General features: G+C 33.5%; 1 protein-coding gene across 1 annotated transcript; it reads right to left on the minus strand.

The window, feature by feature from the left end:
* Positions 1-14,493: 14,493 nt before the first annotated feature.
* LOC115883804 lies at positions 14,494-54,280 on the minus strand. Its single transcript, XM_030902209.1, has 3 exons — positions 54,117-54,280; positions 38,127-38,234; positions 14,494-14,795 (listed from the first exon to the last, which is right to left on the minus strand). Exons 1-3 carry the CDS (start codon positions 54,253-54,255, stop codon positions 14,494-14,496), a joined length of 549 nt encoding a protein of 182 aa, XP_030758069.1. The 5' UTR covers positions 54,256-54,280.
* Between the last annotated feature and the right edge of the window lie 17,809 nt (positions 54,281-72,089).

The raw sequence follows: 72,089 nt of genomic DNA on the forward strand, positions 1-72,089 counted from the left end.
CAATCCTATACAGTTCGGACCATCCTTTATAACTATATTATAAACTTGCTTTTAATTATCCTACAACTACGCTTGTTACTCGGGCCACATTCAAATAACCCGCCGAAATTTAACGCCCGAACAATCCTCTGCGTTACCCTTGTGACGTCACACCGCCTGGCAAAGTTTAGGCCACGCCTCGCTTGGCACAATTAAATTCGGCATGCGGCAATCGCGAGCGTGTGTGCGGTTGCCTACTTCCTTCCTTGTGCTGTGGCAGAGGGCAAGTAATTTGCAGTTAAGGCCGGTATACAAACAGGGTCTGCGAAGTGGAGGAAGGATAGTGTTGGAGTAACAACTTAATAGTCGGATGCATGACTTGGCCATGTATGATTCAAGTTTTCTCGGTGATGAATAAATACACGGAGATGCGAAAAAACGCAACGGAAAAATTGTTGGTCTAGTTTAAAATGTTATATATTTTTCGTCATACTATATTGTTATATTATTATAACATAAGCAAAATCAGAATGGAAAAGATGCATATAACGTCCGCCGGACGTTATCATAACGGCCGGCGGCCGTTAAGTTTCTAAGGTAATCGTAACGTCTGTCACCTGCAACAATGACTATTTATTGTCAGTTGGACTTTTCAAAAATTGGGAAAATAGACCATAGCGAGATGTCGCGAGAAATTCCGTTGGAAATACAGGAGGAAGCGGCTGCGGCTACTCAAAATTATACTTCCGACTATAACCAGAGAGAGATATCAGCAGGAATATGACAATTTTTTGAAGTGGCGGCAGGATAGAAGTATAAACAGCGTAAATGAAGCGGTATTGCTGGCTTATGCTAAAAGAATGTCTGAAATGTATTCTCCTACATCACTGTGGACAAAGATATCCATGCTGAAGCTTGCGTTGAGAGTATATGAAAACATCGACATATCAAGGTAAAAAGCCATTATATTCTTCGATATTTAATCATACTCATCTAAATTATATTTGTTCATAGATTTGGTAAACTGTTCATGTTTCTGAGGCGCAAAAACGAAGGTTATTCACCAAAAAAAGCCAAAGTTCTGTCGGAGAATGACATAAATAATTTTCTACTGGATGCCGATGATTACACCTGGTTACTCGAAAAAATTGTATTGGTGCTTGGTATTCTTGAGCTTGTAGGCGCAGCGAGCTTTGGTCACTCACAGTTGATGATTTCGAAGATTCGGAGAAAAATATTCTTGTCTCATTAAGAAATACTAAAAATAAGAAAGATAGGAAATTTCTTATTCCAAAAACGGGCCTTCCGTTTGATGCCTATGGTTTATACAAAAAATACATCAACCTGCGTCCTCGTAACTTTGACAATCCAAAATTTTTCATTGGTTACAAGAAAGGCAAGTGTGTTAAGCAAATCGTCGGTATACATACCATCGGGGAGCGTACCGCAGAAAATTGCAAAATTTTTGAACTTGGAGAATCCAGAACGTTATACAGGGCATTCATTTCGTAGATCATCAGCAACCATGCTCGCCGAAAATGGTGGTGATTTACTATCGCTAAAGGAGCTAGGAGGATGGGAGTCTTCAACAGTGGCAGAAACTTACATAGAAAAATCAGTTTCCAAAAGAATGAAAATAACAAATCAACTTTTTTCATGATAGCTCCAAAATAATGTGTCTTTAGTTGATACAAATATTTGCCATTCTTCAGTAGCATCATCTTCTTCTATAAAATCTGTAAATCCCTGGGAAGGATTACAGATTTCTAAGAACAACAAGTGCACTTTTAATTTCCATGTTCATTATCATGAAAAATGAATTTTAGTATAAGACATTATGTATTTTTTATCCTTACTTGTGTTATTGTTCAATAAAATTTGTTATTAAATAGTAGTGTTTATTGCTCTAAAAAATCTGCAGTATGATGAAAAATCTAGAACGCAACACGGCCGATAACAAATAACGGCCTTGGCTGCTTATGATCCTCGGCTATCGCCTCGGATCACAAACTTCAGCCCGGCCGTTATTTGTTGTTTATCGGCCTTATTACGTTAATAACTATAATTTTAATCCTATTTCCTTAATTTTTTTTAGCAATCTGTATATAAATATATCAACTTTAAGTCGTAAACTCAGTTTAATATAAACTTTAGTAGTTGAATTATTATACAGTGTGTCAATTTTAAAACTTTCCACCCTTAATATCTTTCTTAAATTTCTTGCAGTTAAAAATATGAACAATCGGAAAGACACGTCAATTTTATTTGTAAGGGGAACACTTTAAATTAATATTTTTAGCCTTTTTCTTTTAGGCCCCTAGGAGGGGTAGATGTCACCCTTACAATCTTAAATGGCAATGGGGGTCAAGTGGCACATCCTTTTAAAAGGCGTTTAATTCTCTTTTTAGTGGTATCGTACTTTGTTGCTTTTTGTCCAGAGGTTTCCGAATAATCGCGTTTCAAAGTTGCAGAAACAATTAAACATGGTTTAATTGTTTCTGCAATTAAACGATTTTGGTTTTCAGGCTAGTGTTTACATGAAAATGTTTGCAATGGATCTCCTTGTAGTACAAATGATTAAAAGATTAGGTGGCAACATGGACGTAGCCATTACATTTTTCTAGGGGGGTCAAAATACTAATAAACAGAAAATAGCAAAAACATTAACATTTCTTTTCTCAAATTTGAATGAGTGACAACCTCTAATCAGTTTTACGTAAGGATTTGTTAACACTCCAGCAGGATGGTGCTCCACATCATTATTTTCTTCCTGCCCGACAGTGGTTAAACGAGAGACTTCCGGGTACATGGATTGGCAGAAGGGGACCAGTTGAATGGCCTCCAAGATCACCGGATTTAATACCCTTAGACTTCTTTCTTTAGGGACATCTTAAATCCATTGTTAAAAAACACAGCCTACTGATATTGATAATTTTAGCAGAGTGCATTATTTTTTGGTCAGAACCATGTCTCCTGAATATTTGTTTTTTTGACTAATGTCAATACATGCATTGGTTAATTTTATATCGTTACTTTTTGATACCATTCTTCATAATGACGATGTGGCTTTGGTGAATTGTGTACGATTGAATATGGTTCTTATTGTCGAAGATTGTGCAAGTCATTGGTCTTGTTAAGATGGCCGAAATTATGAATATTTGTTTGTTCTTTGAAGAAGAATGGGAAAACATAACACAATATATTTGCAGCCTCATTAACTGTACGAACCGACGGCGACGTCTACACTACAGATTTGTTTGTACACTTAGTTATTACATTTATTTTTTTAATATCCTTAGTTTTGTTAGTGTTAATAATATTTATTAAAATCAAACCTGTATCTTTACTTTTTAATGTTTTTTAAATTTTAATATATCTAGAGTTCTAATCAGTGTCGATATGACATTATGACAATAGTCACCAAAGTCACCTAGTGATATTAAAAAATAACATCAAAAAGTAAGGATAGTTGAAAAAATTGCAAATTGTTGGTGGCAAGTTGATTTCGCTTTTAAAAATTTACCAAGGATGTGTTGACATGAGTTAAAAAAGAAAATGTTCGGGAGACATGGTTTCGATCGAAAAATAATGTTTTAAAGTAACTCACGAAATTATTGCACAGGGCGTTTTAAAGTAAGGAAAAAAATATCCCTTCAATTAACCATTTATAGTAAACCAAATGCCAAAGTTGATAAAAAACTGAGTTTATGAATTAAAGTTGATAGCTTTATACACAGATTGCTGAAAAATTCATGAAAATAGGGCTAAAAGTGACAAAAATATAACACTTTAAACTTGAAAAAAAATCCGTTGCGTTTTTTTTGTGTCTGAGTGAATTTGGAGATATATTACAATTTTTTTGATAGAGTTAATAGAGCGAAAAATGATATTGTTTTCTTTTACTTCTTCTGTTAATGCTGAAATTCCCCTTAGAATATATTACACCCTCTTGAGATACGTTAATAGTTACGGTAATTATATTTTAGTGTTACCTATTATATTTAATTAGTTTAAAAGCAACAGAGTATTTATCAATGTTAATATTACTTTACATATGGTTATATCTTTATTCTAGATCAATATTAACTTAACCTATGACTAGCCAAGAGAAACATAATAACAGTTCCACAAATTAATTTCCGCAGTCACCACTATTACCTTAATATACACATTTGCGTTTGCCAATCAAATTGAGTAAGATAAATACCATATATGTGTTAGTCTTTGTTATTAAACTGACCAATGTCAATTGGTTATACTTGATTGGTTATAGCGTTGAAGCCTAATTTATACCATGTGCAATAAAAATTAGCGATAATTTTTGATCTTGATTTTAAATTTCATCTAGATGGCTAAAAATTGCTTAACTTAATGTAAAATTAAAAATAAAACATATTTTCAAATAAACTTTTTCGAAATTCTACCAACAAACAGGTTCTTCAGGCATTTATTTTTTTAAATGTAAAATTACTGAAAAATAATACTAAATCACTGATAAATAATAGTAATGATTGCAACTGCGTAAATTTTATTATGTCTTATATATACAGGGTCCGGCAATAGTGCGTCGGGCATCTGGAGCTCCTAGAATAAAAACATTGAATATTTTGTTGTTTAAGTGCAAACCTAAAGTATTGTTGCGGGCCGGTGTGGACTCGACCTAACCTCACAATATGGCCCGCCCTCGGATGACCTTAACATCGCATAGACACCGCAATGATTCATTCGTTCGAGAAGAATCGAGTCCCACTGGAATGGACTAGTGCATACGAGAACATTCGAAAACCTTCTCTACGCACCTAACGATCAATGGACAATTCTAGAGTTCTTTACCTGTCGGTATAAAAGCCGGCGGCGGTGGCCTACAGGGGGCAGTGATAAATATACAGTTGACGCGCTAAAATTCAAAAAAATAAATTCTTAGTTATAAATCGTTTGTAAATAGTTCTATAAGTCTTTTATCGTTATTGTTTTTGTTAATTAGTGTTAAATAAATAGTGTTTAAATAAATTGTGACTTTCTATCCACACGGAACCGACGAAAAACGTAACAGTATGTAGAAGGATGTATTTCAGAAAAATATTTTAACTTTTATAGGGTGGCCTAAAAAGTGTGAGTGGATCGAGATGATTTTTTTTAAATGGAACACCGTGTATGTTATTGCATTTTGGCTTCCTTTCAGATCACTTTACATAATCCTAAGATATAAGAAAATAGATTTCGATAGTTTCAATGATATTAGTAAATAAATCAAAAATATATATTTTTCGGCCTTTCTGAAAAGAATTATTAAAAATACAAGAGCTGTCCTGAAATCAAAACTACATTAGATATTTACTTTAGTTGGTATGTACTTACTTTGCTATAAATATTGTAATTTTAAATTATACAGGATGTTCAAAATTCTACGCCAAACTTTTCAAAATATAAAATAATTTTTATTCGTTTTTTTTAACAGCACCGTTTTTTTATAAACACCCTGTATATTATTTTTCAGTAGATGGAGAATTAAAAAATGAACATTTTTTGTATTTAAAGTATCTCAAAATTTTTTACCGTTTTGCATATATTCGCTGTTTTATATTTAATTCATACGGCATTTTCCACAGTAAATTTTTATCAAAGCCACCCAATGATTTTTCTCTCATATTTTACCCTTGAAAGAGCCATATGAACTAATACCGCGTGTATCTGTGAAACCATTAATAATTTTGAAATACCATTTAAAAAAGCAAAGACAATTTATTTTATATTTTAGAAAGTTTGGAGTAGAATTTTGAACACCCTGTATGATTTAAGATTACGATATTTATAGCAAAGTAAACATAGACCATCTAAAGTATATATCCATTATAGTTTAGATTTCAGGACTTAATAATTTTTTTAAGAAAGACTGAAAAATAAATATTTTTTATTTATTTATTAATATCTCAGAAACTATTGAATTATATTTATTCATATCTTAGGATTATGTAAAGTGATTTAAAAATAAGCCAAAATTGCAATAATATACGGGGTGTTCCATTTAAAAAAGATAATTTCGATCCACTTATACTTTTTTGAGCCACCTTATAGAAGAAAATATTTTCCTGAAATACATCCTAGTACATACTTTAGGTTTACACTTAAACAGAATTCCCAAGATTTTTATTCTAGGAGCTACAGATGCCCGACGCAATATTGCCGGATCCTGTATATTTTTAATATATTTTCAATCAAAAACTATTGCCAAAGTAAAATTTGACCTAAATCTCGAAATAAAAAACACAATGCGGACTTTATCTGTGTATAAAGAAGCTAGAAAAACAAAAAATAAGGCTAGGAATTTTTGGGATTCCTTCCCTAAGGGTCTTCTTCATTGAAGACGACCACCAAAAAAACCCTCGAAACATTCCCTTCGCATTCTTTGCCGTTGTTTCCTTCAATTATCTGCTAATAGACGTAAAAAAAACACCCTTACCTTTTAGGTTGGGCGTTGGATCTACGACGTTCTCGCAGGTATTTCCGGCAAAAAATTTCGTGCAGTGACACTTCACAGCCGCGACGCCGACGTGCCTGAAAATTAAATTTTCCATAGAAAGTAACGTTTAGTTTTTCACTCCCAGCGGCTGGGATAGAAGAAAATAGAACTAAAAGAGCACTTTGCATAAAGAAGTCGCGAGTTGAGTCACGATTCAGGTGTGCAAGAAAGCTGACTGAATTTTAATACCGCGCATATTTTTATAAAATACGTTTCTGATGGACTAGTTTAAGCCAATTAATTGTTAAAAATATCTTTCATACACAGTTGTACTTAGATATTTATGTCTGTTAGTTAGTTCAGCATAATAATACATATGATTGTTCAGCGTAACATCTGATTCTTCAGAACGTCACTGGACTTTTAGCATAGAATCTGACTCTTTTCATAAAACCTAACATTTCAGAACAATATCTGGTTTTTACGAACAACGACGGACTTTTCTTCATGAAGTATAAAGTTCGACACTTCAGCATACTGTGTACGATTCTTCAACACAACATTGCTACCTTCCCGTTTGGGAGGTGGGTTCAAAATTGTACCTATATAAAACACCAAATTTTAGTTCAATGTAATTACACAATAAAACACAGATTAACAAGACAGACGTTTATTCAGAGTAGGGTAGCTCATCATTTGAAACAATACAATTTAAAATGGTTTTAAATAATTATAACAATAATATAGGGAAATTAAAATGACTATATTATAAATTAAATATTTGCAACAATTGATAATACTGGTTACCCGTTAGATGACCAGTTAATGTATGGCCTAGACAAAAAAAATTACCTACTCTACTAAAATTTAATATAAATGAAAAACAGGGTACCCACGATATAAATGATACTTAAATTACTAAATATATGGTCTTTACTAAAACTAATCAGAAGCAACAAAAAAAATAGGTACAATATTTATTAAGTACGCAGGAACGAGAGGGTGCTAATAAAGAGTTTGGTACTTAGCTTTTATTCGTAAGGGTCCCAAAAAATCCCCTACGCCAGGATCTGCCGCACAACCAGAAGGCCCAACCACGTGGCTTCCCTTAGCTGATCAATTGGTTTGAACAGGAACCTCGCTAGCCAGTCGTGAAAACCCTCGTGGAATCAAGTTGGTGCGTAAAAAGAAAAACCAAACCAAGGTGTCTAATTTAAAATTAACCCAATAAAAATTTGTCCACGTGATAATTAATAACCCAGAATTAACTTACCCAAACTGTGGGCGATTTCCTTGGAAATAATACAAAAGATGCAACGATATTAGTTTCGTCTCAATCCAGCCGTAGCTGTATGATATACATAATATCAATTAAACGTAGATAATTATTAACCTTTCCCAAAATCAAATGAAAGGATTTTCCAACTCAAAACGTGACTTCACTGCCAGCGTGCCGAAAAGAAAAAAGGGAAATCACCAGACGGGTGGGCGCGGAATTTTAATATCGATACCCCTTCCTGATATAAATTTAGCTATAAAATCCCTAGGTACATCCGCAACCAGTTAAGTACCAATGTTGCCAGGAGTAATCCGATAATAAAAAAGAAACTTAATAATAAATCAAACAATAATAATAAGTTAAATGCAATTACAACTAGATACAATTGATAAGAGTTTAAGATCCGACTAATAAATAAAAGTATTAAAAATAAGTTAAATGCTAAAATTAATTATTTAGAGACTAATATGAATGAGGTGAAATATGATTTAAGAAAACTTCAAGAAGCTGGCAACACCGTTAGACCCGTTGATGGTTTGACGTTTCTGCCCTAACCACAAATTAATTAATCCAAACAAAAAATCACAATCAGATTATTTATTAATAATAATTATTGAGAAGGTATTATTGTTATTAAAGGTATGTATCGTTTCGTATAATATAATTAATATAATATGGTTTCCCTTTGTAACAGCTTAAACAACTAACAAAAATGCAATGAATATTTCCACTTGAACAGAAGTAAACAAATACCAAAAGTAAGTATATAAAGTGGTTATTATTAATATTACTTTTAATTAACGTTATTTTAGATAAATAAAGTCTTTACACGTTGCATTTACCCTTCCATAACCTGAAGAATAATACCTCAAGATCGAGTCAAAAGATATTGTTGCAAAAATATTACATTTGGCAAAAAATACAACAATATGAAGTTAAATTATGATTTAAGGGGTTAATGCATTTACTTTCTGACAAATAGAAATAAATAATTGTATGTATTAAGAAATGTATTGTTATATATTATTAACGTGCCATCTTCAAGGTTATAAACAAAATAATAAATCACCACATTCACACCATTTTGTCAAGATATATCAATTAAAATAAATATAAGAAAATTAATTTCCCCTTTAAAATATATAGCAAAGTAACATACCCCCCTTACCTACGGAAAAAAAATAGAATATTTTTTTTTTTAGAATATCTTTAACAAGAATAGAATATTTTAATAAGAATACCGACACTCCATAAGACACAAAAACTACCTTTCAAAGTAATAACAAATTAGCGAAAAGAAACAACAAAATGCTACTGTGGCTCGGCCTCCCCCTTATACGGTTTCAGATCCTTTACATGCCAGTTACCCTTCGATGTGCCATGTTCATCCATTAGCTCATATACGTTTATACCTAATTTGTTTTTGATTTTATAAGGACCTGTGTATTTTTTTGCCTAATTTAGCAGTGTAACCTCTAGCCGCATCCGAAAGATTGTATTCTTTTTTCCACACAAAATCACCAACATTAAATGTTACTGGTCTATGTCTAAGATTATATTGATGTTTAGTTTTCTCATGGACACTTTGTAATTTTTCTGTTACCAATTTACGCAACCTCTCTAACACTACTGACCTTCCCTCTGTCTTCACATTCTCACTATCTTCATTCTCACTTTTACACTCATCCCTTTCACGCTCTCTTTTATAATCTTTGCCATCCACCATCATTTCACAACCAAAATTCACGAAATAAGGCGTATTACCCGTAACTTCACTTTTTGCTGTTCGATATGCACAAGATAATTCAAGCAAATATTGGTCCCATTTTTTATGATTTTCCTTAACATAGCAAGAGATCATTGTTTTTATTACCCTATTAACCCTTTCTGTAAAATTTGGTTCTGGATGATAAAGAGGGTAGCTAAAAATTTTATATTACATTTATTTAATAATGCACTAAATTCTTTACTTTTATATTGTGCTTTCCGTTATCAGCTTTTTAAAAATTCACAGCACACAAATAAAATGATTGTTCTATAAGTTCAGATACTTTGGAAGCAGTAGCTTTACGTAATGGAAAAATAATGAGAATTTACTAAAAATAATCTGAGTAAGCTTAAAAATATATTGGTGACCTTTACTACTACGAGGTAATGGACCTACTAAATCTGTTGCCACATATTGCCAACACCGCTTAACTACAGGTTTTTCACCCATCATTCCAGCTTTCATTCTTTGTTCAGGCTTTTGCTCACCACACACTTTACACTTATTTACATATTTACAAACTTCAGACTTCATACCAGGCCAAAAATAATGTTCACTAATTTTTACTTAATTAAGTTTTAAAAATACCCTAAATGTCCACCATTTAAAGGATTATCATGATACTTAGCTAATAAAAGTTTTCTTTCAGATTTTGGTACTACTTTTTTCCAGGATGCGTCATTGACATGATCCCTATGTTTACCTACATGTTTATACAAGTCGCCATTTCCCGAAGTACGCCAATTTGGATATTGTAACGGATTATTATTAATATTTTCATTTTTTCAATCCAATTGTCTGTTTTACCCGTGTCTAGTTTTATATTTAACATATCGAGTTTTAATTGTCGACTTAAGCAATCACAATTTGTGATTTTATTTTACCAGGTCACATGAATGATATTAAAACCGTAAGCTTGTAAGCGCAATGCCCACCTACCTAATCTACCTTGAGGGTTCTTTAAATTATGGAGCCATAACAAGCTATGATGGTCAGTTACAACTGTGAAATGAGTCCCTTCTAAATAACATCTGGCTCGTTCTACGGCCCAAATAACACTTAAACATTCTAATTCTGTGACTGTGTACTTACGTTCACATCTGGTTAATGTACGAGACATATAGCAAATTACGTGTTCTTGACCATCATATCTTTGCAAAACGACTGCCCCTAACCCATATGAACTAGCATCACATTCAACAATAAATTCCTCATTAAAGTTTGGACAAGATAAAATTGGAGCACTGACTAGACAATTTTTAATTTGTTGATAAGCTTCTTCACACTGGGCAGACCAAACAAATTTTGCGTTTTTTCTGGTTAAATCAGTTAAAGGCGATACTAAACTTGAGAAATGTGGTACAAACCGTCTATACCAAGATATCATACCTAAAATTCTACGAACTTCTTTAGTTGACTTTGGTTTTGGCATGTCTACAACTGCACTAACTTTGCTTGGATCTACCTGCAATCCCTGTCTATTGATTATGTAACCTAAAAATTTTAATTCGCTCCGACAAAACTGACATTTATCTTTATTTAAAGTTAACCCTGACTCTTTAAGGCGCTTAAATACTTCTTCTAATACCGAAAAATGAGTTTCAATATCAGGCGTTACAATTACTATATCATCCAAATATTTAAAACAATATGGCTCTAATTCCGGACCGAAAAGTTTATCAACCAATGCCTGAAAAGTAGCGGGCGCATTAGTTAAGCCAAATGGCATTCTATTAAAATGAAAAAGACCTCTTCCTGGTATTGCAAAGCTAGTATACTTTTACTATTTTTCACTCATTTTTATTTGCCAATATGCGCTTTGAATATCTAATGTTGATAAATACTTTGCATTTCCTAAACGATCTAAAATAGTACTTAAATTTGGTAATGGGTATGCCCACTTTTCAGAAATTGAATTAATTTTCCTAAAATCAACGCAGAACCTATATGTGTTGTCTTTTTTCGGAATCATTACTATTGGAGAACTATAAGAACTTGTGCTTTTCTCAATTACGCCTAGCTCTAACATTTTTGTTATTTCTAAGTCAATTTTGTTTTGGATTGCCTGACTTACTCTGTAATTTTTTCTGTTTAATTGAGGAGATATTTTTGAGGAGTTACAATAATTTCATGTTCCACTAACGATGTACACCTAACTTAATATGTTTTTATTGAATCAAAATACTTTTCTACAATAATATTTAACTTTTCTCGTTGTGCTAAAGATAAATCATCTGACGTTGAAATAGAATTTGTGACTAAGATATCTTTATGATCTTGTTCCCCAAAATGCCATTCACCCCTTCTCAAATCTGGTACAATCCCCATTTTAATCCAAAATTCGGTTCCTAGCACTAACCTATGCCTAAGATTGTTTAAAATATATACTTGGAATACGACTATTTTGTTTTTAAGCTTAATTGGCACTGACATAAATCCTAGACACTCGAGTTCAGAGCCATTTGCGACAGTACAAGTCAAGTCAGAAATACTTTGTAGTTTTACCCCTAAACTTAACATCACATTCATAGTGTGCTCATTGACAAATATTCTATTCGCCCCAGAATCAAGCAACCCTTTTACTTCCCAATCATATAACCTAACTGAAACATATGGACATTCACCATCTCCGGCCTGAGTTAACATGTAGTCTAAAATTGGTTTACTATATGTGTTAAAGTTAAACAGTTCATCCTTAGAGCAAAAATTATCAATACTAGAATCTAAGTCAAAATTATCAACCGATAAAACCGTCGAAGTTGAAGCTCGGTTTACACTTAACTCCTCGAACCGTTTCCCTGTTTATTACATTTTGGACAACTAACTTTTGTATAACCTAATAACCCACAAGAAAAACACTTTTTGACCTGCGCTTTACAATGTCTTGCTAAATGATTATCCCCATTACATCTATAACACTTAACGACGTTCCCTCTAGTGTTATTATCCAAATCCCTATTATAACTATCATACCTACTATTTCTATGTTCCCTATAACTACCTAAATCAGATCTATCCCTACAGGACGACCTGCCCCTATTAAAACTATTTTCCTTAGGCTGATTCCCAGCAAAATAATTCCATTATTTCATTTTGAATCTGGCTTTCATTATAATACCTCTCTGGGGTATTATGACGTTCCCTACTTCTGTCTTTATAAAATCTGTCCCCATTATAACTTTCAACACTACTCGAACGATCGTTACTCCTATTCCTATAAAATCTACCTCTATTATATGACCCATCTCTCCATTTATTTACTGTCCCAGTTCGTCTGTCTTGTTCCCTAACGCTACCCCGATTTAACCTATCGTTACTAATTTCTATTTCTACCTAAGGAGCATTCTATCTGTATTTTCTCTATCTGAACTATAGTTTCTACTTTTATTATTTGAAATTTTTTTTTTTTTTTTTTAGTTTTTTTTAAAACTGACTTGTTTCTCTGCTTCCAAACTATCTAACCTTTTTCTACTTTGTTTATCAATCGCATTAGCCTTATATAGCAAATCTGGTTCAACTGAGTGCTTATCTACTGTTGGCGGTACAAAATTCAAAACATTCACTCTACTATCCTCAATTCGTTTACAAAGCTTAATAAGTTCATCCACTGTAGATATGTCCACTAACCCTAGCTATGCCTGACAAATGCAAAACATTTTCCAAAAAAAAAAAAAACAGTTTCTGTTTTATTTATATATCTGTTATAACTATATTAGCATGCCATAAATTGTTATGACTCTCGTTCCCCTTGAGTTCTGATTTGACTTGCCCCAGCAACCTTCCATAATCCCTAGGCAAAAATTCTTCCCTGAAATGTTCACATAAAGTTTTCCAATCAATGACTTTCCCTTTTAATGCCCTGTAGAAAATAAGAGCCTTTCCCTCAAAAATTTCAATAGCACCCCTGAATAAATCATCATGTGACACATTATGAGCTTCACACAGTTCTTCAATTCTTTCTAAAAATGCATTTAATCCCATTGTATCTGAATCCCCACTAAAAGCAAACCCCACGGAAGAAAATAAACCCCTTTTGTTAAGACTTAAATTATTCATTAATACTGGCAGCCCAGTTGCATTTTGATTTTCAGTTGCATTTGAACTAGCATTGGAGTATAATCAATTTACAACAAGGCATATATAAATGAAAAGTAATACTCGATATATACCCATGGACTTGACGAGTATGTCACTACGAAATACACTCCGTCCACTCATTACATTGACAACTTGCAAATTTGTCGAGTTTTTATTGACGGGGCATTCTCTAATTTTTAAGGGGAAATATCAATTCAAATGATAGTAGATCGAGCTTCAAGAACAGTGCTGGCGTTATCGGTAAAATAGTTGTGTGATTTTATTATTTTTTTATTTTTTTTCTTAATTTTTTATTTTTTATAAAGATTAGGTCTGAAAAAAATAAAACTGATTTGATATTTTTTAATTTTTTGGGTGAGTAATGGTTTTTAAAATATTTATAGCACGCCCATAAATTGCTTGTTAACAGATAATTTTGTTTTTCCCCTTACAAATACTTCTGTAGCTACAGAGCGGATTGACGTACTGGATAATCTTGAACGAGTAAAAATAGCAATACGATAAGGTTATAATAATGAAATTGGTACAGGAAACTAACACAATATGTTTTACAGGTTGCAGCGTTTCCGGAATATTTAGAAAAAATACTCTTTGAATAAAGCTTAACTGCTAAAGAGCATAATTAATATATCTTGTTTAAATATTTTTCAGAATTTTTAATTTATCTGGCGCAGTCGGTTGGATTGCATAATTTATCTTGATTTGATTCACACTTTCTATTTTCTGTTATAGATAGGGTTAATACAGTCTATTAGCTATTTTCCTGGAACAGTCGGTAGAATAAATAAGATAAAATAATATGTGATATAAACTTTAATAGCCAAAAATTATTAATAAAGTACTAAAAAAGTAAAGAACTCATTACCATGTATTTCCGGCAATATTTAGAGAAAAAACAATATTAAAAACTTACGTATAATGATCGTAGCAAATTCCAGTAAACCCACAATCTGTCATAGTACAAGATGGACTTCTTGGACCCCCATTGGTTATTTCGTAGGTTATATTGAACCCATAAGCGTCAAGGAACTTGTCTAGAACCCTCAGTTGAGAAGACTCCGCTGTTTGGAGTTTCAGCTCGATGACCAGGAAGCTCTGGTACGTTTGAACCCAGCGGGTACGTACCACGTTGGTCTCGTTGACTTTGTGGATGATTTTCGGGTTGATTTTGTAGTCGCTGCCGTAGAGTTGATACTCGGTGAAGGTTAAACCTAGAAGAAAAAAACGAAAAATAAAATAGAAAAGAAAAAATAAGTATTTTTACAGTTACAGATTTTTGTTAGATATCATTTTTAAAGTATCAGTGTACTGAGTGATAAATAAATAAGCAGGAAACAATTATTAGCCTTGTTCTAACAGGGAAATATCCAACCGGTTGTCAATTTGTGTCTGCGGATCATTGGTTTCTGGAATGTACTTCTGCAAACGACCAATCGAAAATGTCAACGAATCAGGTGAATCACGCTCGGAATCACGTGACAATTAACCTGTGACAGTTTTGTTCTCTATTTATGTATTTTATGAATTAATTGGCAAATAAAATAAATATATATTTTGTGCTATCATAATTTTTTTGTCTTATTAAATTTTTTGTTGTGTTATTAAATGTTCTAATGTATATTAAAATTGTTCCTAGTATAGAAGGGTTCAAATATAGCATATATAAGTTCTTAATATTTCAAGAAATATAAAATGTTCTTGCCATATTTCATCGTTTTATTCATGTTGATGTTGAACAATGTTTTGTTTTTGCTCCAGCGTCAATTCGTAATCATAAAGGCGCATGACCAAAAATTGACCAGTGACTATTCTGATGATTAGAGATCAGTTGGAAACTTCAAATTTTTGTTCGGAAAACGCTGGATTTTTGGTTAGGAATCACGTATGTTGCTTTTCCGAACGCTTTATAATTCAGGCGCATGCGCCGGACTGTTGTAAGCTATTTCTGCCTGCCCTGCGAAGTTAATAATATATTTTTGTACTTTTGTGCTTAGGCGTAAAAGTGCTTTATTTTTATGCCTAGGAGTTAATAGTTATTTGTGGAACTAGTGCAAAAATAACATATTTGTTGCACGACGCATGAGTTTTGCAGCAATTTGCAATCATGCTACGAATGCAACAAATATGCTTTTTGCACATGTTGCACACAACATTTTTTCTACGATGTAATTGAAATTCTTATTTAAATGTATCTTAAAAAGTTTTTATAATTATTCATAGAATAATATTACCACTAACAATAACACTTTTTTTAATAACTTTTCGTTTCAATTTTAATGTAGCAGTTTGAAAAATTCACTATGATAATTGATGGACAAATTTTATTTCTAAGTAGTTTTTTGAATTTTATTTTGATTTCTGCTCGTGGAGGTCTCGAGTTCTTGTTCTCCGCTTAAAACTCTTTCCCTGAATATTGCTGCGAGGTGGCCAGTACTGCTACTTGGTTTATCTTCTAGGATTTGACAAATTTTTATAAAATTTACAATTTTTTTCTTTTTAGTTAAAGTCGTCTTTTATAATGTCAAGACGTTTTTTGCACTACTGCAAAAAATAAGTTACTTTTTACACTAGTGTAAAAAATTTGACTTTTAATACAGACAATGTAAATAATAGCTGCTTTTTGCACGATCGTAGAAAAAATGATTTCTTTATGTTGTCAATCACGTCGCAAAATTTCTTTTGTAAGATTTAAAAGAAAACATTATATCACCGTTATTTTTTATTATTAGTTAAATGAAAAACAATAAATAAAGAAAAATACAAGAATAAAAAAACTACTGGTACATAAATTATCTCTTCCGCTAATGGCTTTCTTAGTATTTATATCTAATACGGGAATTAACGAGCATGTATAGATAAGATAACGAAGTTTGCTCAAAGGGATTCATTATAGTTGACAAACGCGCGGCTCATAAACATCAACTTTATCCAGTTCCTTTTCACGTCTGACGCGTCTCTGGTATCTTATAATTGGTTTATCAGTAACTTTCCTAATTAATTCCTCTGCGTATATACCGAAAATTTTGAAGATAGCAACGACGAAGGCTCTTGTTTAACGGATCATTCGTATTTGCTCTATATTTTTATTATTAAATTTATACATAGATATTTTTATTTCTTACTGAATTTAGTATATTTTATTTACAACCACATAATGTAATACTGACATTACTGACTTTTAAAAAAATTGAAATTGTCAAATTATCTACATTTCTTCCCTCTTCCCATTTCCCTTACTCGGTTTTTCTTATTTCTCGCCTCATTTAATTAAGAAAAATATTCTTGTAATATCTTTATTACATACTTATCTAACATCAACAAGAATAAACAAGAAGATTAACAATAATAATTGAAGATTTTAATACATTTATTTGTTGAAATTAATGGTCAAATTTGACTTATTATACGCGTTAATCGATATTGTTAAGGGGCCGTCTTGATAATGTGTTTCACTCACTGAGGTTTCACTGCTGCAAAAACTAAACTCCTGACTTGTGCCAGGTCTTCTAATGTCAACGAAAGAAGGTAAAGAGTTTGAATTGCTACAGGAAGACGATGGCAACGATGTCTTTAAAGATATCATATTTGCGGTTTTAGTTTGGCTGGCTACAGATGCATCCACATAACCCTCAGCCACAGCACTGGATTTCCATCCCCCTAGACGCTTCAGCTGCGCTATTTACCAGCAACGTAGCCGCTGTTTGTCTAAAAGCATGACCTGTGTAGGTTTTCGCATTGGGAAGTTTCAAAAAGCTAGCAATTTTGTACGGAAATTTAGATATAGAATTGTATCCAAAGGGTTGATTTTGAGCTCTTCCTAATCGATATTGAACAAAAAATCTCTCATTTTCAATATCTTTTCGTAACTGTATAAATTCTTTCACAATTTCTATCCAACTTGTGTTAGTTATCATAAATTATCTGGTCATATAAGTTTTTGTATCGGGAATTTCTATGCAAATTTTGTTTTCTAAAATATCAATATGCGTAGTTTTCATCTTCAGTAGCTCATCACTTCGACATGCCCCAGATACACCTACTATAAGCGCAACCTAAAACAATAAAAATAAATATTTAAAAACAGAAAAAGAAAACATTTAAAAAAAAACCTTACTTTAATAGGAAGGAATTCTTGAGGTGCTTTCGTGAGAAAATCCTCCAAGTTTTGCCTGGTAAAATGCTAGACTTCTTTGGCTTAAAACCTACATTCTGTCGTTTTAAAAAAGCGACGAGTTTGTGATATTTTGATATGTCAGTCTTTTCCCTTAACTCTAGCATTGTCCGTATCATGCTGTACGTAGCCCAACGAGTAGATGGTTTTTTCTGCCTTGCCATGTCGCTAAAATATGCCATCAAGACTGTCTCGGAAGCAATATTTTTAGCATTTCTTTCGGCACATTATTTTTCGTATACTTTCAATGCTATTTTATATCGCCCCCTACTTTTCTCTGGAAGTAAATTGGCTTCTGCTCTTTTCGCAACTTCTCTAAGTTCTGGTGGAGTACCAATATTAAAGTAGTCTTCATTATCAGAACTTTCCGACAACATTCTGGTTTTCTATGTTATATAAATTCGAAAAAGCGAACGAGAAATTCAAAACTGTCACTTAGTTGTTTGTTTTGCTGTTGAAGGTTTGCGCCATAACAACCACTGGTACCGGTAACTATAGATATGGAAATGCCAAAACAGAAAACGACTAATTTTCGCATATTTATTTTTTTTTCAAAATAAAATACTGTCTCTATTTTTTAATTAATGATGTGGTTGTAAATAAAATAATATACAAACAAAGTTTTCATTATTGAAACACACAGTTTTCAGTAATGAGACACTTCCCTCCTCGCTATGTAATGTACTATTGTCCCATTCGAAAACGACATAATTGTTGTATTTATTAATCTTCTGGTGTATTTGTATTAACGCTGCTCGTTGGAACGTTGTGAGACTCCCCCGTTTTTGCGAAAGCTCGCGGACGCCGAGTTGCCTTGGTTCGGTTCCTCGGGCGCCACCCCCAACGTTTAAAGTGTTTGAGAGACCACTAGTGCCAATACGGGTAGCTTTTATACAGTGGAGATACCAACGAGTGATGAGATGAAAAGAAAATAAAACACACAATTAACTATAACGTAACACTAGGTTTTTATTTAACTAATTAATTATGTACAGAAGTAATCAAGGAAGGTTCACGTCCTCGAATCGTAACAATAGTGAAATAAAATGTATATTTAGAGACCCGTAAAGTAAAATTTACAATAACAACCGTGTACCTCTAGAGTTTTGATTGATTATTCCCGATACGTAACTCTCTGACTGATTCTATCACGCGAATTCAAAACGCTTTCCCGAAGTGACGTTCTATTAAACACGACGACGCGAGTTCCTGATCGGCGTCGGATTTAGCGGCGTCCTAATGAACACAGACACGTAGGTACCGGAGCAACACACTCTACCACGATGCGACTCTCTAAACGGCGGCGACGTCGTTACAGGCGTCCCGATGATCACAGCTAAATATTTATCGGAATGGCGTCCGTTTTGACAGCGAAACACGGACCTCGGATCGGCGTCGGAGTTAAAAGCGTCCCGTGACACACTTACGCGAGTCCTGGATCGATCGCGAAGTTAACTGCGTCCTGTGGGATACACAAACGCGAGTCCTGGATCGATCGCGAAGTTAACGGCGTCCTGTGGGATACACAAACGCGAGTCCCGGAGTGACGTAGACGTTAGCGACGCCTCGGCGACTTGTACGTCGTTTGAATAAGCGCAGCCCGCACACACACCGCCCGGTCAGGACAACCTCGGGATTTCGGCGAGATCCCGTCCAGCGTCACTGATGCAGGATGCCGTCCGGACGACACACCTAGAGAAATACGGGAGCTACAAAACCAGCCTCGGGATTTGGGCGAGATCTTGTTCTAGCTCCATGAATATTAGCGACCCGTGCGTTTACTGAACTACCTTAACCATTAGCTGTCTCACTCTCTCCCTTTTAACAAAAGAAATCGTTCCTCGCGTCCACGTGATCCGATCAAATATCCCCCAGCCTCCGTAGAGGTTCATAGTTGAATCTACCTGATCGCATTTAAGTTTTGCTATGTCTTTGCGTTCGCGCGATTATCTGCGCGAAACTATCTGAGCGAATATAAATATCTCTGTCTCCCTTGTCCCTGTAACGCGTTAAGGCAGTAAAGTAAACGTCATTAATAATAAAAAGAATACGACTTATTCTCGATCACTTTGGCGGTGGGTGCTTACCTTGTACAGTGCGGCGACAATCGGCGGCTGGCAGCAGGTTACTTGGCAGGGCACTCCGGACTCGAACCTCACTATTTCGCGTGCGACCACAAACTGACTACCTAGAGCTGCTGCAGCCAAGGTACTCGACTGACGCTCCCCTCCACTCGGCCTGCACTAGCAGAGTAGGGCGAGCGGCGCAAACGGTTCGGTTTTCGCATTAAACAATAGCGACCAAAACCGATCAAAACTCTCTTACAGAATGGCAATTAAATATTTAACTTATTTAATTCAACAATAGGAACACTAATGAACTTCATTACAATAATGAGTTAACAATAAAATACATTGACTGTCATTATTAAAAGAGAATGAAGTCTCTATTATTCAAGTATAATATTAACACAATATACAGGGTGTCCTAGAAATTTTATGAACTTCATTACAACGTATTAAATATTATTTGTTGCCAGGTTAATAATAAATTATTAATGATCTGTTTATAAATTGACGGGTTTTCAGACGAGTTTAGTTTTTTTTGTAAAAAATTGCCTTCAGCACGAATTGCCATGATTTAAAAACTCAACTTTTTAACACATAACACGCCATAACTTCCAAACTGGCTTCCCTCGAAACGCTTTCAAAATTTTTATGGTGTTCTTACTTTTCTCAAAATGTCTATAAAAGTCTCCAGTAAAGAAAACTGGGGACATACTGTATGTATTCGGTTTTTAAAAGATCGTTATTAGCTGCACTAAATTCTTTTTACAAATTCTTCTGCATAAAATGTCTAGAATTTAATTTTCCAAAGAAAAATTTTACGAAAAATACCTACCGTTTACTTTAAATTTTCTTCTCTCTGTTTCACTCCGAGTTTTTCTTAATTTCTTTTGCGGTCTATAAAAAACATATTTGCCAAACTGACAAAAAAAAATAAAAAAAAAAAAAAAAAAAAAAAAAAAAAAAAAAAGTAAACAAAATAATTACAAGGCAAACAATACCTGGAAAATAAAAAAAAAATGGTTTATTAAATTACTTCGTTCTTTTTCATAGTCACCTCAAAGAACATAACGTCGTTCTTAAATCGATACCTTGTTTTTTTAGATGTTATTTTTTGCTGTTTTCAATCTAAACTTTGCAACCTAAAGCAACCAAAAGTGGGCAAACGTTGTAGGGAGAAGCTATTTGTACACATTAGATGACCCTATCTCTATTGTTTACACTAGTTTGCTCTTCAGATTGAGATGGATCCAGCTGGACCTTACACATGGCCCGGACGTCTTCTCTCAATTGTTTGTCTTTCTCTAAGTATTTTACTTGTGTAACTAGTTATAACCGAGCTAAATTTCAATAAAATATCTAGAATAAGTTAAACAAACATATTATGTTGTGACAAATCTTTTCGGATTAATCACTTGTCTATGGGTAGCGTGACTATTTTATAATTATGAAAAAACAATTAAGTTGAACGGAAGGCAAACTTGGATAAAAAGTACACCGACTCTTTGGAGCGTATGTTTAATGCTTTGTCTTAGTGCCTGTTAGTCTCTCAAATCTATTATAACTTACCTTAATTACGGCCCGACCTCTGTCTGCAAATATGTAGCTCATTTCGGTATCTCTCGGACTCGTAGATATTCTTGCCCGTTCATAAGTGATCTTACTTCATACTTTTAAAACGCTCTTGGTTATTTTTACTATAGAAATAAAACGGGCTGAGTTTTGTGAAAAATATCTTTTCAAAATTCTTTTACTATTAAAGTTAAAAATAAAGAACAAATAAAAATATATATATGATCGAAATTACTGGTTATTACTAAATGGAAAAGAGATGGAAAAATACAAGAAAATTGTCTGGTGTCTGCTTTGTTGAAAAATCTGATAATTACACAATCAATTGAACCTTCATTACTAAATCTTACTACAACACATTAAAATAATTTTAGAGAAGAAAATTAAAAAAAAAAACATTTGACAAAAGGACATAAAAATACTATTAGTAGGTCAATTCAGACTTAAAACTACAGGGGTCACATCGTGAACCTTGCCGAATTTCGCGAACCCGAGAGAGAATCGTGTCTTTTAAAAACTTAAACCAAACTAACTTTTCTGCCTAAAACAGCCCCGAGGTTCCAACATTACAGGGTTGAAGGGTGGTGCATCCGGTACTTAGCCAATGAGGTCATCCCTGAAGGTACTGTTCTTTCGTTGATTGGTCAGCTTGACACCGCCCCTCAAACCAAATTGGTCTGACCTCCGGTTGTTGGATGGCAGTACCATGACCATTTTACGTACGAATTTCGTTTATGTTCAGATACGTGCTTTCCAAGTTCCCAGGTCCTTTACAAACATCCGGCGATAGTTACATGTTATCAAGGGTGGTTATTGGTTTTACAATGTCCCAGCGTTTTTATCTACGGTCTATCTTTACACTTTTCTGTTTACTTCTAAGTTCTACAGTTTATTTGTTTTGCCCTTCTATAAGTTTGGGAATTTAAAAAATAGTCACTTATGAGACGTTTTTGTTTTATTACTTCCTGCTAAAAGAACCTCTCCCGAAACTAATAACCGAAAACATTGACTTGAATGTAAAGGACATAGGAAATAATCTGTTAATAATATAAATAATAATAAAGAAAATAATCTGTTACAATTTGCCCTCCCCTTAAGAGGGAAGCTATTGTTTCCAAAAAATATAAAAAAAAATAAAATAAAAAAATAAACTAAATCTGAAAAGAAACAATATAAGAAATATGACAAATAAAATTAAATAAGCATACGCGTCGTACCGGCCAGTTCCATTTATGTCGATTCCTACTTACATTAAGCTAATCTAATACTAACTATTAAAAAACCGAAGAAAAAAAAAAAAATATATATCTGTGGCGAACAATTCCAGTTTCAAAACCCTATCGTATACTACTCATGGATGAACACTCCACCCTGTTCTCACAGTTCTTGATCGATGCTTAATTTCTTCTGTAGATGGAACCGGAATAATGTGGATGTTTCCATGAATACTATGTGGATATCTCATTCAGATTAACCATAAGAATTCGCTGGAACTGCGCTGCTACTCGGAGATTAACCAAAATTCCGCTTCGGCGTTATATCGCAAATCTTGGATGGGTTCTGCATGAAGGGAATCCATCTGTTACCCTTTCACCGGATGTCAGCCCGGGATGACGCTTGGCCATAAAGTGAAAGTGCGCCACGTCTTGAGTGGAAAGTGGCATAGGTCACACGAACGAACACATGCCTGAAGAGGTTATACCGCCTCTGCTCGGTCCTCCGTGCCTCGTATGTAATCTCTTACTATGCATCAAGTCCATTCTAGACAGTGAGGCTTTCAATCAGAGAAATTATAAGGGTCGCTTCTATGTTGCTTACATCCGTATTACGCTGTCGATTATTTCTGACTGTTCTGATACTTTTTGAGCTGCAGGATTTAGTTGCAGGATAGCCAGATGTTTCCACTCTCTAACAGTTCGAAGCCGCGCTACGACGCAACTGTTGAATGATATTCCGAGTCTCATCTCGCCATGTTTCAACCGTGATCCCATCTCAAAATAATAAAACTTGTTAAAATGTTACTTATACTAACTTCCGGTCCAATACTTTAAACTACGAATGATTACTGACTTCTTCATTATAACGTGTCTTTATGTTGTCTGTTCGAATTACTAAATTCGAGTATACGTATGTAGTTTTAGTTCAACTATCCGATTAATAGGTGGCATCGGACACCACGCCTACTTCTAGTTGGACGCCTATTCTATCAGCTAAATCTAACTGATTTATAGCTTTTATGTATAATTAAACGAATTCATCCATCAAACTTTAGTTGATGGACTAAATCAATATCTGGAGTATAGGTTTTGAACAGGGCCTAACATTCTGGTAACTGTAATTCAAATTGATCTTCTAGCTGAACATTACTTTGGTTTTCAAGATACTGCATGACAAATACTCCTGACATGGTTAACCTTTCAGAGAACATCACACTGTAGTATTCACGATATCCTCTACCCATCTGTTGCGATCTTACAAGTCCCGCAAGATATCCATCTTCTTCGTCCCTTAATGGTATAAATCTTATAAACTAAGTTCCAGACGGTGCGTAATCGCTTCTACGGCAAGTGAAGTAACCACATAAACTTAAAATTCCATCAAAAACATAAAAACTTTTAAAACGTCTGAACTTAGCCTGCAAGAAACGACAACAGCGGCAATACATGAAATTCAAGCACAAGGTATCGATCTCCTATTTCATACCCTCCAATACATTCTCGCTTCGCTCTACGTTTTATCGAACCTGTATTCTCCTTTTCTAAACCTCTGTACACCTGTACATACATCTTAGATTCATCGCCTCACTGTTTTACTTGATATGTTGCTTCTCCACTATCGAGTCTGGTATAGCTTAATTTTCCATATTTTAAACAATTTTTTTTCATAAATCTCTTTGAAATAAGTAAACCTAGTGGGGTTTTAAAACATCACTTTTATTCCTGTCTCTAATGCGTAGTATAGAATAATAAAAAAAAAATTATGATAAAAATAATAATAACAATAAACAAAGTTTTATCAAAAGTAAATCTCACCACAAAACAAATCTAAATCAAATCAGTGTTATTGTTAGTATTAAAAGTGCCGATTGGCGAAAACCCCTATAAGCGTGCTCTTTTTAAAAAAATTATATTCAGGACTTATTAATTAAATTCAGTAAAATTTAGATAAAAAGAGCTTTGTAAGAAATATTGATAAACAGAGCACCTGGCCAAATAAAATGCACAATATCGCTCATAGTAATTATCTCGAACGTTGAAAGAAAAACAAAAATTACCGGCACTAGGCTCGTTTCTGTTATAACTCATAAAACATTTCCTTCAATCTGCGTACCCGGGTCCAACAACAAAACACCGTACCGTAGCTTAAGGGGCAAAAAAATAGGTGATGGAATGAAAAAGTTTTTGCAATTATATATCAATAAAAATTGTAAAACATAGGATATTATCTGAAAACCAAATATTATATAATATTTAAAAAAAAATTTTACTAAAATTTAAATTGCGCTGTAATAAGTAACGAGGTAAAATAAATGCCCAAATGGAAACCCTAATGTACAAAAACCTATGCAAAACCCCCAAAGCCTATATTTAAGATAAAATTTTTAATACCTCAAGGCAATTATTCAAAATGGTACCAAAATCTCGAAAAAACCTTTAACTTATTTTCTTCATCTCTCTAAACAATAAATCACCACTCAATTAAGACATAAAACTATTACTCTTTCCGAAATACCAGGCTACAAAATTTAATCGTATCACCAACATATAAAACGTAAAATTATTGTGGATTTCCAAAATCACTGTGCCTTCAGCAAAATCTTTAAACGTAAATTGCAAAATGGCCACCTTTCGAACCCTTGTTTCATCCCTTTTAGAATTCGTTAAAATTTCTATACAACTTCTATCAGTATATTTTTCTTCTTATAAGATGTTCGATCTTCAAAAGTATTCAGTATGATTTTCATTACGGTTTCTAAACCTGATGTCTCACATGCCCTCGGCTTCATACTATATCCCAAAGTAGATATATACCTATATATCTCTACATAACCCTGAAGTTTTCCTTTTTTCCTGGAGTCCAACTCCTGTGTCTATGCAATCACTCTGCCTTAGCTTTTAGCGGTCTACCCTCTTAAGCGAATATGTCCTCATATTCCTGTAGAAATTTCTTTACCATCTCCTGCTCCGCCATATCCAGATGCCCACATTCAACCTTTGAATGTACCTCAGATGAGCTTGAGTGTACCCCATCTGAACTTGAGTGTACTCCTCCTGAGGATTACCTATCCGATCTTGAAGGAGAAATGGTCAAAACGCTCGAGCCTAATTCTTTACAGGTACCGTAGCGCTTAAAATGCGGATTTTGTTGTCTGTTGTGCGCCGTCCACCAAAATGTACCTGCCGCCCGCATCTTTACGGATTGTGATAGGTTTTCATTGTAGCCGTTAACCGTGTGTTCCATTTCCGCGCGGCCCAAAGTAAGCGTAAGACTATAGTGTGGTGTAGGGACCCGGGCGTGCATACACTAAAATGTAACGCGCAAACTCGTAATTACAATATTATTGATTTCTTCATGAATTTAACCAGTCAGGGTTGCATGCAACCAAGCCTTGATCCTCCGGTCTGCGCTAAACCTTAGGCGTTAAACTCACGAGTACTTTCTAGTTCGGCCGTTCTTTCGTCCGCCGCCGCATAAATTTGTCTATCAAAAACTTCTGAATTGAGGGTCTGAATTCTTCCGTCCCACGGCGTCCATGATGTTTCCAGTCTCCTGCAGTCGCCGCGCAAGCAAAGATATCTGTTTCTAACTTCAAAACGCCATCGGCGGAGTGGATCCAGTGCTACTAGCTGTGGGCGATTATCCTTTCCCCCACCTGCTACTGCCACTGTCATTTATCCCAGACAGCAATTCAAGGGTTCCTCCCTCCGAATTCTCAGCACGCTCTGGTCGATAGTTTCTTACGCCATCACTGACCTCCTTATCAGTGAACCCAGGTTCAGCACTCATTGTCCTGAATGACAAATCCGTAAATAAATTAGGCGTACATCTGATATGTCCACACTCTATCCCTCTATCTCCTTTGCACTAAAATCTCTTCCTTTCGTGCAATAACTTCCTACTGTTTACCCGTGCTTTTCGGAGCATGTCTAGGCTACCTTTAGTAAGTCCCTAGACCAGATTCAACGTCCTTGTATATAGTTTCCTTGTGACCGCTTCGATCCGAACCCAATAGACCAATTTGCTGCTAGTGAATTACATCGCCTTTTCCACAACCTTACATGCATAACCCAGTACACTATCTAAATCATTGTCGAAAAATCCATTCTCTTATTTTCGACGACTACTTTTTAAAACACCCTCGTAGTTTCTCGTTTCTCCCAATAACCTACGACCAGTGTCATAAAACTCACCGGTAATACCTCCACGCTCAGGGTATCTAATACTCTGATGAAAAACCTTAGGGTATAAATATACAATCATACTGATATAGCTGTTGATTCTTATTTAATTTTTCTCTTAATTGAAAATCCTACTCTTGTAGGTGCCGCAAAATAAATGAAATAAATACAAAAGATGAATAATGTACCAAGTACGGAGAATTGGCGATTGTCCCTAACCCTATCATAAACATAAAAAAGTAAACACAAAAAAATGCTTTAAACCTTGTCTGCCGGGTTATACCTATTACTAGAACTGTCTCCGTTCTTACAACCGTAATAAACTTGTCGGCCTTTCCTTTCGCCCGTAATAGCATAAAAATATATCCAGCGTACCAAATATTACCTATAAATTAGTTATAGTGTTCATGTTTCTATTCACTTTTACTTTGAATAAAACAATAAGGGTTTACGACAATACTTAATTCTATATGACGACATGGGAATACTTTTTAGCATGTCGGTTATGCCCCCGGCTTAACTCTTCGCAAGCAGCTCTACTAAGCAACCAAAATGCCGCATCGGTTAAGGAGAAGGATAGCTAACAGATTTTGCTTCTAGAGACTGGCTGTGCGATTTCCTTGCCATGATATTTACGCTTTAATTCCCGTTAATTACTTTCCCGCACCCATTTACTTTCAATAATATTCGTTTCTAACTTAAATAAAGATAAAACATATCTATTTGGAATCGCCATTCTTCTTTTAAAACAAAATACTATTCTCAAAAAAAAATTAAAAAAAAAAAAAAAAAAATTCTAATTTTAAAACAAAAATCCGGTTCCTTGTACTATTCTTTAGAGAGGAAACCAACAAAACCAAAACCGAAAACATTTTCGGAATTTTCTACGTAATTACTCTTATCGTTGAAACAAAAATATATAAAAATATAGAATGCATTTCCTAAGTCTGTAATAAAAATCCAAAACAATGTACAAACTAAAACTTCACTTTTAAATCCATAATTTAAATTTTGTTAAATTTTTTTTTTTTTTTTTTTGTTTTTATTATATAATTTATTATGTAACTAAGAAAACATCAAAATAATAGAATTATAACATTTTTATCACTAAGATCCATTAACAAACATACCAGAAAAATAAATTTCAGCCTGATTTTAAAAATATTCATTCAACTTATTACAATTATCACCTTAATAGGATAAATTGGCCACACCAACTAATACCAATGCTGCCGCACAAAGCTGTAAAAAATCGAGGTAAAATGAAATTCTCTTTCTCTGGGTTGAAAACAAAATAAACCAAAACAAGAATTACTTACTACAAATTAGTTTTCCAAGATTCTCAGCCGCAAACCAAACAAACAAAAATATAACAAAAAAAGGAATAATCTAGGTCCTACAAATTAATTATTTTTGTATCCCCTGAGCTGCCACCAAATTTGGCAGGATAAATCTTTCGTATCAATCACCTGTCTGTGGTATGGACTATTTCCGGTACTGCAAAACAAATAAGCCGAAACGAGTTAAAAATCGGGATGCGCGTACCTAATTCTTTTGAGCGTATGTTTAATGCTTTGTCTTAGTGCCTGTTAGTCTCTCAAATCCGGTCATGTAAATTCCGGTCTTCACCGCTTTTATCTCCGTTCCGTGCCTCATTTCGAGACTTTGGGACTGCTCTGAGATATTCTGTTCAAGGCGACCCTGGCTTCAAGGGTACTTTCGGAAACAATTCCGGTCATTTTACCAAGAAACGGCTGAGTTTTAGAAACATTTAAATTTACTATTAAAAGAAAATAAAGAACAAATAAAATATATATATAAGGATCGAAATTACTTTTTATATAAAAATGGAAAAGAGATGGAAAAATACAAGAAAATTGTCTGGTGTCTGCTTTGTTGAAAATCTGATAATTACATAATCAATTGAACCTTCATTACTAAATCTTACTACAACACATTAAAAATAATTTTAGAAAGAAAATTAAAACATTTTTTTATTTTTATCTTCAAAATTTCATTCGGATCACAAAAAGGACTTAAAAACTACAGGGAGTCACATCGTGAACCTTACCGAATTTCGCGAACCCGAGAGAGAACCATGTCTTTTAAAAACTTAAACCGAACTAACTTTTCAGCCTAAAAACAGCCCCGGGGTTCCAACATTACAGGGTTGAAGGGTGGTACATTCGGTACTTAGCCAATAGGATCATCCCTAAAGGTTTGTTTGATTGGTCAGCTTGACACCGCCCTTCAAACCAAATTGGTTCGACCTCCCGCTGTTAGATGGCAGTACTATGACCATCTTACGTATTTAATTCTCGTTTACGTCTAGTTACGTGCTTTCCTAAAGTTCCCAGATCCTTTACAAAACATCCGGCGATAGTTACATGTTATCAAGGGTAGTTATTGGTTTTACAATGTCCCAGCGTTATTATCTACGGTCTATCTTTACACTTTTCTGTTTACTTCTAAGTTCTACAGTTTATTTGTTTTGGTTCTTCAAGTTTCCAAATTCTAAAATAGCTGGAGTATTTTTTTCTCGGTTTCCGCTTCATTCTCGCTAAAAAGATCCTCTCCCGAAACTAATAACCGAAAACATTGACTTGAATGTAAAGCGACAAGTAGGGAAATAATCTGTTAAATAAATATAAATAATAATATAAAAGAAATAATCTGTTACAAAGTCCGGTAATAGCGTTTCGGGCATCTGTAGCTCCTAGAACAAAAAATTGGAAATTTTGTTTTAAGCATAAACATTGGGTATGTACAAGGATGTATTTCTGGAAAATATTTTAATTTATATGGTTCCGGTGCAGGAGGGATCGGGACGATTTTTAATATTGAATTCTTGTATTATTATTGCATTTTTGGTTTCATTCAGATTTTACATAATCCTAAGATATTAGTATGTGAAATGTTCTTGTTTTCAGAGATATTGTATGCGGCAGCAAAATAGGTCTCTTTTTAACCTTCATTAAAAAATATTAAAAAAAAAAAAAAAAAATTGAAAACAAAACCATATTTAGTATTTCAATTTCTTTAGATCTTTTAGGTTCATAATGAAACTTTATAAGATATTGAACACTCCTGTAGATTATTTTTATTAGATAGAGAATTACAGAATGGATATTATTTAGAGCCAGGCTTCGGGGAAATGATGAGCCTGCAGATACACGCATTGTCCCCATATTCTCCCAATGGTAAAATACGAGAGAAAAAACATTGGGTGGCTTTGATAAAAAATTTACTGTGGAAAATGCCATATGAAATATAAACCGCGAATATTTGCGAAAATCCGCGAAAATTCCACACCAAACGTTCGTTACATACCGTTTAATTTTCCATCCATTGAAAACATAATATACAAGGCGTTTGGTTTACTCTGCCACAATTATGTAAGTGTTCCATTTAAAAAATAACAAAGAAAAAATATTTTTATCAATTTTATATTTTGTAAGTTTCGTACCTTGGAACAACCTAGTAAGGCATATACATTTCATTACAATTTCGCGGAAGCAAAGCTAAGTACAGAGCATCTTAAATTAAATAATAAAATATCTACTATAATTTCTCGGGATTCTCAAATTAATAGTTCTTTACTTCCTTGGGTCATTTTCATACTAAAAATATATTTTTATTTTTTATTAATAATATCTTTTGAAACTATCGAAAGACATTTACTCATAACTTAGATTATGTAAAGTGATATGAAAGGAAACCAAAATGCAATAATATACAGGGTGTTACATTTCAAAAAATTCATCCCGATTCACTCACAATTTAAGCCACCCCGCTGGAAGTTATGAAACATGCAAAATGCTGTTCTTGTAATACATCCTATGGAATATACTTTAGATTTGCACTTAAACAAAAATTTTTTTTTTTTTTTTTATTCTAGGAGCCGACATGTTGCCCGACGCATTATTACCCTGTAGGATAGGATGAGCAAATATTCTCAAAAGATATAGGAACAAAATGTCTCGAGATTTATTAAAGTTTTCACTTCAATCAATGTCAAATTTTTTTTTTTTTTTTTTTTAATTGAAATGTTTATTTTGTTTCGAAATCCATTTGATAATTTTAGCTAGACGCACAAATTATCATTTAATAAAAACTTAAAAAAAAAAAAAAAATTATATATTTGCCCTAATTGGGAAAATAAGTTCAAAAAAACTCTCCTCACCGTTCTCCTGGACTAGTAGTCCAAAAGCTATTACCTAACAGCTACCATCTATCATCTCTATTCATTGTCTGATTTCCCTCTCCTAGTTTTTAGTTTTGCATATTCTGTAGCACCCGGCCGTAATTGCTCAAGTATACAGAAAGCGTTTCTCTCATATCACGCGAGGCTCTGGTGAGACAGTTTGTATTGAAATGAAATTTTGTGAGCATATGAAGGTGATCAATGTTCAATATTATCTTGTCTCCCATACTGTATAACTGTTCGATCAAATTCCTTGGCACTCGTGTTTTATCATACAATACATTAGGGACACCCTGTAGAACTTTTATAAATATAAATATACTAATATTAATATATAAATAAAAATATACTAATATATAAAACCCACTGATTAATCACGATAATTCCGCCAAATCTCAAACCCACTGAACGTGCGAAGCTCTGAATTTAAAGCAGCTCTGATTCTAGGGTGTAGAGGTTCGATATACATTTATTTAAAACAGTCAAGTTTCCAAAAAAACGCTTAAACACGTATATTTTGATTTATTTTGTTCTTTATATTTTAAGATTTTTTAAAAATGTATACAGGGTGTTTCGAAAAATCTGGTCATTGATTAATCACGATCCTGCTTAAAGCGCTCGACATAAAAAGCTGATTTTTGGAAAACAGATTGACTTTAGGGTGTAGAGGTTCGATAAGAAGGGATTTTTCGAAACTCGAATTCTAAGGGGGTGAAACTATCCCTCAAATATTAAAATATTTTTTATTTAGAAACCGGTGAGTTTTTCGCAAAAACTCTTAAACACGTATATTTTATTTTGTTGTTTTACAGATTTTAAGACTTTTTATAAATTTATACAGGGTGTTCCATAAAATATGACCATTGAGTAATCACGAATCTGCTTAAATTGCTTGACGTTTAAAGCTGATTTTTGGCAAACGGATTGACTGTGGAGCTCGCTGTGGAGTGTAGAGGTTCGATAAGGAGGGGTTTCTCGAATCTCAAATTCCAAGAGGGTGGAAACGCCCCTCAAATATTACAATATTTGCTATTTATAAAACGGTTAGTCTTTCGGGAAAACGCTCAGACAAGCATAATTTATTTGTTTTTTTTTACATATTTTGAAATTTTTTTAAAAAATCATACAAGGTGTTTCAAAAAGTTGGGTAATTTCTTAACTACGATTCTGCTTAAACTGCTTGACGTAAAGCTTATTTTTGGTAAACGGATTTTCCGAAAGTCAAATTCCAACGAGATAAAACACCCCTCAAATATTACCAAGTTATATAATAATATCGACATATTGTTTTTTCTCACGCTGACATAAATGTGAGAACATTTTATCCAGTTTGTATGTTAATGGAAATTCTTGCTTTGCTTTATCATCACCATTACAAATGATTAATATTATTTATAAAAAACTTTCAGTTAGCCTACATATGCTTCCAAAATTTCATTTCAATATAAACTACCGTTCTCCTTGGAGCCTTAAAACTGAGTCTTAAAACAGAATTTTTTATATTTAAAGATTATGTTTATTCTTAAATTGGCGGGTCATCTCAAAATAAATTATGATCTTAGCGTCTCGATTAAAGACTCAGCTCAAGAATCCAACAAATACGAATTAACTTGTCCTACTTTCAAAGTTCTAACCGTAAAACTTGTCAGCTATCGCCGAACTTCCTTACCACCTATCCAGGAACGGAAAATTCCACGTGAATTCGATTTGGAACTTTTATTAAAGGGACTGGGCATTGTTGAAATTAAAGAGTTTCGCTATTATGTCACCTTGGAAAGCTGGAGAATTGAGTCAGCGTACGTTATCTAGGACAAACAATTTTCTGTTTTAAAATAAGCTCCACTTTATTACAGAAAAACAACAGGGAAAGCTGCCTAGTTTTTATTATTTTAAATGGCCAGGAGCTACTTTTTTAAAAAACTTGGTTTAACATTTTCTTTTTAAAGTATAATTTATTTTTTTAATTAAAAAAATCCTCTGTTTTTAGCTAAGAGAAATATGTAAAACTATGGTAATCGCAAAATAATTTCCGATGCACGTGATCAACTTTGAGTGGCAAGCGATGGCGACAGCGCTGCCAGATTGTGATAGATTTATGAGATAAAGCTTAATTTAAAATTGACAAACAATATATTTATTATATCATTTTTTTAAAGAGTTTTATGTTTTATTTTTAATTTAATAACAAATATTTTAGTAACTAATTGATTTATTTGTTTTATAGCTTATTTTAATTACCTATTAAACATATTGGCAAAAACTAGTCCACTATGAAGATTATTCTAAGCGTTTTTTTATTAGGTTTATTTATTTATTGATGTACATCTTACAATGCCATAAGTGACAATAACAAATAAGAGGGTGCTATTAATGCACAAACTAATAACACAGATTAGGTATCCTATAAGTATACAGATAAAAATCTTGTCCCTAATTCGTGGTACGAAAATTGTTTCTTATGACGATGTGCAAACGAGTCAAATTTCCTGTGCGCAAAAATAAACTCGCGTAAAATAACAACAAACAGCGTAATAGAGAGATATCGCTAAACCGAATAGCGTGCATGGACGTTAATAAGGCCAGGTGTTATTTTCTTTACGTGAGGTGGTATTAACTCTCTTCATTTATAGTTATCGGATCGGAAAAAATTCTGATCGCGTCGCGTCCGCTATTTAAACTTAACCTAAGTTTGAATTTAAAACTTTGAAATTGTTTTGTTTACTAGGTATTTTAAAACTAAAGGGCTAAAGTGCTTATTTCCAGTGCTTTATTGTTCAACGTCTGCCAGTGGGTTTAGGGCAACAAGCAACAAATTCTCTTAGAAGGGCTAAGTCGTCATCTGCTGTAAACCTAAGACTCTTTATAGGTTCTTTAGTATTGGAAGAGGTGGAATCCATATTTTGGGCCATATTTATTTAATTAAAACTAATCCCATCTACTTAAATATCAAATTACTTAATAAAACTAAAGCAATAATTCAAAACAATTCAAACATAACCTAAAATAAAAGATCTCGCCTGCCGGCTCCGGTTGTCAAATACCCGCACATGCCCATTTAAGCAATTTTTAAACGCTATCAGAGGTTATTTAGAAAGAGTGCTTGATGTAATTGATCCGCAAATTACGTCAGGTTGTATCGTTATTAGCGGGTGTTGCGTTAAAAATTGACTCGCGCATATCGTAACCATGATAAGGTACGCGTAAATACTGGATGACGCTATTCGGTTTTCCGATATCTCTCTAATAACTGTGCCGGTCAGGCGCTGTGCACAATTTTAGAGGCCATAAATGGGCGTGCTATGTGCGCAAACTAGTCACCTAACTAGTGCCCGATTCCGAAAATTGGAACCACGAAAAACAATAAAGAAAAAGCAAAGATTATGATCTGTATAATCTGTGCTAATAATCACAGAATTTAATAAAAACTAACTTTAAAAGTGGTATAATGTGCTTGTCACTTACTTCTCTGCCTGCAGTCAAGGATAATAAACGACCTTTATTGTCACGTTCTCGTTCAAATTGTTAATCAGGGAAGGCTACAAGCTCTTTGCTTCATTTATATAAATGTTTCGGCACATTTTCAACACACAATTTCAAGAAATGCAATACAAAAAATCGAATATTTAGTTCTTAAAAGAAATGTTTGTGCTTAAAAGTGCAATTTAAAAAAAAACTACGAAAATAGGCACAAAAACGAGAATTGCTCACAAAGATTCAACAACAACACGATATTATACAAAATAATTACTGACATTAGGATAATTGTCAAATAATAAAGGACAACATTGCTGAACACAACGCAATGTGACCAACATAACAATAATAAAATTCGGTTCAAACTAATTTTTGCAGCTTTAATCTAAATAAAATATCTGTTACAATCATTTGCTCTATAAAATAAAATGAATAGCTGCTTGGTATCTTAAATTATACAATAAATTTAAACATTTTTGCCAAAATTTCATTTAGTCAGGTTTATAGACTTTAATGTCAATGTCGATATGATTGATGACGTGCATCGGAAAATGTTTTGTGATTACTTTAGAAGACTTCTCCCAATTTTCCTTCTCCCATAGAATCTACAATCTACAATCCATGTTGATACAACAACTGTACAGGGTGGGTCAAATTGGACGCTTTTACAGGAAAACAACCATTTCTATAGGAGATAGACGAAAACTAATATCGGTGTCTGGAGCTCAATTTTTATCAAAAATATGATGGTGAAAACCGCACATCGATATCTGTTACCGTTTCAGAGTTACGGGGTGTTTTTCAAAAATGTTCATTTTTAACAAATCGCTGTAACTTTTTTGGTATGATAAATATTTTGTATTTTTATGAAAACCATTTCCAAAGCACATTTTTACGTAGAATTTAATGGTTGAAGTATAATTTTTTTTAAATTAATAATTTAAGAGTTATCAACACAAAAATTGATTTTTTATTTGGGACACCCTGTATATTTCTAATTAACTGAAAATAACTTAAAATTACCTTTTGAAAAATATAGCACACTTGATATTTTGTTATAGTCCCCTTCGAAATACAGAATTTTTAAAAGTTCGCCATTTTTAACTAGTAGACTTTGGACCCCTTATTGATGATCTGCCCCTAATGAAACTCGAAAACATATTTTTCTAGCAAGACGAGGTACTTCCTCAGAACTCTGAAGTTATCAGCGAATTTTTGCAGCCAATTTCGAGAATAATTGAATAGTGCTAACCAAGATCCCAGCCGTTGGCTGTCGAGGCCTCCGGAATTAGACCCTGTGGATTTTATCTTTGCGGAAGAACAAAGGTTCTTATTTTTAAATTGCCCATATAATCTAGATAAGAATTAGAAGTACTTAGCGGTTGGGCAAGAGTATCTTCCTAGAAATGTTCAATAACGGTCCTGTCTGTGTATAAGAGAAGAAGGTTGTAGCAAAATGTCATGTCTTGGTTTGTAGCAAAATGTCATGTGCAACACTTGTAGCAAAATGTCATGTCTTGGTTTGCTATTTATTTTTATTGTTATTAGATATAGTATAAATGGGTTGATGTTGTTAAATATAGTTTAAATTGTTATAAAATTCTACATCTCTCACTGCAAATATTATTTTCGTTTTAATTGCTGCTCACAGCTAGAATTTTTTTTGCATTACAGCCGGCGCGGGGCCGTTCAAAGCCTACTTATTCAAAGTGGACGAATTTTTAAAAACTCTATATCTCGAGGAGGAATCGAGCAAAATATCAAGTATGCTGTATTTTTGGAAAGATAATTTTAAATTTTTTTAAAAATATACAGGGTGCCCCATATAAAATTTCAATAAAATTTTCTGTCGATAATTCTTAAATTATTAATTAAAAAAAAACATTTAAACCATTAAATTTTACGTAAAAAGGTGCTTTGGAAATGTTTTCATAAAAATACAAAATTTTCCATAGCAAAAAGGTTAAGCGAATTGTTAAAAATGCCCATTTTTGAAAAATGCCCCGTAACTTCGAAAAGGTAACAGATATCGATGTGCGGTTTTCACCATCATTTTTTTTTGATAAAAATTAAGCTCCAGACACCGATATTAGTTTTTGTCTATCTTCTATAGAAAAGGGTGTTTCCTTTTAAACGCGTTCAATTTGGCCCACCCTGAACACATAATAAGTTAAACACATACATTGATTTGTATTGAACCAACATTTACAAGCAAAATATAAACAAATCGTTGGTTAATTTACAGTTTCATTTCACTACAGATCAAAATTTTTTTATGACATTAGATCAAGCCCCAGGAGTTTAAATCACTTGCAAGAATATTCTGTGTTTAGACATTTGTTATCAAAAAGAATCTACTAATTTATTTAAAATTGCGACATCGCATAAAGGGGCGTCCAGACCAGATGAGTGAGCAGTAACGAGCGCGAGCAAACATTTATTCAAATTCGCTCGTGATTTCTGTTGCTCTCGAGCACATGATCAGCTTCCGTCCAGACCTGGCGATTATTTGTATGTTCGGCGTTGATCGGTGTGTGGCACTTCATGTTCATAATGTCGGAAATAATTATTGCTCGTGCGTCTTTCATTGTATTTTATAATTTGGTGAAACGTCAAAAGAGAAAACGACTGCAGAGGAGATGGTGGAACATAACTCTTTTTAAAAATCGAGTTTCTCATGGTGTTAACAATTTATTAAACGATGTTGAAACAGAAGATTCTGGAAAATTTAAGAACTTTTGTCGGATGTCACTTACAGATTTTAATACCTTATTAGATTTAATTGACATAAAAATAATGAAAAGTGATACCAATTACCGAAAAGCAATTTCACCTAGAGGAAGGCCAGCTATAATCTTACGGGCCTTGGCGATTTTTGTACTCCTCTATTAGTTCTAAAACAACTTCATTCGGCCATTCCATTTTTGATATTCGATCGCAAACGTGGTAAACAAAATTCCGTCCAAATCGAACGTGCAATAGCGCGAATTTTCTTTGATGTACCGACACGGCGTGGAACAGCGTCGAGCGCGACAAGCAATCATTCGCTCGCTCGCAGAGCCGTCCACAGTTAAGCGTTCACATAGAACATACCCGAATTCTTGCTCGCTCCTGCTCGCTTATCCGGTCTGGACGTCTCTTAAGGCTGTATTTCAAACTTTAAACTGTCAAAATGTTGGCAATAGATTGCCAGAAAGTTTATTGCGTAAAAATAGACAAAAAAAAGAATATGGATAAGAAAATGATTCATCTAATAATTTAAAACTTGAACTACACATATAGGTACGTCTGGATGTAAGAAAAAACAACAGGAAACATTAATTCGTAACGCTGTTTGTCCTCGACTTAAGCTAGGAATTCTTTACCTAATTTTGTATTTCGGATTCTGTGTGATCATATTTATATGCTCATATTTATCGCAAATATTAATAATAAACTTCATATATCATTTTCTTCAGACTACTTTACTTGGCGCCGTTTTAAAAACACCACTTGAACGCCAAAAGTTAATCTGTAGTCAACTGGAAAGTGACACAACTTATTTGAACAATTTATATGATTTCTTGAATTTAGACGGCCAAAGTAAGCATTCTAATGAACTAATTCATGTCAAATAAATTTGTTAAAAGTGAATATAAACAATCAAAAGTGATTACCTTCAAATGTAAATAACTGCGTCAGATACACGATGATTGAAGTATTCTGCGACACCATATTGCTGGCGTCTATGACCCATTGGCATCTTATTGGCACTTTGAAAGCATCTGAAATAATAAAAAACTACAATTACAAAATGAAAAAAATTCTAAGAGATCTTCAAGTTTTATAAATCTTTCAAGGGACTCTACTCCTTATAAACAACATTAACTATGTTTATAAAAATAAATTGACTTCATATGAGATGCTGACGTCTTCCTAGGGACGTCTACTGGCAGGCAATTTCGAATAAAGTTTCAAAAAGCAGTCTATTAAGGTCCCAATAGAGCTTTTGTCATGCAAAATCGATAGCTCCGGCACAAAGACCTAATCTAAACCTGCTCTTCCTCATATAAACTTTCTTTTTTTCTTTACCGAAGTATAATAAAGATTTTCCGGGTGAAAATTTACTTTGGTGAAAAAATTACTTCCACGTGTACAATACGATCGAAAAACAGCGTCGGATTAGGCTTTGAAATTACTATCGATTTTTATAAGGGCCTCAAAAGTTTTCAAAAGAACCCGGTAAATTCTAGTACCATATAAGTTATTTTATGATTATATTAGGATGTCTCAGAAATAAGTGCAAATATTTTAAGGAGTAGTAGATCTGTATGGTACTCCCTACATGCATCGTAAACAAATTTCGAAAAAAGTCTTAAATATATTTTTTTTGCAAAAAAAAATCATGGGTGTATTTCTGTAGTAGTAGCGTTTCAAAGTAGTTTATTTTATTTTACAAAGAAATAAGTTGGTACAATGGGAACGCATAGAAGAAAATAATTTGTTTAAGATTTGAGTGACAAGGGATTACTTCAAAATATTGTGATTTTTTTTTCACTGTATAAAACTGAAAAAATTTAATCGAGTTATTTTATTTAAAAAAAATTACGATATGTGTTAATATAAAACAAACAAGGGTTCTCTGGCGATCTCTGTTCACTGACTGTTAACTGTAAACTATGGTCTGCCTCAACATTTAAGTTTCCATCGAGTTTTCCTCGACTTAATTTTAAAGAACACGAAACAAACGCAATAACACAGTCTAAAATACAAAATGGAAAATAGTTATCACTGCTATTTGACATAATTTGAGTGACAGGAAATTAATTGTGGAATGCTGTGGTCAAATGTCTTTTGAAATGAAAGCGACCTCTGGGGTTCCCCAGTGGTCAATTTTGGGTCCTCTTTTATTCAACATTTTTATGAATGGTGTTGTTGAGCGTTCGAATGTCAACATTTTATTCTATGCGGATGACATGAAGATGTATTCACGGGTGAGCTTTTTTGATGATTGTCGTAAGCTTCAGGAATCGCTGGAAATAATCGCGGACTGGTGTAGAGATAACAAACTCCCCTTAAATATTGAAAAATGCTCTGTCGTTTCTTACAGCTTAAAACAAAACCCAATTTTGCATAAATATTTATTATATAATGAAGAAATCCGACGTGAAATGACTGTTTGTGATCTTGGAGTTGTGTTTGATTGCAGGCTGTCTTTTGTACAACACATATCGGAGATTGTACAGCGGTCTTTTAGAGCCCTGGGCTTTATTATTAGAAAAGCAAAAGAATTTTCCTGCCTTGACGCACTTAAGCTATTATATTTTACATTTGTTAGGTCTAAACTGGAGTACGCATCTGTTATATGGTCACCATGTTACCAGACACATATAAATAACATCGAAGGTGTCCAGCGACGGTTTCTGAAGTTTCTTAGTTTTAAAATAGATGGAAACTATCCTTGTATAGGCTACTCTCATGATGAACTCTTGGAACGTCATTCGTTTTCTTCTTTAGTGGATCGCCGCGGAATATTTGACATTAAGACGCTGTATGGTGTGGTTCATAATAAAACAGACTGCTCAGATATTTTCAATAGGCTGAATATTTTTGTTCCGAGAGCAGCAGCTCGACACTTCAACACATTTTATGTCGACGCTTCTAGGACTAACATTAACAAAAAATCTCCAGTTAATAGAATGCAACTAGCCTACAATCAACCCCAGGGCAGTTTGGATATATTTTCAGAGTCCAGCTTTCAGCTTTAATTACTAGTATCGGCTTTTTATCATTTTTTGTGTCAATTTTGTTGATCTGATCTTTGTTTTTTACTTTGTATATATTTTTTTTGTACCTTTTATTATAATTAATTTGTTTTATGATCTATAAATTGCTTAATTTTAATTTGTAATCGATACAGTACGACCTATTCTGTAATTGGCGCTTGCTGTTGAATGGAGTACATTAAATAAATAAATAATTTGACACAAAATTATAACCTATAATTTGGTTAGAGCAAAGGGTAAGAGTTTCACAACTCTCAAAAATCTTAAATCGAGTTCATACGCATAGTCGTCCGTTTGTCGTTCTTCGTTCCGTCAAACCAACAATATTGAAATATGATCTGTCATTTTTGAAATGAACCAATAAAACTGGTTAAAAACAACAAGAGGCGACGCATGACGGATTTATATACTAAGGCTGGCAAAGGTTAGTCTTGGGTCGAGATTTCCGTATGTAAGAAGAGTACAATGCGTTTATAATGTACTGAACAAAGAGAGGACAGTAAACACGTTGCCAAACATATGAAATAAACCGAGAAACTGTGCACATCGCTAAGAGACGTGGAAGGGGATATAGCAGATTTGTCGCAGTTGACTGGTCGACCCAAACACTACCTCTGTCAGTACTTAAAGTTCTAGGGAAAGGTGTACGTCATGCGTCCAGCTTCACGATTTAATTACGTCTCGTGATACTTAATTTCGTCCCATTGCTGCCAAAAGTCACTAACTTACTTTTTGTTACTTCCGAGAAAAACGCATCTAAAGATGAATTGCATTGCATAAAGATGTTATAGTTAGTAACTATTCGGTATCAAAATAAAACATAAATAGCCAGAAATTGTAGCTAATGACTTTTTCAATCGATTCTCCGCTTCAAAATATAGTTAGTGATTGAACTTTTGGTTGTTCGGAAAATGTTAGTTAGTGACTTTTGGCAGCAATATGACGATTTGTTCATTTATCAACGAATCGTTGTAATTTTCCCTACAGCTTGAATTTTTTTAAGTGCAAGCTAGAAACACTTGCCTTTTTGGTAAAAATAAGTGGAATTGAGGGGGTGTTCGATAGTGGTCGCGCTATTAAAACTCTGAATTCAAAAATCGATATCTCGAAATCTATTAGAAATAATAGATTGTAATTATTTCAGGAACCTTGTTAATATTTCTGCTGTATTTTCTTTGTAGACAGTACGTGAAAATCTTTATCAATAAAAAAATTACACGATTGCTGAAAATTGCTATGCTCTAAAAGTAAATGGATGGATTGTTTACAATTTTTCAATAGAAAAAACCGCCTTATCGAATTTTTCTTATGTAAACATATTGTAAAATATCCGATCTTGAAAATAAAAAAAAAGTTTCAATATCTAAAGTGGTTCTTAAGTTATGGCCTCATATGTGTTAAAAAGTTGAGTTTTTAAATTATCGCGATTACTGACGTTTTCTCGTTATAAAAATAATGACACCCTAACGATATCCTTATAATTCTATTTCAGATGCCCAGAAACATGTCTAATGATTTTATCTAGTTATCTCTTGAAAAAAGTCTTTTTAAAATAAGCGGTTTGCTATCGTGATTTTACTTTACTTGATAGGGAAAGGCGTATCGGCAACGCCGCAACAGCACACCGTCGCGCGTCGTGTCGGTCGGTCGTATTTCTCTCACTCCGACTTAATAAGATCCCTATGCGATTTACTTCCACACATGTAAAGCCGACCCAAAAGTAACAGTTGCCAGCACGGTATAAACTTATCCATAGTTAACCAGTTAAAATACTTGCCATTATTTCTGAGACACCCTGTATTACGTACATTTAAGAACTTGTAGTATATTATTTTTTGGTTATATTTTATTGTATTTCGTCTCTAAGGCATGAATATAAAACTAGTATAGATTCTTTCATTAGTAGTTTTATTCGTAAACTTATAGCGTATTATTTTATGGTTGGATTATTTTACTACGTGAACTCTACGTGAATCTTTTATTCTTTAATAATATCGTGCTTTATAGTTGAGGAACAAAGTAATTAAATGGAACGGTCTAAATCCAATTTTCGTCGGTTCGTATGTAAATGCGAAAGTCTTTGAACTGCAGCGCATAAATCGTCCAAATAAGGCCCTAATGGAACTTAAAAACCTATTCAATTTAAACCATGGAACGGGTGCTGTGCAGTTTCTAGATATGCATCTTTAGTGATTCATTTTATAGAGCTACTGCCAGAAAGAACATACAGGACCTAACTTATGATAAATTTATAATAGGAAAATCAATAAAAGTTGGACTGCACGTCATCAAAATATATGACGAATGCACGTGGCAATGCTGCCAAGGCTACTTTTTTATTTTGACTTTTGCCGGAAACAAAATTCGTAATTCTGTCACCCATTTTCACTTCAATTTTAGACACAATATATACAGGGTGTCTCAATATTTTGTGGACTAAACAAAAATCAAACACCTTAGTTCATGACAAAAGGTTTGATTCCTTCTCACCCAAGACTTTATAAAAGTATTAAAATTCCAAAAATACTTATTAGTTCTATGTCCACCGAAATATTGGGACACCCTGTATATATTGTGTCTAAAATTGAAGTGACCTTAGTTCATGACAAAAGTATCTTTATTAATTGTCATTAATTATAGGCACTGACCGATGACTGGGTCATGGATTCTGCTGAGTATGCAATATAGTTGCAACATATTTTCTATTGCTAAATATGTTACAAACCATCAATTAATATTAGATACAGGGTGGTCTATACCATCATATTGCAATATTATATATAGGGTGGTCTACCATCATATGAGGTATAATATGATTTTATGGAATTTACACATTCTTCAGAAATGGAAATTTCAGAAATTTATAGAAATAAAAACCAGCCTACATATACCTAACCTATAGAGACTTTTACCATATATTTTTTTCCAAAATTTTAACAATATACGAAGAATAACTAATATAAGAAGAATAAAAAGAAAAGAGTAAAAAAGATAAGAAAATATATGAACGTGAACATTAGGATCGAAGTAGAATTAGAGTAAATATAATAAATAGTAGGGCCCTTTTAATCTATAACAAAATATACTTAAGAATAATTCTTAACTATGTATAATACATTTTAGTACGATTCATATGAACTAAAATTTGCTTATTGTCCTTAAAGATGGTTACATTTGGTGATACATCTTCTATTACTTCATATGGACCCAATAAGCACGGACTTGATATTTTGTCGCCCGTTTCGTTTTTTAATAAACGCAAGTCGCCCTTTTATATTGAACAGCAAATCTTTTGTCTGATTTTTCTTTTCTCTGTACTTTTGATAATATTAAGTTATTTCTAGCGTCATTTTAAACCGTTTGTAACCTATACTTTAATGGGATAGGGTAGCTATTGAAATTATAAATCGGTTCAATGTCTTTAATAAGGTTATTTGGTATTTGACATTGTATTTGATTTGGTATTTAAAAACAAGAAAAAATAGGTAGAGGCAATATTAAATACTGTTCGTTTTCAAATTGTCACCCTGTATTCCTCGATGACATAGATAAGGCCTGCTGTACTTAACTTAACCTTTAAGCTTTAACCAGAATATAAGATTGAGAAAGGATTTTGGTAATAATTTTAAGGTCTTTGACGAATTTTATTGATTGATTTTAACTTTTATTGATTTCTATTTAGGTAATTTTCTATAGTAGTAGTTTTGTTTATATTTATTTTTTATTTTTGAAATGTTAGTCAAGCGGTATATTTCTAAAAAACTTGAACTAGTTCCTTTCTATAAATATCTTCATTGTACTTTCTTTCAATTACATGAATTAGTTATATTATGAACGAAGTTATGAATAATTTAGCTCAGTGAGCGAATTGTTGTTCACGAGCAGCCGGAAATGGACAAAAGAAGAAATGGAAATTGCCTGCGCCATTTTACAGCGAGGGGAAACAAATAAATTTAATATTTTAGTTAGAGGAAAAGGTAAACAATGCCTTGCCGGCTGCGCAAGTGCATTAAAAGTTAATTATTTAAAAGCAGCCGGGCGTTGCAACATTTTGTTGTTACTAATAGTGCTCCACTTACTTTTTTATTTTCATATTTTTATATCCGTTTATTATAACTATAAAATATACATTTTGTCTGGTGAAATTGTAGATTGTACACTGAAAAAATTAATTTGTGAAATTAATAACAATATTCTAATATAATTCTTTAGTTTTACAATTCGTTTGTAAAATCGCTGTATGGCTAATTTGTGGCATGTTAGTAAATATGTTATAATATATCTTTATAGTCACCAATATTCTTTGTGAATTTATGTTAAAAATATATAGTATCTACAGTAAATTTATTTTTTCATTGTAAATTTATCTTTGAAAAACGCCAACTTCTTGTACCATTACTATAGAGTAACAACAAAACATAACATTTTATTACAGTGAATTTACAATTTTTTTTTGTAAATTCACAAAGCGTTATTACATATTAATAAATTTAATAAAACACCTGTTTATAATTATAATATTTATTATAAAGGTTAATAAAGTCAGAAAACAGAACTTGTGTATGTAAGATTCTCATTGCCATCTCTTCTTGTCTAGAAGAACCCTACTGGATTCTGCGCCTAATCAAAACAAGAAAAAAATGCCATTAGATAAAAGATAAAAAAAACATACAAGAAAAGGATATCTAATCAAAACAATCAAGTTACCAACTAGAATATGGAGAATATGGATGTATCCTCTACTGTAGTTCTCTATTAAATTTGCCCTCCGAAACACAATCTGAAAGAATAAATAATACTTAGAGAATATGTTGATATAGAGAGATCATGGAATAATTATGTTTACATAACATTAAAATGCAAATAATTATAATAAATGGAGATTGTGTTTTCTAAGAGGGCTGGCTTTATATTTACAGAAACTACATAACTAACTACATAATATACATAATTAATATAATATACTTACTCTTAAATTATAAAAACACTAATCACCCACGCTCTGGCACTCCCTCCTGTTCAAAAAACTGCTTAGATTAAAATGTTCTTCGTCGTTCCTCTAGCTACATTTTTATTTCAATCGATTACTTAATTCGCATCAGCTGTATAAGAAATCACGTGACGTGGTGTCGCTTTTTACTAAATATATTATGGTAAATGCACCCAAGTTTTAAAAATATGTCTAGAGACATTTAATTTTGCTGGCACCTAGAGTAGGAGGACTTTATTTATATAAAATAGCTCTAAAAGTTTAAAAGGCTCATGGCTCATCAGCTGATTGGTTATTTTTCTCTATTTGTTTCTGTCTTTCGTCTTTATTTCCTTTTCAACATCCTTTTTCCATCTGGTTCTCGGTTTACCCGTCCTTCTCTTTCCACCTATTTCACGTTTCATTATCATACTAGGAATTCTTGCTTCAGCCATTGTTTCAATGTGTCCCAGCCATCTCAGTCTTTGTGCTCTTGCTATTCCCGTTATACTCGGTGCCCGATATAGTTGCTTTAATTTTTCATTTGTTCTTCTGGTCCATATGTCTGTCTATCTTCTTTCATCCAAAAATCTTCCTCAGTATTTTTCTTTCCCGAATTGCTAGCCTCGAACTTTCCATTGCATTGAACAACAGCACTATTGGTCGTATAATTGTTTGGTACATTCTGATTTTTAAACTGTTAAAGATGTTCTTCGCCATTATTCTTGCCACAATTTCCTTAGTTACATTTAGTTATCTTAGAAATACGGTTCCTATATATGAATATTATCTACTTCCTCAAAGTTATATCGTTTCCCTCTCTCGGAATCTCTTTGTAGACATCCTCCATTCTCAAAATCCCTACCTGATTACTCCATAAACTTCGTTTTCTTCTCATTCTCCCTCTAAGCCTACTTTTTGCGCTTGATCTTCTAGTCTTTTGGTCACCGATATCAGCTTTTTCCGATCTCTTACTAAGATATCTAAATGCATCTGCAAAGGCTAAGCATTGATCATCTGCAAAGGCTAAGCATTGGTGTCTTTTCGTTCTCGGAGGACTTTTTTTTGTCTAATTTGGTCAGCTTCTCTAAGCATTCTTTGACCACCTTCGAACTGATGGTTTCTCAGTGGATCGCCCTTAAGAGTCTATTACTCTGTACTTTCGGGTCGCTCTCAGGGGTCTCAATAAAGCGGATGTGTAGCCAAAGGAAATATATTTTATATTTCAGAAATATGCCTAAAAGCGGTCAATATTATTGCGCAAAATTTCATATTGTGCAATAATACTGACCGTTTAGGGTTTACATTGAAAGGTTGCACAATATATTGCGTCAATCAAAAACAGTTTGATTTTTATTGTGCAATAGTGATTAGTTTATATCGTGTGGATAATATTGCACAATAGTTCAGTATTCAGTATATTTTTCTTTTCTCTGCGTGTTTGTCTCGCTGCTCGGCTCAATTTAGAATATTTAGATCAGTGGTTTGTCAGCAAATATGGGTTCAAAAGCAAAAGAGGAAGAAAAACGATATATTTTAGAGGTCATCCAAATGTACCATTCTTTGCCAGGTTTATTACAAAAAGCAAAATATATGGCCTCTTTTTTTATACCAATCTTTCATCCATTTACTTCGACACTTTTTACCGGTTAGTGCCTACCTACCATAAAAGTGGAAAATAAACACCCCGATTGCAAGTCGCAAACATGTAATTTAAAGAAGTGGCTGGAACTACCCGAATCTTCAAATATGACTCCATAAAAGACCAAAAACTTTATAGTAACTTTTCAAAGTAGGGGTTACGAACAAGTGCTACCATAATGCCTCCAATAAGTTTTTGTTACTTCATAGTAACAATTTAAGTTACGGGGTAGTCGCGGCCACGACATCTAGTTACTTCTAATTTATAGTAGCATTGAAAGTAGCAAAATGGTTACTGCTACCTTCATAGGTCACTATAAAGTAGCCGTCGCTCATCCATTGCCACTAAAAAGTGACGGGGGCAAAAACGGCTACTTTATAGTGACCGTAACTTAATATACCCTAATAAATGAAATTGCCTCAGATTGCATCTCTGTTTTAGTGTTTTCTTTTACTTGCTTTTAAGGTTTATTAAAATTTTGTAAAATCCCTATGGTGAATAAAAAGAAATTTAGATATTCTAGTACTTTCTACCGAAGAATTAAACAAAAGGAATCACTGCGAGCCGATGCATCAACATCAGAAACAAAAACTAAATCTTCCTATAATCCTACTGATGAACATTATAAATCAGGTAGTGACTGAGATATGTTTGAAGCTGTTTCTGTAGATGAGTGTAGTGTTAGTTCATCTGAAACTGAATCTCAGAGGAGAACTAATGTGAGAACCAACAACAATATAAAACAAGAGCTAAAAGAGTGGGCGTTAAAATACTCTATACCACATGTATTTCTGAATAACATAGAAACACTAATAATAGAAAATGCTCAATAAGTAAAAAATGACTTCAAAGGACGAGGTGGAACCTTATAGTGGCACCAATGGAATGTATAGTCGCCACCGCCGCGATCGGTGTAGCATAACGCTCCAATTAAGTGGCAATTTGGTGGCGCAGGGAACTTTCTTGGAAATCACTTTATGGTTCCAAAGAATCGTTGACCATGTAGTTCCGAAAAAGTTATTGTTTCTATAAAGTCGCCATTGGATAGCTACAATTGTCACTTTATCAACCCGAAGATTTTAAAGGTCCAAATGGATAGGGTTGGCCCAATATGTTATTGTTCCCGGTACTTTGCGGAAGCATATGAAACTATAAAGTATTTTTCAGATTAAACGGCCATATTTTTTTCATGAATTTTTAGACTAACAGCCAAATGGCTCAAATATTATGCGTTTTTAAGCTAAATATACCTAAATTAAAGCTTTTTTCCTTAGTTGTTTTGTTATTTCTGAAGGTGGACTAATAATTTAAAGTTTGACCCCGGTTTCAAGCAAATTATTATTATTTTTTAATTACAAACATGAGTTTCTATTGCAAATAATATAATAATTTGAAATATTTCGAGAGGCGCTCGAAAATTTTGTTATATAAACCCACTATTTTATTCAGTATAGTTGATTGCGCTTTGGAATTTACCTAAAAAAGGCGTTAAAATCGCACGGTTAATAACAAATAACGAGAAAATAATAACGACTTCCATAATTATTTTTACATCATGACATTTATTTTTATAAAATGTGAAATTGCATGAAGAGGTCGCTGCGAATAAAGTTCAACAGTTTAACGAAAGTTCCACATGTCGGTGGCTAACACTTGGCTGCCACGAACCCGCGACTAGGCAGCTTCGTAACGGATAAGTCGCATTCACCAGTAGGCTACTTTATAGTAACACATTAGTAAGTCTTTTAGTGGCAAAAACTACCCGAGACACTACCCGGCTACTCAAAATCTAGTAGCTGCCGATGGTCACCGCCCACTTGGTAGTGGTTTTGATAGTAGCAGTTACGTATCTGCCACTATAAATGCTAGTTGGGTACCTAGATACAATAATAAAATTTCTTAAGGCAAGTACACACATTCGAGTCGTATTGCTCTCATTTCATCAAAAACAACAACCAATTTTTATTATTCCATTTCAACGGTTTCGTCTGCCCGGCTCAGAAAAATCTCTAAATAATTCATAACTGTTTGTAATTGAAAGAAAATACACACAATGAACGTAATTTGAGGCAAATCACTTCGTTGCAGGCCGAACGGGCTTTAGAAAAGAGGCGAAAAAACTGACTGTTTATATTAAAAAGTAGAAAATAAACGACCAGTATGTTTACTCTGGAAAAGTAATATTGAAAACTGTTTTCCCGGAATGCGAATACAAATCATTCTGCAGCTTTCGGTTCGTAGTAATAAGTTGGGAATTGATTTTAGAATTTATTTTAATTAAGTTCTATAAAGTTGAAAATTGGAAATATTTACCTAAATTTTATTTGGTAATCAGCTTTACGTCAACAGAAATAATATTTAACTTATTTTCAGCTGTTGAAGTTTTGATTTGGAGTTGTAGCTAATTTTCATATTTATTTTTAATATACCTGAATTTGAGAGGTGTTTTATCAAAATATTTTAGAAATTACGCTTGGTGTTTATAACAAATTTAAAAAAGTTATTAAGAGATGGTACCCTGTGGCGTAGAGGTACAGCTCTCGTTTACCAAATCTAAAGGTTGTGGGTTCGAATCCTACAGTCGGCATTTCATCAGCCGACTATTTTTAATAAAATATAAATAGTTTGGGTACCTAGGTCGACTCAGCCTTAAATGAGTACTTGGGATTTACAATCCTGAGGTAATAATGGGCGGTTGAAGCGTAGTGTTAGCCACATTACCTTCCTTGTATACCGAATGGCAAGCTGTACCTTGCTACTCCCAAAGCGTTAAACGCTATATACGGGAGCTATTATATTATTTAAGAAAAATAGTATTTTGCTTTTATTAAATTTAATTATAAAATATTTCAGGCATGCATTTTAAATAATAATGTATATGAATATAAAGGTGGACGTTAATAGTTATTTATGATAATAAGTGCTAAAAGTGGTATGAAGAGTGGAAGGCGGAGTGTCCCATCCCTTCGAACAAAATAAAATCACTTTTAGCACACATATCATACACTATTTTTTCTACAAACAAGTTTATGCTCGTATATATCAAGGTATTATTACTTTTTACGTTAATGAATAATTCATAATATGTCATTCTGAAATCAAATTAATTATGAAGTTTATGGTTGCTAGGGTAATTGAAATCGCTTCAGTGTTAAAAGTAAATCACGTGACTTACTTTTAGCACTGGTGCTAAAAGTAAATTACTTTTACCATCAGTGACATAATGTCATAACATAATGTCACATTTTAGGCACTGACAGCATGCGTTAAAAATTACATTTTTACTGACGTTTGTAGAAAAACATTTTTTTGGTGCCTTCTTCCTTTTAACGAAAAACTACGGGGATTTTTTTTTTGGTTTTTAACAAAAAGAACGCATGCCGACGGCCAATTGAAGTTTGCTAATGAATTGGCTATTAAAGTGGCAATTTAGAGTCAATTTCAGTTGGCCGTCGGCTCTAGTGATTCCCACGAGACCAACGAGACGAGACTTTCATAAAGTCTTGTCTCGTCTCGCCGATAAAATAAGAAGTCTCGTATTGAGTCTCGTCTCGGAGCTTCCAATCTCGTTTCGTCTCGCGTCTCATACGAGAGTCTCGTGAAAGTATCGAAATTTCGTCATACATAATCCTTGTTCCAGTCCAGTACGGGATATGTATATTTATAGTTTGTACAAAACAACCTTGGGATCACGTGACATTTGTAAAGAAACCTGAACATTTTTGTAATTTATCTAATTTTTCTTGTTTATTTTTTATTAACTAATCGATATTTATTAGGCTACAACTAGCATTTAAACATTCAGGGTGTAAAAAAAAGATTGATCTCAAGTCACGTGTTCCCAAAGTTGTTTTGTATGAGCTATAGTTGCTACGTATAATATAAAAGTAGGATGAAAAAAATTACAAATGTTGAAAAATAAATCATATATTTCATAGTAATACGTAAACACAAAACAAAAACTTAACATTAATTTTGAAAAAAAATCATACATGTCATAGTAATACGTAACCACAAAAGAAAACCCAAAAACTTGACATAATTTTGAAAACAAGTAAAAACAATAATATAGGTACTAACAGCCTTCTCGGTCGCAAATGTTTTTGTTTTTCACCCAGTCATCTAGGCATAACAAACATCGTGCAGATTCACTATTAAGGCGATTTCTCTGTTTTCTAATGGTTAACGCAGCACGAGAGAATAACCTTTCCGCCGAGACTGAGGTAGCTGGTCAAGAGATCTCGTGCCATCAAACTTAAAATGGGAAGTTCAGAACCATGAGTTCTCCACCATTGTAATATATCTGTGTTTTTATCACACCGGGGAATTGAATAGTATTTTTGAAGCTCCTGTATCCATTCTCCTTCGGCAGGGATTGGATTTACTGCGTACAAGGCAATCAATTACAAAGTCCGACTTTTCAGGTCCAGGATTTTCTCGTCCTTGTTGTCCTTGTTGCGCCACCGCTGTTTCTGTCGAACGTTGTCCCTCTAATTGATGAAAATAGACTTTACAAATATTTTGAAATTTCTGAATCGAATTATCTTTTAATTCTTGGCCCCATTTTGTCATATCAAACGTTTCTAACTTATGACGTGGATCGAGACTTAAAACTGTAGCATAAATCGAGTTCGTTTTACGATAATGCTTTAGTATTTTATCTCTGGCAGCCTGAAAACCAACAATAAGCTGCTCTTCGACAGGGATTCGATTTGTTTTTCTGTCCCATTTAAATATTTTGCTCTCAAGATTATCTATTAGTATATATTGATATATACAACCACCATAGGTAAGGTGACGTACTTCTCTCCTCCGAGTTTTTTGGAAAGTATTTGAAAGTTGATTAATAATTTGTGCACTTCTTCTAGCAGTATCCATTCTTTATCTCTAAGAGCATATGGTTTTAAATCAACAACATTTTGACATAATACACCGAGTCCATGTCTGCCTTTAAGAGCTACTTGCAACATAATATCATCACTGGAATTCCAGCGTGTAGGTACATTCAACACAGGTGTCAGTTGCCGAGAATTACCAGTTGCTTCACGCGCTCTTCAGAACTTAAGTAAAAGTTGGTTTTTAAGTCAAGGTTTTTCAAGTGTTCATCTGCGAGACTCTTGTACGAGACACGAGAAGTCTCGCACGAGACTCGAGGCGAGACCTATAAAAGTCTCGTCTCGTATTGTCCGAGTATCGTCTCGAGTCTCGTCTCGAAAACGAGACGAGGCCATACGAGATTCTCGAAAACGAGACTTTCGTTGGAATCACTAGTCGGCACGTGTTCTTTTTGTTTAAAACCGAAAAAAAAAAATTACCGGTAGTTTTTCAACAAAAGGAAAGATTTTTTAGGCGCCGGAAAAAATATTTTTAACGACCACCCTAATGTACCTGTATATTTTTATTTATTCTTTATTTTCATTAATATGAGAATTTTAATAAATGTTTTAAAAGCCAGTCATAATGTGGGAAATATTTTAATAAGACGGGGGAATATTTTTGGTAAAAATATCTTTGTGTCTGCCTGCCCTTGCTTTGTTGTTTTCCTTTTGGTTGTTATTTTTGGTTTCGTTTCGAGATACAATTTTTTTTTGTATACGTTTCAAAGACCTATCTTTTGAGATGTCTGTAAACAATATTCTGGTGTTTTTATACTAAATTTGATACTAAAACAATATCATAATTGGTTAAATATTTCAATTTTTAGAAATATTTTTATAACAATATAGGTATAAATTATCTGGGAAATTTAGGGAATTTTTATGAAGCAAGTTGCATAAAATCCTGAATTGTTATACTAAATATGACAGGGAAACCAACTTTACAGTTGCGTAAATTCTGGAATTTTTGAGAAAGTTTCTCTAAAAGACGCAAAACGATTTTACATTAGGTTAGAAAGTGGAAAAATGTTTTAGTCTTATTCGACAGGGTAAAACTTCGAACGATTTTGAACAAAAGTTTCTTTTATTATGTGTGTATAAAAAGATTTTCTTTATTCTCCATGGAGTGTTATTCACGCTATTCGCTGCGGAACATTCTAGCTAAATGGTTATATTTTTATAAATAGTAAATATTGGAGTTATTACAAGACTACTAGGGCTACAATTACTAGTACTAGGGCTACTAATTACTAGGGCTACAGTTGTACTAATCACAGTCATTAGTTTGATATACCGGTTGCGTCTCAAAAGTGCCTCACCTCTATAACTTGTTTATTTTTTCAGAAAAAAAAAATGAGATTTGGCGTGTTAGTATATGGCATAAATTAGGATTGATTGACGTATTTAATTGGTTTTGGTCACTTCCTGTTTCACCGGAAATTACTAGAACTTTTGATATTTAAATGGCACCCTTGGTATTTTTTTACTTTATTCGATAGAAAATGACATTCTGAATAGAATGATATATCATAATAATATGTCAACTTTTGACATTCTCGCTTATTAAAAAATCGTATTTTAAAATTCAATCTAGAGTGCCATGGCTATGTTAAAAACACTAATTCTTAATCAAGGAGTCTTGGAAAAATAGATTTGATCTACTAATCTTTTTAGTCTATTGTCCTGGTCAGTTAGAAAATGCTCAAATCGTATTTTTAATCATATTTCTATTTTCTCAAATGGAACGAGGAATGGAACTCTTTAGCATATTTGGAAAAAGCATTTTTTTACGAATAATTTGATACCACACATTTGGTATTTCGAGTCAAATTTTCGTTACGAACTGCAAATTATAATTTCAAATAAACCATATGTGAAAATGTCAAAAGTTGACATATGATATGTCATTCTATTCAGAGTGTCATTTACTGTCGAATAAAGTAAAAACATATCGAGGGTGCCATTTAAAAATCAAAAGTTGTCGTCATTTCCGGTAAAACAGGAAGTGACCGAAAACAATTGAATACGTCAATCAATCCTAATTTATATCATATACTAGCATACCAAATCTCGTTGTTTTAACTGAAAAAATAAAAAAAGTTATAGGGGTGAGCCACTTTTGAGACGCACCCGGTATGCTAGTGTGATGACAAACAAATGTTGGAAAGACACCAAACCGTTTTTCCAAATTTTCGTAGGGGATAAAATAATCCTCATTATAATTTATCCACACAAAAAGTTGCAAAAGTGCTTTAATACTTCAATTCATATGCATGCATCTAATAGACCCAAAGAATATATGGAATTGAATAAATTAATTATCCAGCCATACTAATGAATCTATCTCATCTCAAACCTCTACTATTCCTCCCCCACTTAATAACTGAACCTACCTGGAAAGTTGGGGGTGGCTAGGGTGCCTCTGGCGGCGGTGAAAGTGCCCCCGCAATCTCTTCGGCCCCCTGCGGCTTCCACCCCGCTGAGAACAACCAGCAGGAGCGACGCCGAAGCTAGATAAAGCCGCTGCCACATCTTCGCATAGAGATTATCTCTCAGAAGTTGTCCATGTCGGATCTGAAACAATTTAAATCGCTGTTAGTACGTTTGTTTTTCGGTATAAAAGGAATAAGAATTGAGCGTGGCTTTTAAAATGACTTTCTAAATATATTGAACTTGAGAATTATTGAAAGAACGATATTTTTAATAAACTGGCTAAATTACCGCCGATGTTTTTAAATTTTCGATAGCAGCGCTCGGTACGGCAGAAATCAGAAGAGTTCGGCTCTGTATTTCACGCAGTTTCGGTTACCTTTTGTGTTGTTCGCATTGAAATAATATTAAAATCGTGGCTTTGACATATACAGTATGGCCCCGGATTGCCTTTACAAGTGGAAACACTTTTTTATGATTGACAATTTGAGCAAAATGCATTCTTAATAAAAATGTTTGCTTGTTCTAAACTAGTTATACTTTTCCAAATTTCCATACCGTTTTAGAGGAAACAAAGAAAAACATGAAAATATAATTGAATTTCTAAAAATCAAAACGCGTTTCTATTGTAATATAATTTCGTTTTCATTCTTTGATAGATTGTTATTTATAGAATTTTAATTAACGTAATATTTTTTGTTGTTTTAAAATGCTAAACAAACTCAAAATTTATTTACTTGAATGCTACGGAAAGGGCGATGATAGTTATCGGAAAATGTGATACTTTATCAACAGCAAAGATCAGCAACAATCTATCAAATAATGAAAAGGAAGTTATATTACCATAGAAACGCGTTTGGATTTTAGGACAAAAAATTCAACCATATTTTCATGTTTTTCTTTATTTTCTCTAAAATTTGGAAAAGTATAAACGAGACTGTTCACAACACGAGAAGGAGATCATAAATTGCGTGGTTGCTGGGTGCAATAACACTCAATGCAACTCTTCCGGAACAACATTTTACAAATTCTCAGCTTTATCATACGTATTTGATCAAAAGCAAAAATAGATTCAGGCAGTTCAGCAGAAAAAATCAGTAAACAAAGTGCCCATTACATAATCAAAAACTTAAATAAGCATAATAACATATGCTATGAGGATAACATATAATTAAAATTAATAGTATACTCATTTTTAATTAATTAGTGCTTACATTTTTTATGGACGTGTTCTAAAATTATATTATGTACCTTTAAAAAAAATCGTCACTGTTTAGATAGCCCTTGTTATGTCTCAACTACCAAAACCGGTGCATAAAAGTATGATCTCTACCGTTGGTTAATCAATTTTATTAGCTTGAGTAATAAATTATAATACACGTTAGCTAAAATTGCACTTACTAATACTTTTCAAATAAAATTATAGAAGGCAAGACGTCACAAGAGGTTTTATTCTCAATAGTCGATCGACGAAGTCACAACTCAAATCAACACAAAGCTACAGAATTCTCTGAAAACACAACACACTCAAAAGGTCTGTTTCCAGAAGAATCCCTGACTAGTCAGCACGTTTCTCATTGGTTCAAATGCGTAACATTTCAACCAATAAGAAACGCGCTGACTAGTTAGGGATTCTTCTGGGAACAGACCTAAAGATGACCCGTCAATAACTGACTCGCCGGCCGGCTAGCCGGTCCTGTTACATAACAATAGTTTTACCTAATCGTAAATATTTATATTGCTTGCCAATGAATCATACTATTGTCTCTAATCGGCTTTAGGCCCCCATTAACTGGGCGATTTTGTAGCAATCAAGTTGAGCGATAAAATTGCTTCTAAATTTCTTTTGTTTACATTTTTCACTTGCCGTTCAATCTGGATGAATCAACGGTTCGTTGAACGCTTCTTTCAACAAAAGTAGGAAAACCGTCAACTTGTTTCATCGTTCAATTTTAGTGTACACTTTGGATGAAACAGTGTTGAAAGGCAATTTATACTTATCACTTTGGATGATTCATCCAAGTTGTACATCCAAAGTGACAAATGTAAATGAGCCTTTAGCGTTACTAGATAAATAAGTAGGGTGTTTTCAAAGGAATGTATATTTATTATATTATAATAGTAAGTAATAAAAGTATTATTATAACAAACTTATTTTCCATGTTTTACATATACCGTGGTGGTGCATCGTCATTGGAAATATAAAATTTCATGCAAATTTTGAACTGTTCAATTATTGGCTTCCCTATGGATTTTATAGCGAAGTCGTATATAGATTTTTTAACGGTCTACGTTTGATAAACACGCGTGCCAAATTTGAAAACTTTCGGACAAGCCGATTTTGAGTTATTTGAGAAAAACTGCATCTATTGCTGGAAGTACATCACACTCGCCGAGGCGACACGAGACGTGGTAAAGTTTGTGGAGTCTCGGGTCGCCTCGCCGAGTGTGTACTTGCACCATATTTTTAAATTACAACTGAACAATCAAACACCACACAAAAACCGACGTACTTTAAGTTGCACTCCCCACTCCTGCATAGCATCAGCTTTGTTCGGGTTCTTGTTAATACCGATTCTGAACCGTCCTAGAACTCAGCAGCGCATGCGCAAATGAAATAAAGTCTTCATATTTCCTTCTGCGCATACGCATCACAGTTCTAGGACGGTTCAGAATCGGTAATAAGAGAAACCCGAAGTAAGCTATCGATCGCGCTAGCCGATCCGTACGTAAACCAGTCTTTTATTTAGTTCCTCTAGGTTCGGATCCGATAACATACGGCTGGCATTCCCTACTCCCGCCTAGCATCGGGCTAGCGCGCTGGCTTGTCCGGCGCCGTCGCGTATTATACAGTGTGTCAATTTTAAAACATCCCACCCTTAATATCTTTCTTGCAGTTAAAAATATGAAAAATCGGAAAGACACGTCAATTTTATTTGTAACGGGGACACTTTAAATTAATATTTTTAGCCTTTTTCTTTTAACGCCCTAGGAGGGGTAGATGTCACCCTAACAATTTTAAATGGTAATGGGGGTCAAGTGGCACATCGTTTTAAAGGACGTTTAATTCTCTTTTCAGTGGTATCCTACTTTGTTGCTTTTTGCTAAGATGTTTCCGAATAATCGCGTTTCAAACTTTCTGAAACAATTAAACATGCCTGCAATGAGATTATGGTTTTCAGGCTAGTGTTTATAAAAAATATTGCAATGGATCTTCTTGTAGTACAAATAATGAGGAGATTAGGTGGAAACATGAACGTAGCAATTATATTTTTCTAGGGGGGTCGAAATACTAATAAACAGGAAACATCATAAACATTAACGTTTCTTTTCTTAAATTCGAATGAGTGGCAACCTCTAATCAGTTATACAAAAGGATTTGTTAGCATTTCAGCAGGACGGTGGCTCCACCTCATTATTTTCTTCCGATCCGACAGTGGTTAAACGAGAGATTTCCGGGTACATAGATAGGCAGAAGGGGACCAATTGAATGGCTTCGAAGATTACCGGATTTAACACCCTTAGATTTCTTTCTTTGGGGACATCTTAAATCCATTGTTTATAGAACACAGCCTACTGGTATTGATGATCTTAAAAGGCGAATTACAGCATAATGCCGGTCAATTCCCGGTGAAGTTTTTCGAAATGTTAGGGAGGAGTTGTGAAAACACACTTTATTATTGTTAACAGGAAAATGGACAACATTCTGAACAACTTGTAAGATAGGATGTAAGTGGTGTAATGTGATCTTATAGTATTTTGTACTATAAGGAGATCCATTGCAATAATTTTTGTGTAAAAACTAGACTGAAAACCAAAATCTCAATGCAGGCATGTTTAATTGATTCTGCAACTTTGAAGCGTGATTATTCGGAAACCACTCGACAAAAAGCAACAAAGTAGGATACCATTGAAAAGATAATTAAACACCCTTTAAAACGATGTGCCACTTGACCCCCATTCCCATTTAAGATTGTAAGGGTGACATCTCCCCTTCCTAGGAGGTTAAAAGAAAAAGGCTAAAAATATTAATTTAAAGTGTCCCCCTTACAAATAAAATTGACGTGCCTTTCCGATTTTTCATATTTTTAACTGCAAGAAAGATATTAAGGGTGGGAAGTTTTAAAATTGACACACTGTATATCGGTTACAGTCTCGATCCCGGAATAGGTCCTGAGGAGTTAGTTCTTTGAGAAACCAGGAACTAGTTCCTTTCATTCGGAGTGGGAATAGTTCATTGGAACGGAACTAGTTCGTTCACGAATTACACACCTCTACCCTGTCCCCTCTACAACAGGGGTATATTATGGGTTATAGACTGTGTGATTACCCAAGGAAGGGTAAAGGATCTTTAAGGTCGCAATGATTAACTCCCCCTCTCACTCATTCTACATTCTACATTCTACTGAAGGAATCATAAAATTAATTATTTTTTTCACGTGCACATATTGAGGTGCCGCTCCTGCATATTCTGCCAAATTAAATATTAAAAGTTAGCTTTAATCTTGTTCCGGTTTTGTGTGATTTTTCGATTTGTACGCTCAATTTGATCAAATAGAAAAATAAACGTAAATTTATAAATGAATATTTGTTAAATTGTTTCGGATTAAAATTTGTCGTCGGCTATTGTATTTCGCGAGTGCAAATAGGGCCGGACCGGTCGAGCTTTGACGGGATTTATTGTAACCGGAACACAACAACACAAATCGTAAATTGTTTTAAAATTCAATTAAATCCTGTTTTCGGCAACAAATAAAATTCCAGTCTGTGTCCGGTTGGTAGGCAAAACATTATTTATGGAAATATGTTTTTTTTTAATTTAGGATTATAATTTATATAGGGTGGCGCTTCTACTACGACGCGACACGGAGGCTGCAAGGAGAACGACAGTCTCTATTGAAATGACATTTACTGAGCATACCGGGTGTTGTTCAAAAGTGTATCACCCCTAGAAATTTTTAATTTCTTCAAATAAAAAACGATATATGGTATGTCAGTAGTAGTGGTATGTTAGTAATATGATATAAATCAGAATTGATTGACGTATTCAGTTAGTTTCGGTCGCTTCCTGTTTCACCGGAAGCGACTACAACTTTTGATTTTTAAATTGTACTCTAGGTATTTTTTTACTTTATTATACAGAAAATGGCATTCTTAATAGAATGTCATACTATATGTCATGTCAAAATTTGACATTTTATCTTAAAAAATAATATTATAAATTTCAATCTAGAGTGCCATGATATGCTAAAACCACTAATTTTTAATCAAGGAGTATTGGAAAATATTTTTCATCATCTATTGTAGTTTTAATCATAACTCATTTTTTTGTCAAATGGAACGAGGGTGGTTGATTAACATATTTTGAAAGGAGCTTTTTTTTAGAGAATAATTTGGTACAGCATAGTTACAGATTATATTAATTTAAATTGTAGTTAAATTTCTTGTCGTGGTACACTAGAATAAAATTTAAAATACCATTTTTAGGAGAAAATGCGATAATTGACATATAAGATACCTAGGTTTCCATTCTAAAGTCAAAAGTTATTTCCAGTTAAACAGGAAGTGATAGAAACTAACTGAATATATCAATCAATCCTGATTGATGTCATGTTTATTATCTGAAAAAATAAAAAAGTTATACGTATTAGCCAGTAATCCTATGAATGACTACAAACACCCGTATTTAGGTTAGTTTAGAGGATTTTTTAAAAATATATAGAATTCTACAAGGTGTCCCCAAAAAGAGTTACACATCGAAGTTGTGTTTTTTGCAATAGAACTTCCTGCATATTGATTGATTTTCGGGTTCAAGGAAAACAATAGAGGGTTCTTAAGAATAGTCAAAATAACTATTTTTCACATGCCAAAAAATACCCAGACGCCAATTTTTATCCAAATATACGAGTATACTATAGTTTAGAAATTATTGGAAAGAGATCGAAATAAAAATGAAACTTCTTCACCCTGTATCTCCGAAACTAAGCGTTTTAGGGCATACATTTATACGAAATTTTTTATCTATTTTTATCTGCAGAATATGTTATCGAGATTTTCCGAATATAATTGAGCCCACCCTGTATATTTTATCAGTCGAAGGGACCGGACGGACGCCGGACGGTCAGACAGACAACAAAGTGATCCTATAATGTTTCCGTTTTCTCCTTTTGAAGTACTAAAAATCAAAACTAAATGAAGTTACCATAGAAACGCGTTTTGATTTTTGGGACATCGGAAAATAGTATACTGTTTTATTAGGTGTAAAAATGAGACTTTTTGTGACGAGGCTGTACGTCCATTTTTAGTCCGAATAGAACATGCTATTTTTTTTCAAGCGCCACAAATAAGTTTTTAAACAATTTCAAACTTTCCAAATAATATAAAAAGATTTAAAAGTCATACCTTGTATGTAATTATATATCAAGAACCTATGGTTACGCTGCTGGTTGAATTTGACAATTTATGTCAGTTTAATACCTAATATCTCTGCTAATATATGTATTTTCCTTTTTAGGTATTTTCGTACTTTTTTGCTTGTTAGGGGTAATAGTTATTATTCATACAAGACGATAAAATACCATTTTATCGTCGTGTATAAAACAATATTTTTTTCCATAGCGAGTTACGTTTGAAAAAATATTCAGAAATTATTATTTCAAGGAATTTATTACGAGTCGAAAAAATATTGTGCTGGATTGGCCTTCGTTTCTATGTAATTTGACAAATAAATAAAGCTGTCTCTTTAGTTGTCGGTTTTGAGTCAATATTTTTTAATTCTCTTTCGTGTCGATTGCTGATGAATTGGAGCCAGAAATGGCTCAAAACGAAATAAATAAATTACCAACAGATATTCAGGCTGAGGCGACAAACGCCATGTCCAAACTACTTGCATTTAAATCCCGAATAACTTATGAAAAATTATGAAGAACAAATAAAGTTTTTAACCTATCCTCGCTGTTAAAGTATCTTTTAATCTACCCTTGCGGTTAAAGTACTATTTTATCTACTATTTTTGATAGATGTAAGGCAATTTTAACACTTGCTATGGAAAAAAGTACTTTACTTTTATGCCTAGGCGTTAAAATGACTTTTTTATATTGCCAATCACGTCGCAAAAATTAATACTTTTGTGACGTTTGAAAAAAATTAATTATATTTTTATATATTTTTTTATTTTTCTCTAAAATGGTGTGGAAAAATTTGTAAAAGTATAACCGGGATTAACCATTTTAAAACAAATAAAAACTTTTTTGAAGAATTCATTTTTCTCAAAAAGTTAACAATAAAAATGTAATTTTCTCATGTAAAAACAATCCAGGGAAATACCGTATAAAAGCCAAATAATTTAAGAAAATATTATCTTCCGTGTCTCTTATTGCTGTCAGGTTATATCTGAAGGCGTCAGAGACGACACGTATACTCCGTGCTCCAGCCAGGCCAAGATGTATCTTGGGAAAAGTTTCAATCGTGTTTGTACAGACATAATTAGTTGGAGCTTGTTCTGTAAATAAGACCGTTTGTTTTATCATTCGGCCCTCACACGAGAGGGAACGAGAGGAAATTCTTTGTTATGTCAGCTCGTGCGTCTCGGGAGTTACAGTATATTTAGGTTGAGGTAATAATTTTCGGTCTGAGAGGTTATTTAACAGAGAAAATATGATATACATGGTTTATGAACAATATAAAAATGTTGTTATAAATATATATAGAGAAAGAAGAAGATTGTAATATATTATTAGGTACTTATAAAGTCTTGAAGATGAAATGTTATACCGTGGTGGCAACGGTTACTTTTGGGTCGGCATTTACATGTGTGGAAGTAAATCGAATAGGGATCTTATTAAGTCGGAGTGAGAGAAATGCGACCGACCGACGCGACGCGCGACGGTGTGCTGTTGCGGCGTTGCCGATACGCCTTTCCCTATCAAGTAAAGTAAAATCACGATCGCAAACCGCTTATTTTTAAAAGACTTTTTTCAAGAGATAACTAGAGAAAATCATTAGACATGTTTCTGGGCATCTGAAATGGAATTATAAGGATATCGTTAGGGTGTCATTTTTTTATTAACGAGAAAACGTCAGTAATCGCGATAATTTAAAAACTCAACTTTTTAACACATAACAGGCCATAACTCAAGAACCACTTTATATATTGACATAAGAAAAATTCGATAAGGGTGTTTTTTCTATTCAAAAATTGTAAACAATCCATTTTTTTATTGATAAAGATTTTCACATACTGTCTACAAAGAAAATACAGCCAGAAATGTTTACAAAGTTCTTGAAAAAAACTACAATCTATTATTTCTAATAGATTTCGAGATATCGATTTTTGAATTCAGAGTTCTAATAGCGCGACCACTATCGAACACCCACTCAATTCCACTTATTTTTACCAAAAATACAAGTGTTTCTAGCTTGCATTTAAAAATATTCAACCTATAGGGAAAATTACAACGATTCGTTAATAAATGAAGAAATTAAGTATCACGAGACGTAATTAAATCGTGAAACTGAACGCATGACGTACACCTCCCTAGAACTTTAAGTACTGAGAGAGGTATTGATTGGGTCGACCCACAGTGCTTCGAACATATGGCTCTAGAGGACAAAAATCCAAAACTTCTCTTTTATTGTAAGCAATTTATTCAAACTAGGTTTATTTGACACAAATGATGAGTGCTCTCATTGTACTAAATGATGATGTTCTTAGTCCCACGTTTATGAAAAAAAAAATCTTATAAATAATAATAATGTTGGAGCTGTGTTCCATCTAAGCAAATAATAAGTTATAGTATGAAAACGGTGTATATATAATATATATAGATATAGATAAGTTATAGTATTAAATAAATTCCTGTGATAAAAAAAAATTGAAATAACATTAGAACATGATTCCTATAATATACGCCTAATATAAGATAAAAATGTTTTTCTTTAATGAAAAAGAAACATTAATGTTATATTTAATTAAAAAAAAACTTGAGATACTATAAATTTACTTTAGGACAACAAAATGCATAGATCGTAACTACTCTGATTCAGGAGAATCACTGCTGACAGAATCTTCCAAATTTATAGTATCCAAATCACAGGTAGATGAACTATCCTCACATATAAGATATTTCTGTATATCATTTTCTAATATGTTACTTTTTTGCGTTGTTACTGTTAATTTTGTCGGTATGAGGGGTTCGGATGTTAATAGTTACCTCTTTAATAGACCATATTCATATATTATTTTTTCCTTTTCTTGGGCATGAGATTTTATAATAAATTGAAAGATGGACACTATTTTTATGCGACGTTTCGCTCCAACATAGTGGACTTTTTTAGGCACAAGTGGTGTCTCATTTGACTGGAAGGTTCATCAATATCTAATAAGAACATATTTTTTGAAATACAAATAATTTTGAGTTCTTGTCCTTATGATCAAGCCAAGTATTAGCCAGATCGGCATTGCTTATCAATTTTACTCCATCTGAAAAGTATTATAAAATAAAGTTCGTCGCAAGCAGACGCAGGTAGTATGAATATGGCAACAAAAATATTTAATAAATACGATATGTTTTGATATGTTTTTTTTAAATGCCTTTTTGAAGTTTGAAAACGTAAAATTTTTATACCCATTTAAGAATCATCTTAAAAAATAGATAAAAACTAAACAATCACGAACTTGTTTAGAAATAAATTTAAAGTACATACCTTGTTTAACAATATCCATAGTGGCTTTCAATTAAGTACGTACCCGTTTAACTCCATAATATACAGAACTACTATGAATGCTATTCTTTTCACTGATGAGATAATGATCGCAAAATTTATTTTTAGTGAAAATATTTGCTAACAAAAACGCTGTTTATGAAAAATAATATACAGGATGGTTGAACATTGCTATAAGTATAAAATTATATATTCAGATATTAGTAAATTTTAACTTATTTTTTGATTTTTGTCCATGGGACGAAGCACTGTGCGACCGGTCAACTGCGATAAATCTGCTATATCCCCTTCCACGTCTCTTAGCGATGTGCACAGTTTCTCGGTTTATTTCATATGCTTGGCAACGTTTTTAATGTTCTCTCTTTGTTCAGTACATTATAAACGCATTGTACTCTTCTTACATACGGAAATCTCGACCCAAGACTAACTTTTGCCAGCCCTTAGTATCCGAATATACACTCAAATGCAAAAAAACGCAACGGAGAAATGTTTGGTCAAATTTTAAAGTGTTACATTTTTCTTATTTTTAGCTAGTTTATTTTGTTATATGTATAATTATATCACCTTTTATTGTATGTATATTACCTCAGTTTTTTATAAAATTTAGTATTTGTCATATTATACAGGGTTAATCGAGGGATTGCTTTTTTTACCCTAACTTTAAAATACCCTGTCCAATAATTTCGTGTGTAAATTTTTCTAAAATATAATTTTGCGGTCAGAACCGTGTTTTCTGAGCATTTTGTTTTTTGGAAGACTAAGGATACACACACTGAAAGGCGCATATTTTACGACCCCACAAAACTCCAATTATTTCCCCATTTAACCGACTCTCTATCTTCAATAGTTTCCGAAATACCTATAGAGAACATCGTAGAAAACTCACCCGGTATATGTGAATTATCTGTGAATTAACCTGTTCTCTCAAAACTAACCTTAGCCATGTTAACATTCACAAACAGAGTCATCATGGATCACGTCTTACGTGAAAATTGAAATTCTATCATAAAAAAAATAATGTGAAAAAGATATCGATATAGAACTGTCTTTTAAAACCAGCAAAAGAGCCTCATCAATAAAAGAAGTCTAACATTCCTATGGACTAGCGACAAAAAGGAAGAAAAACGAACAGATCCGGATTACCCCGATCACATCCGGCGGAAGTAGTGTGACGTATTTTCTGATGGGATGACAATGACGACAACCGCGATCCCTGTCGGGGGATTGATGCTTAGAGAAATCAGTAAACGTAGAGAAGTTCTGAAATATTAGTCGATACCCTTAGCCATATATACTTACCTCTAATGCTAATTTTATGGATATATATGAACGCCATAAGATTAGCATTAGAAAAGGTGTCTCCATCATCTCGACATGCCATTTTTATACTTTCTTTATTGCATTTATATGAAGCGTTCAATATATTTATCCTTTCCGAAGACCTTGCCTTGCTCCCTAGGTCATATATACTTACCTTTAATGTCAGTGTAAAGCTTTATTCACAACCTCGCAATTAGTGGAATGAATGTGTGGTTTCAATTACAATCTATACATTTTAGTTTACGATCATTAACAATATTTAAAAAAACACTATTAAAATTAATAGAATATCCTAGCATCAACTTGCGTCAGCATCCATAGAGAAAGCTGAATATTTAGCTTATAAAACGTCTCTTGACGGAAGATAATCAGAGGCCAAAATAACATTTCTCGCAAATTTTGAAATATAATTAGTGGAAAAGTTAAAAGTTTGATAACTTTTTCTGCTAATTGAAAATGTCTACCGTTAATTTTGACGTTCTGAATGCTTACATTAAAATCAAAAGAACAACTTCTACGCTAATTGTAACCTCTAATTCCACTAATTACGAGGTTCTGAATGAAGCTTAAGCTTAGGGAATGTCAAAATTAGTGCTAGTAATTTTCAATTAGTAGAAAAAGTTAAGAAACTTTTAACATTTGCCACTAATTATACTTACAAAATTTGCGAGTAATGCCATTTTGACCTTTAAGTTAATTTTGACAAACAAGCTATTATTAGTGAAAATATGAATAAGTTAGTAAAAATCTGAAAATTTTGGGATCAAGGAATGTTTGCCCGTTTATTTTATTATCATAAAATATGACAAAATTTAAACAAGTGCCAAAATGTGATAGATGTTCAATCTACCTTTTAAATGAACTTTGAATCATCAAAAAATATTAAATTTTAGCCGAATTATTAAACAGTTTGTCTTATAAGTCAATGATACACCTATAAAATCTGTCTCCAGAGCGTTAAGACTTGGAGAGAAAATTCAGGGATTTTCAGGGCGGAATATCTCTAAAACTACTAATTTCAAGTAAAAAATGATAAAGGCCATTTTTGTAGGCAATAACCTAAGCTTCATTTCTTATTCCAAGAAAAATTTCGTAAATCGCATATTTTGGCAGATATTTGCGAAAATCTGATTTTCGGCTATTTGGGGTCATTTTTTCGGCTAAAGTTGGCTTTGGCTTCCTTAAAAGTACTCTCCAAAGGTATATAATCTGCCTGAAACATCCGGATCGACAAATTAGGTAGTGGTTTCAACCTTCATTTGCTAAACTAATAGCATAGATTTCTGCCTAAATTTGTCTAAACACCACATTTATTTTCATTACGTAGGACACTTGTTTTGATTTTCAAGTTTTTATATTGCAAAATAATTGCACAGAATGCAGCTGTTTTCAGTTAGAAAAACTTAATTTTATGTTTCTTTATTTATAGTTTGTATACAGTATGTTCTAAAATGCTTAATTTCAGAGATACAGGGTGTAGAAGTTTCATTTTTATTTCGATTTTTTCCAAATAATTTCCGAAGTAACGTCAATGTTTGGAAGAAATTTGGTGTCTAGGAGTTGTTTGACATGAGAAATTTGATTTTAATGTTAATATGACTCCTACTGGTAGTGGGCGCCACCTACATATGTTTTAACTGTTTTGAAGCGTAATAAGATTTTGTCCGTACCTGTATTAAACTACAGAGGGAAAAATATATATCTCTGCGACTTTTTACGCAAAAAATATTTCTTTGTAAAAATCGCTACGAGCAACCGTTCTAAGATATTTAGAATGGAAATAGTCAATACATGTCATTATTGACGAAAAAATAAACACCTTAAGTAGATACCGTATGATCGAATAAAAACGGCGTCAGCGATGGCTATGAAATGAAGATCGCTGTCATTTTATATGTAAAATTATATGGGAAATGTCATCGATCGTCATTTCCAAGCCAACTGGACGCCATTTTTTTTCGATCATACGGTAGTTATTTCACTGAAATAATAAATTTGGGAAATTTTTATTTATTTAAATCAGTAGTTCCCAAACTTATTTTTCTCGTGGGCCACTTTCAAAATTTTACTGGTTTCGGTGGACCCCCTGCTGCTACATTTCTACCACATTCTTAAAGTCGCCAAAAAATAAAAATTGTGTCACTTCTGAGTTCTGTCCCTATATTCCGATATGTAAATAAAACGAAAATGGTACATTTTATATCACTTTATTTATTAAAAAGAATAGAATTACAAGAAAAAATATTAAGGTAATATAGGTTCAGGTCATATTTTTAATTAATGGGAAGGATGTATCTGATGGAGTGTCAGCAAACGATCAATGCTTCATTTTATTTTGTGAGCAATAACCGCAAATCCCCCCGCTCTGTGATGTTTAATTTGCTCTTTTTTTTGTTAAGAGGTTTGTAACGGCACTAAAACTCCTTTCGACAAGGTATGACGAGGGAAAAGCTATTAAAAATTTCCTTGCGATTTCCCACAGTCCAGGATATTTTTCGGGTATTTCTGCTTGCAGCCAAAATGTTGGGTAGCCTTTTCTAAATTTCACCTTCAGCTCCTCATTAGTGCTTAGCTCGAGCAGCTCCTCTTGTAATACAACATTGGCCACTTCCGTTTCATCAAATGGATTTATGATCCATGGTGGTATATCCATCGTCAGTATATCTTCAAACCTGGTTTTGAAGTCATCATGCAGAGCACTTAAATGTTGACTGTAGGTATGGATATCCTCATCAATACATTCTACCTGCGACAAGTTTGGAAATTGAGAGAATTCGCGCCGACTAATGTTTTGCTTCATAAATTTCAATTTCCCAAGAAAAGCCGAAATTATCCCCTTTGTTTTTATTAAATTCAGGCTGTCCCCTTGTAACTGCAAGTTAATATCATTAAATTTTTTAAACAAATCTGTCAAATACGCAATGTCTGCTTTGAATTTGATCAAGTTTTCTTTTAAATCTGGATCTCTACTTTCTAAGAACTCTAATATGGAATCGAAAACAGAGTAAAATCTCGTTAAGCATGCACCTTTCGACAACCAGCGTACTTCAGTATGTAAGAGCAGTCGTTGGAAGTCTTCATCATTTTCGTCGCACAATTGAGCAAATAAACGCGTATTCAATGCATTGCTTCTGATTTTGTTGACAGCTTTTATTACAAAATGAAGAGATTGGTTCAACCTGTCACTTAAATGTTTTGCCACAAGATGTTGTCGGTGGATTACGCAATGAATAGCTGTAAGTCCTGGTATAATTCTTTTGAGATGACTTATAAACCCACGATATCGCCCGACCATTGCAGGAGCTCCGTCTGTTGCCACTGAAATAATGTTTGTAAATGGGATCGATTTTTCCGTAAAAAAATTACTCAGGACATTAAATATTGATTCGCCTTTAGTGTCAGTCTCCAAAGTTCTGGCAAATAGCAATTCTTCGTGAATTTCTTCCTCAACAATAAATCGGACATATGCCAATAGTAATGCTTCATTACTGGGTAACGTTGACTCGTCCAGTTGTATAGAAAAATGAGTTTTTTGCAGATGATTGCACAAAAAGCTTTCGATATCAGAGCTCATTTCATCAATGCGTCTTTGTACAGTATTGTTACTTAATGGAATTCTTTTTAGTACGTCAAATGGAGATTTGTGCAAAACAGTTTTTAAAACCTCTTCAACAGCGGGTAAAATTAATTGTTCTCCGATAGTGTGCGGTTTTCCAGATTTTGCTATAAGTAATGAGATATTGTAAGATGCCCGCAAGCCATCATCGTTACTTTGAGATGTTGAAGCGAACATACTGTGCATGGTGGGTCTCTTTCCATATTTTTCTTTCAATGTTTGAAAATATTTTAAATCTTTACCTATTTTATCAGTATGACACCTTTTTAGATGATCTTCGAGCTTTGATGGTTTCATAGAGTCATTGCTCAAAACTTTGTTGCATAATAGGCACATGGGCAATTGTTTGTCTGCCTCTGATGGAACAAAACCATATTTCAAATAATCGATACTATATTGTCGACATTTTTTCTTTGCTGTAGCCATGTTTCGTGTCAGTTACCTTACCTGTAAAAAAAAAATGTTTTAGTAACCAAGTTTTTTCTGAATATAGGTATCACACCGCAGCTGCCTCTGTCAGCACGCGGAAATAGAATTACAGCTTGTAAAGGGACCAACTAATAAACCGTTGAGACAAATACAGACGTTTTCACAAAACGGTATCAATTTTAGTACATAATTTACCACTCAATTTTAATAGTATAAATAAAAATTGAATTGTACTCAGTATCGAATACTGATCATATTTGTGTAGGAAAAATAAAAAGTCGAAATCCCAAAATTGTCCATAAAAAAACGATAACTAACATTTTATTAAATCAATGAGTTCACGCGCTCCGTGTATTTGCGTATTTTTGTCTGTCTGGCTTCATTGTTAAAACGTGACAAACTGGCATCGAAGTTCAACCCCGCCCTTTTCCCGTCGCCCGCGCACCGCCTGCTCTTTCCGAAAAGGGAATAGTTTTGATAAAATAGTTACTTCAAAACCAATTTAAAATGATTATGAAATTACTGTTTTATAAAATTAGTAGTTATTTGCAAGAAAAATTACAAAATTAATTGCTCTGCAATATTGCTTATTCGGCTTTTTTTAGAGAGGCAGTGTTTCTCTCGTGAAAAACAATTGAATAAAACGTGCTGTGTTTGTCTTCAAATCGAAAGAGGACAATTAAAATATCTGTAAGTTACTAAAGTTACCTATCTATACAGGCCGTTGTGATCAACCGACTAGTACACGTAAACAAAATACTTGGTACTATAACAAAAAAAGGTAGGTTACTTACTTTTCTCCGGCACTAGCAAACACAGATATAAATTTTCTCACAACTTTTTTTCCAAATTCCGCCTTTTTTTCGAAATTCCGGAAACAAATGAATGCGTTTGCCTTTGGCATCAAGTATTTATAGTGGTGATCAAGTTCATGTCTGAACAAGCATTAAGCATTGTCAGACGGATAGCGCTTTGCAAGTCTGTACACGAAATTGTACGTAATATCGAATACGCAAGTTTGGACAAGTAACAGTCGCTTGCCTTATTAAAATATTATCTGCTTAGATAGGTACCTTTAAAACAATGTGGTAGGTAGGCCCTTATAAAAACTATGCTTACATTTTTGCTCTTTACTATCAAAAGCAGATAAATTTTCGTGGACCCCCATTAACATCTTATGGACCCCCATTTTTTGTTCACGCCTACGTAGACCCCCAGCAAGTCTCCCGTGGACCCCTGGGGGTCCACCTGGACCACTTTGGGAATCACTGATTTAAATTAATCATAAATTTTTCTGCAAAAAATAATGATAAAACAGTTTCTGTTGAACTTTTGGCACAAAAACTTTTAAATTTATGATCTTAGTCTAATAACTATATTTAGTCAACATGTTTAGTTTATGTCAATGATGACAGGTATTGATAATTTCGATTCCAAATACATATCTCGAAAACCAATACTCGTAGCGATTTTTACCATGATACATTTTTTACCTAAAAAACGTCGTAAATATATATTTTTTTAATCAGTAGATTTGTACAGGTACGGGCGAAAATTTATTACTCTTCAAACCAGTTAAAAATATGTAGGTGGCGCCCTCTACTAGTAGGAGTCATATTAACATCAAAATCAAATTTCTCATGTCAAAAAACTCCCAGAAACCAATTTTCATAGAAATATTGACGTTACTGCAGAAATTATTTGGAAAAAATCGAAATAAAAATGAAACTTTTACACCCTGTATATCCGAAACTAAGCATTTTAGACTATACATACATCGATACATTTATACGAACTTTTTTACTTATTTAGACCTGCAGAATATGCTGCCGAAGTTTCCGGAATACAGTTCGGACCACCCTGTATATTTAAATTTAGTGCATTCCTGGCGAAGAATAAAGTAGCAGTACTGCGCTTCAAAGAACTAAGGTAAAAGTACATCGCCGATGTTTATAACAATTTTCCTAAATATTTACTTATCCATTTGAGTATATATGATCAAGGATTACAACCGAATGTTACTTATTTATCAGTGCTCTTCTATTTCTACTTATTTCATTTGGGATTGATGTATCAAAGTGAAATTTGTGACGACGGTGTGGCGCGGCGGCTATTTTACAACCCGATGAGTTTTTCCGATTTCCCAGGGACGGGCGCTTATTTAAAATCGGTCACGTAGATTGATCTCGTCTCTGACGGATAAAATGGAGCTTCGGATTATGCTAATGGAATTTCTTTTCGGTGTAGATTAAAGAAAGAGCCTAATTATTTCGAAAAAAAAGTAATTTAACCCTTGCCGATAGGAATTTAACAAAAAGAGTATACAAAAATTACTTCATTGTTTTCGTTAATAAAAAAACACTAGATAATTTTTTGCTGTATTTATTAGCCTGTTTCACTGCTACCTTTTCAGATCTATTGTGGTTCTCGTCTGATCTCTAGTTTGCATTCTCCTGTGTAAAATTCAGAGACTGCCATGCATCTGCATCATAGAAGCCATGAGAACCTGCCCAACAGCAGCAATGGAGCTCATTCTAGACCTAACACCAATGCACATTGTCTTCAGTAGATATGATAATGCGGCCATAATAACAATGGTCATTGACGGAAACAGTACACTCCTTCAACACCCGGTGTGTGTCATACCAAGAATGTAGAGAAATTGAAAAACACCCCAGTAGTATTGAAGAGCGAAAGTTTTGCTCAGCAGGTAAAAGACCATGCCATAACGTGGTATACTGATGCCTCCAAAACCAAAGCAGGTCCTAACCAATAGACACCTACCCCAGCATCACTCAGAAAGAAAACTACGCTATCCAAAGATGCGTACAACCTATCTTAGATAGGA

Source organism: Sitophilus oryzae, unplaced genomic scaffold (genome assembly GCF_002938485.1).
Source record: "Sitophilus oryzae breed Bouriz unplaced genomic scaffold, Soryzae_2.0 scaffold_1985_pilon_pilon, whole genome shotgun sequence".
Taxonomy (NCBI): Eukaryota; Metazoa; Arthropoda; class Insecta; order Coleoptera; family Curculionidae; genus Sitophilus; species Sitophilus oryzae.

Coding starts and splice junctions, on each gene's coding strand:
- LOC115883804 (XM_030902209.1), bottom strand. CDS start 54,255: ATGTGGCAGCGGCTTTATCTAGCTTCGGCGTCGCTCCTGCTGGTTGTT. Junction 38,235..54,116: donor AGCCACCCCCAACTTTCCAG/GTAGGTTCAGTT, acceptor TTATTATTTCAG/ATGCTTTCAAAGTGCCAATA. Junction 14,796..38,126: donor GCAGTTATTTACATTTGAAG/GTAATCACTTTT, acceptor TTTTTCTTCTAG/GTTTAACCTTCACCGAGTAT.